The following is a 70,028-nucleotide window of genomic DNA, read 5'->3' as shown; positions in this document are numbered from 1 at the left end:
TGATCTATCAATCCAATCAAGTTGGCGATCAAGATGAACTTTTTCTTTTTCTTTTTTTTTTTTAGACAGGGTTTCTCTTACAGTCCTGGCTGTCCTGGACTCACTTTCTAGACTAGGCTGGCCTTGAACTCACAGAGATCCACCTGCCTCTGCCTCCCAACTGCTGGGGTTACAGATGTGCACCACCACACCTGGCCAAGATTAACCTTCATGGGGCTGGAGAGGTGACTCAGTGGTTAAGAGGATTAAGATTGCAAAGGTCCAGAGTTCTGCTCCTAGCTGGCAAATGCCTATAACTCCACCTTCAGTGGTACTAACCAAGGGAACTCATATACTCACACTCACACGTACACACACACAAAACTCAAAATAAATTTAAAGTTTTAAATTGGTTGGTTGTTTTGTTGTGGTGGTGATTTTTGTTTGTTTGTTGTGGGTTTTTGTTGTTGTTGTTGTTGTTTTGTTTTGTTTTTGAAACAGGGTTTCTCTGTGTAGCCATGACTGTCCTGGAACTCACTCTGTAGACCAGGCTGGTCTCGAATTTATAGAGACCCTCTATCTCCGGAGTGCTGGAACTAAAGGAATGCTCCACCACCACCTGGATTAAAACATCTTTTAAAAGGTTAACCATTGCATCTTGTCTTATAAAGATTTATGTTTTAGATGTATCTCCCCCACTACAGAGCACCTCCCTCTGAGGTAGTGTTCATTCCTGCATTATCCTTGATTTCTTCACAATAGTGCACAACCTACCATGTTAACCCATTCAGCAGTCTGTCTTTCTGTCTTTCTTTCTTTTTCTTTCTTTCAGACAAGTTCTCATTATGCAGACCAGGTTGGCCTCAGACTCGAAGAAAGCAACCTTCTTCTTCCTCCTGAGTGCCAAGGTTAAAGATGTGTGCCCTCACACCTGGCCTCCATCCAGACTCTAAATGGCCTCCTTCCTTTGGAGTTTGAAATCCAACAACTCTACTAGGTTCTAACTTTTTTTTTTTTTTCTTTCTCTTCTTTTCTTTTGTTTTTCGAGACAGGGTTTCTCTGTGCAGCCTTGGCTGTCCTGTACTCACTTTGTAGACCAAGCCTTGAACTCACAGTGATCTGCCTGCCTCTGCCTCCTGAGTGCTGGGATTAAAGGCATGCACTACCACGCCCAGCCTCCTAATCTTTCGTTATGATCCTAGTTTTCACCATTCAGTCTATTTCAGTTTACCTACCAAATGCCAATACTTTAGACATTTATACACTCATGGTTTTGTTTTTGTTTTTGGTTTTTCGAGACAGAGTCTCTCTGTGTAGCCTTTGCTGTCCTGGACTTGCTTTGTAGACCAGGCTGCCCTCTAACTCACAGAGATCTGCCTGCCTCTGCCTCCTGAGTGCTGGGATTAAAGGCGTGCACTACCATGCCCAGCTATGACTTTTTCTTTAATTAAATGCTCCTTTTACACACACCTCTGGTTTTTGCTTTTTGAGGCAAGGTCCTTTTATGTAGCTGTGGCTGTTATAGACCTCACTATGTAGACCAGGCAAGCCTCAAATGCATAGAGATCACTTGCCTTTGCCTCCTGAGTCCTGGAATTAAAGGTGCCCACCACGATGCCTGGCTGGGGATGTGAACAAGCTTTAGTGATTAGGAATAAAATGGATATGAAGATCTGTGTGCAGGCTTCTTTTTTTTTCTTTATAAAGCTTATTTATTTACTTATTGTTAACATACAAAGGAGTAGGTTTCAGCCACGTGTAGTGGTGCACACCTTTAGTCCCTGCGCTCAGGGAGGCAAAGGCAGGTGGAGTACTGTGAATTCGAAGCCAGCCTGGTCTACAAAGTAAGTCCAGGACAGCCAAGGCTGCACAGAGAAACTCTGTCTCAAAAAATCAAAAGTAAATGTAAGTTTCATTATAGCATTTTCTTGTGTGTGTGTGTGTGTGTGTGTGTGTGTGTGTGCACATATGTGTACATATGGTTATGTGTGTGGATGTATGTACACTTGTGCTCATGGAAGGCAGAGGTAAACCTTGGGTGGTGTTTCTCCAGAGCTGTCCACAGTGTGCTGGAGCTTGCTGATCTGGCTACCCTGGGTGGCCAGTGAGCCCTATGGATCCACTTATCGCCACCTCTCCAGCATTGAGATAACAAATGAGCACCACCACATTCAACTTTTTAAATAAGAGTTCTGGGTTGTTGTTTCTTCTTGTTGTTTTGTTTGTTTTTTGTTTTTCTCAAAGCAAAGCCCTTTGCTGATTATCATTCCAGTCCTCGTTATCGAATTGCCCCCTCCAGTACTTTGTCCCTAATTACTCCCACCTCCTCTCTGGCTGGTTCTTTCCTCTCCTCTACATAGTCCCAGATTTTGCTTCCCTATAATGTATATTCCATTGCTTTCTAGTTCTTCTTCCTTCCTTCTGAGCATACAAGTTTTTCATATAAACATGTTTTCTACTTGTCAGGTTAAACCTTTAAACTTGTTCTTCATTATGCATGTTGGCAATGGTTCTATGGCCCAGTTTCTACCATGTGGTGTTTTGCTAATGATGCAGATGTTTGTGGTGGTGTAAACCTTGTTAGTGTAATGCAATGTGGGAATTGGGTGCCCCACTTTTACCCTCACTTCATTTGTATAGTCGATACAACAGATGGTTATTGAGACAGGTAATGTATTTTTTAATTTCAGTTATTAATTGATTGATTAATTTTGCGTGTGTGTTTTCAGTCAAAGTACTCACTCAATATATGGCTCTGGGTAGCCTGAAGCTTGTTCTATAGACTAGGATGGCTTTGAACCAACAGAAAGCCACCTGCCTGGCATTACAGGTTGTGCCACCATGCCCCGACAACTGATTTGTTCTTTTGAGGGACAGCAGTAGTCTCTTTGTAATTTGTGAAGTAATTTGAGTTTGTCTTAGACTGAGTTCCCACAAGGCTTTACTGGAGAGCACTCCCTACTGAGTGGAAAGGGAAGCAGGGCAAATGGCCAGAAGCAAAAGAACCAAGTACAATGGCAACAGAGGCCCTTGAGCACAGTTAATAATATCTGGGCTGGAGTCAGGTTACTGAGGTGTTCTGTCTTCAGAATAGATAGGGCTCAGCCTTTTCCCTGCAGACTGTCCAGGGAGTGGTGTAAAATAATAGTTGGGGTCTTTCTTTTTTTCTTTCTTTCTTTCTTTCTTTTTTGTTTGTTTTTGGTTTTTCAAGACAGGGTTTCTCTGTATAACAGCTCTAGCTGTCCTGGAACTCTCTTTGTAGACCAGGCTGGCCTCTGAACTCACAGAGATCCTCCTGCCTCTGCCTCCCAAGTGCTGGGATTAAAAGCATGCGCCACCACCGCCTGGCTTAGTTGTTTTTTTCTGTACCTGTTCTAGTTCTCAAATAATGAAACAAAGACCTATTAGATTTATTAATTAGCTTTAAAGTGCCACCGCTGGCAAGATATTGATCTATTCTAACCCGTCTACACTAGGCTGGCTGCTTTCCAGGCACAAGCCCTATGTTACTAGCCATCTTAGTCTTATCTTGGCTATTCCTGCTCCATCTGTCTGTCCTCAAGGTGAACTCCTCATGGCTGCCTTTTTCTTCCTCTCTTTTTCTCTCCCTGTTATCTACCCAAGACACGCCCTCACTGGGATCAGAGATGATGGAGAACAATTTTTTTTAATGGGTATTATATTTATACACTTATGCCAGGCGGTGGTGACGCATGCCTTTAATCCCAGCACTTGGGGGCAGAGGCAGGTAGATCTTTGTGAGTTCGAGGACAGCCTGGTCTACAAAGTGAGTCCAGGACAGTCAAGGTTACACTGAGAAACCCTGTCTCAAAAAACAAAATAAAAAAAAAAATTACTTATGTATATTTTTTGGCTTTTCTTTTCTTTTTTATGGGCATTTTATTTATTTATTTATTTTTTGGTGTTTTGTTTCTTTTCTTTTTTTTTTTTTAATTTTTGAGACAGGGTTTCTCTGTGTTATCTCGGCTGTCCTAGACTTGGTTTGTAGACCAGGCTGGCCTCCAACCTATAATGATCTGCCTGCTTCTGCCTTCTAAGTGCTGGGATTACAGGCATGCACCACCATACCTGGCTTCTTTTCTTTTTTTACTGGCATTATATTTATTTATTTATTTGTATATATGAGCACTCTGTCTTCATGCACATTAGAAGACGGCATCAGATCCAGGTATAGATGGTTGTGAGCCACTTGTGGTTGCTGGGAATTGAACTCAGTACCTCTGGAAGAACAGTTGGTGCTCTTAGCTGCTGAGCCATCTCATCAGCCCCTCACCCCCACCTCAAGACAGGAGATTCTTCATAGAAATGACAATGCCCATGTCTGGACTGCAACTAGAACTCAGGGCACAGAAATCAGCATCTGACTACACTGTTCCCAAGACCCTCCCCCAACAGAGTGGGCAGTCCTGAGAAGCACAGTTAACAGAGAGCTGTCAGCCACTAACACTTGCAGCCAAGCACAGTGCTAAGTTCTAAGATGGGCATCTAGGAGGCCTCTCCAGAACATCCCATCATCCCATACTCCATAATCATGTGCACTCTCAGATCAAGGTGTTTTTAGTTCACTTAGCCTACAGGAAAGACCCCAGCGGAAGCTGCACTTGGTGTTATAACATACAATGATAATAGGGGTGCACCATGGGGGCCCTGCCAGAGTGTACCCCCCTGAGGAATTATGCCGAGCAACAGATCTGGTATATAGGAGGTTGATTGAGGGGGAAGGAAGGGGAATGAGCACCTGGTGGTGGTGGCAGGTGATGACTTAAGACATTGCTAGGGCCCTGAGGGCAGAACTGCTTGTATGCTAACACTTAGTTACGCTGTTGTTAGTTGCCAAAGGGACAGCAGTCCTTCCTGCTCTCCCCAAGCGATTCCTAAAGCCTTCTGCTTTCAGAAACTGTACTCAGAGTGCAAGAGAGCCTGGAGACTGAATTCTATTTTTGTGATCCCTGGTCTAACTCCCTTTGCTTGTTGTCTGACTTTTCCTGGAGCAAGGGCTGCCTTCGTGCCTTCTAGCCTTCCTCTTTCACTCAAGCCTGGGCCACAGAGTGATGTCATTCACTGAAACTAAGAAGGCACAGAGTGTGTCAGAAGAGATCCTTTGACAGAGTCTCGAAGGAAGTAACGGGCCTTCTGCTTTTAGATCATTAGGTGCAAGAACCACATTTGGTGTGTTCTGTGTCTAGCCACGTGGGGAAATCATTATGTGTTTTAAATAAGGAGATCTTCAGTCCTCCTTCACGGGAGGCACTATTCACCTGCTTATTCTTTCAGTCACAATGTTCCAGGGTCTTGATCACCTGGCCTCAAGTCCTGTTTTTGCTAAGTAAATTCAGTCTTGAGTTATTTATATAATGGCTTGACAATTATCTTATCGCCATCTTAAAAACTATTTCTTAAGGATTTGGGATTAAATGGAAGCACAGGAAATGTGCCTGAATATGATACTAAATGCTAACTGTAATTATTAGTTTTGCAAGAAGGTCAGTAGAGTCCAACATATCTAACACAAACTGTGGTTCAGATTTGAGGAGTCTCTCCCGCAGGCTCACATACTGAAGGCTTGGTCCCTTGCTAGTGGCCATATTAAGAGGTGATGGGATCGTGGGACTTTAGCCTTATCATAGATTAAGCCATTTGTAAAGTCAAAGCTGAATGGACTAACCAGAGATTGGGCCTAGGTAGAGGAAGTAAGTGTATGGGGCCTGGGGACCGGCTTCACAGGGCTGTCTTTGCTCCTGGAGTCCTTCTGTGTCTCTGCCTCCTGCCTACCACAAAGGGAAATGCTCCACCCATCGTATGCTCCCCACCGTGATGCTCTGTCTCATCTCACTTGGGCCCAGAAGCAATGGAACCAAATGAGCATGGGCTGAACCCATAAGACCAAATTCAGCCCTTCATCCTTAAGTTATTTTTATTTATGTGTGTGCACATGCATGCCTGCTGCTCAGTTTTCATTGAGAGCATCAGATATGCTGCAGCGAAGCCTAGAAACACTTGAGCTTCATAGAGGCAGAAGCTGATTGTTATTTTGTGTAAAGCATCTTTATGTGACTAGGCATGTCAAATATAACCTATGCCTTGTAGTCTTTTTGTTTGTTTGCTTTTGGTTTTTTTTGTTTTGTTTTGTTTTGTTTGTTTGTTTTCATTTTTTTTTAATTTTTGTTTTGGTTTTGTTTTTTTCATTTTGGTTTTTCAAGACAGGATTTTTATGTTAGCCTTGGAGATCTGCCTGTCTCTCCCTCTCTGAGTGATGGGATTACAGGCATGCACCACCATGCCTGGCTGCTTTGCAATCTTTAATTTTTGCCTTTTTTTTTTTTTTCCTTTTCTTTTGGTTTTTTGAGACAAGGTTTCACTGTGTAGCCTTGGCTGACTTGGATTTGCTTTATAGACCAAGCTAGCCTGGAACTCACAACGATCCACCTGCCTCTGCCTCCTGAGTGCTGGGATTAAAGACGTGTACCACTATGCCAGGCAATTTTTTAATTCACAATTTTGTTTCAGATTTTTTTCCTGAATTTATTTTGTTGTACTTATGTATTTGTATGTGAGCACATTCCACAGTTCTCATGAGAAAAAAGACAACTTTTGGGAACTGGTTCTTCCCTCTACCGTGTGGGTCCTAGGTTTGAACTTCAGCATTCAGGCTCAGTGGCAGGAACCTTCACCTGCTGAGCCACCCCACCTCCCCAACACCCCCAACACTCCCCCCACCTCTACCCACCCCCCACCCCCATCACCACATTAAAAGTGGGTGTGAAGGAGCGTGGTGGTGCATCTTTTGATCTCAGCACTTGGGAGGCAGAGGCAGGTGGATCTCTGTGAGTTTGAGGCTGGCCTAGTCTACAAAAGCGAGTTTAGGATAGCAGGGCTGCACATAGAAATCCTGTCTCGAAAAACCAAAATATAAAAAATAAAAGTAGGTGCGATGGCACATGCGCATAGTCCTAGTGCTAGGGAAGCAGAGGTGGAAGGGTCAGAAGTTGAAGGCTGGTCTTCCTTATGTAGCAAGTTTGAGGACAGCCTGGGCTGTATGAGACCTTGTTTCAAAAAGGAAAGAAAAATAAACAAATAAGAGCCAGTGAGATAGCTCTGCATAGAAAAGTGCTTGCTGCCAAACTTGCTTACCTGAACTCAATCCCAGAACCTACAGGGTGGAAGGTTATTGTCTGTGTAGTGCCGTGTGAACCTCCAAATAGATAAACAACAGGGGTAAAGAGCTCATCAATACAACAGAATGATGTCTGGCTTAAATTTGATAGCAGAAAACATTTTCATATATTTTAAAAGAGTATCACTAGTTTGGACATGTTCCTGAAAGCCCCAGAACATCACTCTCTTCACGCTACCCAGCCCCCATTGTTTCACACAAGAAAAGCATGCTCTGCACTTCAGAGGAAATTGGAGGCTCTGGGTAGTGAATTCCACGAAATCTGTAACAATTAAAATGTTTTTCTTGCCAGAAGTGGTGGAGGAGGCCTTTAATCCCAGTACTCAGGAAGCAGAGGCAGGCGGATCACTGTGAGTTAGAGGGCAGCCTGGTCTATAAAGTGAGTCCAGGACAGCCAAGGCTACACAGAGAAACCTTTTCTTGAAAAAAGGTTTTTCATAATAGCATTTAAAATTTTTAACACAGCAGGGTGTGGTGTTGCACACCTTTAATCCCAGCACTAGAGTGGCAGAGGTAGGAGGATCTCTGTGAGTTCAGGCCAGCCTGGTTTACAGAGTGAATCCAGGATACCCAGGGTTGTTACACAGAGAAACCCCATCTGGAAAAACCAAAAGGAAACAAAATTCTAACACAAAATGACAGCAGAAGTCCTCTGCAGTAAATTGCTATGCTTATTTGCAAGTAACAGAGCACATTTTACACTGTATTAAGCACAACACTTTCCCATGCAAAGAAAGACCCAGGAAAGTAGCACCAGGTTGGTGCAGAGCTTTACAGTGAAGACTCTGTGAAGTCTTGATCCATCCTATATTGTTTCTGTTGATAAGGTGACTTCTTGCCTAAGGTGGCTACCAGAACTCCAGTTGTTTCTGTGTCATAGGCAACAGGAAGAAAAGGAGGTCAAAAGGCAAAAGTCCCTCTCTCTGCCACATGGTTGTTTTCTCAACATATAAACTCCCGGCTACTGACGCTGCTGCCATGCTCTCAGCCATGATGGTATGGACTCTTAACCCTCCAGAACCAGAGCCAAGACTCCCAAGGCTCAAGGGTCTGAGCAACATCTAAAAAGAGTTCAGCGCAGCTACTAGAAGTATCATAGTACTTTGGTATTGTTTTAAAATTATCTGTATTATTAGTATTATAAGTAGGCCTGACTAGCAATCAATTAAGACACTGATACTTGTCATATTTTAAAATAGCCTTAGTTAACCTGGGGCAGGGCAGACATTAATCCTATAAACTACTCCCACAGTGGGGCAGGTATTGGGATCCCTGCCTGAATCCCACGTCATCTGCTTCTAATAACTTCTATCAAGTTACCTCCCATCCATAATCCCTAATACTTGCTAATGTTCATACCAGCCATGTGCTTCTCCTCCATCTAACACATGGCGGCCTTCCCCAACCCCCCTTCTCTTCCTCCTCTTTTTTTTTTTTTGTTTTGTTTTTCGAGACAAGGTTTCTCTGTGTAGCCTTGACCATCCTGGACTCACTTTGTAGACCAGGCTGGCCTCGAACTCACAGCGATCCACCTGCCTCTGCCTCCCGAGTGCTGGAATTAAAGGCGTGTGCCACCACGCCCGGCTGTTCCTCCTCTTTTTCTTCCCAGGATTCCTCTCTCTCTCTCTCTCTCTCTCTTTCTCTCTCTCTCTCTCTTTCTTTAGCCACATCCCTATCTACTCTGCCCTGCCCAGGTGGGATGGCTTTTTATTAATCAAAAGGTGGGTCACAGAGACAGCAAGCAGTAATTAGCATCAAAATACATTAGACCATCCCCCAACATCTGCCCTTTTCTGTCTAAATAAAGGCCATTTTAAAAATATACAGTAAGTACAATTGTGAAAAACCATAAAAGCCAATAAGTAACACTTACACATATAATAAAATATCTAATCAAAAGGTATTTGGCAACCTTGAAGAAATATAATGTTTTATCTTGGTAAAGCTAAAGTTTTGAACCTAAATCAACATTTATTAAAGCTCAAATCTACCAACCTAAAAGTATCTTTTTAGACCTAAAAGTATCTTCTTAACTCCTAAACAATTAAGTTCAATTTTAAAACTATCTGGTCTTTAACCCCATCAGAGACTTGAGAAAGAATAAATTTAATTACCCAAGTAAACAGGAAGTGCAGGTTAGCAGCTTCCAAACTGAAAAACTGACAGAGATAGTTTACTGCCTGAACAGACACCCAAAACTCTCTTTAATGTTGGAGCATCATCTTCAGCCTTCTGGCCCAGTATATCTGACAGATATATTTGTGAAGCAGGAACCACTGAGGACTTGCTTACCCTGTCTTGACAGAGTCTGGCCATCAGCTCTACCTGCATCCAAGTTTGCCCATTTTTAGGCAGAATTTTGTCTGTGGGAGAGAACATTTTTGTTCAGTGGCTGTTTTGCCACACTCAAAGCCATCTCTACAAGGAGGTTCTTCAATGCTCATCATCTTCTTTATGATAGACTGGGTACTGCCAGGCATTAACTTGTCTTATTGCCAAAGAATCCTTCAAATAACAAAAACATTTTAAAAAGCCATATTCTGTAGGTCTCTGAGGTTTTTACCTTATCTATTTTATCTATCATATCTATCTATAGAATCATATCTGTTAAACCTAGCATGTATATTCTTATACTTGACATGACCATGAGCTTATCAACTAACAATTGACTTGTATTATTTAATTATCTTAAACAGCCTGCAATAGCACTATCAGAGTATTGGAAGTAAACCATGTATTAATTTATTTGTATGTATACAATACTTCATATTTGAGTAGAAATATAATGTGTGAAGGATAATATTAAATTTGAATTCTATTTCAATATAGCAAAATTAAACTTATTTTGTATCAATACACAAAATTTTATATCAATGAATTAAAAATAACAACTCCTCTCTCTGCACCTCTTAATGACAATATACATCTATAGGCCAGGAAAGCAATAAAAATCCTACCTAATCTCCCTTAAGGGAAAGGGGTGTTTTAGCCACACCTCTATGGTATGGCTTTTTATTAATCAAAATGTGGGTCACCGAGGCAGCAAGCAGTAATTAGCATCAGAATTTTGTTTTTGAGACAGGGTTCCTCTGTGCGACAGCCTGGCTGTCCTGGAATTTGCTTCATAGACTAGCCTGTCCTTGAACTCACAGAGAGCCTCCTGCCTCTGCCTCCCAAATCCTGGGATTAAAGGTGTGTGCTACTATGCTCTGCTCAATTTATGTAAACTTTTAGCATCAAGAGAAAATGAGTATTTTTGAAATGCAAATGAAAGAAGAAACCATTAGGGGAAAAAAAGAGATAGAATAAGAGAGAAAACCAAGTCATTAAATGTGGAAAAAAAGAAAAAGAGAGGCAGGATTTTTGTGGCTGAAAAATAGCGCAGCAATTAACACTGTGATGCGCTCCACACTAAATTGGCTTGTGTCCATGAGAAAAGGTAGATGAGGAGTGGGAAGCACAGACAGCATCCAGCAAGGAGCTGAAGAGGCAAAAGCTAGTGGAAGAGAAGATGTTCACAGGGTTCTTCCGGGAGGAAGACAGATTAAACAAGGACGAGGGAGAAGCCCAAGCAGAGAGGAGACAGAAAGAGCTGGTGGGAAATACACGTGTGGGGCTGAAGGCCCAAGCCATCAGCGTCCAGGAGCATGGGCAGGCTGCACAGTGGATGAAGGGAGAGGAGGCCTGCCTCATGGAGCACAGTGCGCAGGTCAAACTAGAGAAGCCACAAGAGAAGCTCCAGTAACAGAAGACAAAACCAGGAGACTCAGAGCCTTGTTGCCAAAAGCCCTGCAAAGGAAGACAGAGTGTATGCAGCAGGAGCACAGAGAAGAGGGGCCTGGAGCGTGAGACCTGCAGGGTAGGCCCTGTGAGACTTCGAAAAGGAGGCAGATAAAAAGAAGCCAATGAGAGGAGGCATGGCAAGAGAACAGAAGGTAGACCATGAATCCCTAATGCAGGGAAGAGAGGAGGAAACAGCGCCGGAGAAAAGGGCACACAACACTAGAGGATGGGAAGGCAAAGGAGTTGGCCGAGGAGGGTCAGGAGCTGACTCTGTAAAAGGGAACAAAGAAGGGACTCATGAATGAGGATGTGTGTCCAAGGAAACTCAGAGTTCAAGAAAAGCATAAGGAATTGGATTGGATCTATTTCATCACTTCCCTTTACTGATGAAAAGTTAATTGTTTAGGAGGCTTTCAGAAGGATGGGCTTCACCGTGACGTTTTAATGCACACATATCATTATGCTATGCTCTCACTCAGCCTTTCCCCACACTCCTCCCTGGTCCTCCTTCCCCCATGCTTATACTTTAACAACCAAGATATGGCTTTTGATTTTTTTGTTTGTTTGGTGTTTTTTGTTTGTTTGTTTGTTTTTTCAAGACAGGGTTTCTCTGTGTAGTCTTGCCTGTCCTGGACTCACTTTGGAAACCAGTTCGGCCTGGAACTCACAGCGATCCACCTACCTGCCTCTGCCTCTGGAGTACTGGGATTAAAGGTGTGAGCAACCACCGCCGGGCACAACCAAAATATTTAAGTCTATATGTGTGAAATGCCATACTAATAATGGTTAGAAGGGAGCCCTGTCCTTTGAAGGAACACTTTGGGAAGTCTTGGCGGATGTGCTGGATGTGATTGTCGCTGTAATTGAGTGTTCCTTTCTCTGCTATTCACGGCAGGGATAAACAAGTCATGCTCAGGGTCTTTTTCTTCTCTTCCTTTAAGCACAAACCTACCATTAGAAAGGATCCCAAAACAGCTCAGAAATGTAAAAACAAAATATGAGTGCTTATTATAACCACACCTTGCAGAGATAATCATTGTTTATAGTTTGTGTGAGTTCTTTCATTGCCTTCCTGGTTTTCACAACTATTCTAAAACTTGTTAATGACCAACAACTTGACACCTATGCGATTAGTTTGGCAGGGCTGTTGTAACAAACCTTGAGTTTACTGTGTAGCTTAAGTGAAATTTCCCTAAGTCACAGCTCAAGAGCCTAGAACTCTACGATCAGGGTGTCAGCACAGCTGATTTACTCTGAAGTCTCTCTCTTTGGCTTAAAGATGGCTGCCTGTGTTATCTCTCCCTCTGCCTGTTTGATACTAGCCCTTGGATTAGAGCCCATTCTAATAACCTCATTTTAATTAATCTCCCTCTCTCTCTCTCTCTCTCTCTCTCTCTCTCTCTCTCTCTGTGTGTGTGTGTGTGTGTGTGTGTGTGTGTGTGTGTGTGTGTGTGTCTTTCTTTCTTTCTCAGGACAGGGTTTCTCTGTGTAGCCCTGGCTGTCCTAGACTCACTTTGTAGACCAAGCTGGCCTCAAACTCACAGTGATCTACCTACCTTTCCCTCCTAAGTGCTGGGATTAAAAGTGTGTGCCACTACGCTCAGCTTAATTCCTCTTTTAATATAGTTATATTCTTAAGTACTAGATGCGAGGGCTGGAGGATTGTTAGAATTTCGAGTTTGGGGGATACGACTCAGTCACATCACAAATTCAGTGCATAGGCTATGTGAAAGCTATGAAGCACAACAGCAAAGCCAGCACTATGACGCCTGCCACTCAAAGGACCAACTTCCTGCAGCCTTCTCTCAACCTCACCTGAGCGCTGCAAAGATAACCGCTGTCCAAATAATCTTCAAAAACTATCCTCCCAAAGATTCAAGGAAAAGAGAACTCTCATTCACTCTTGGTGGGATTGCAACAGGTGCAGCCACTATGGAAATCTGTGGAGAATGCCCAAAAAAGTTAAGCAATCTACCACAAGATGCAGCTCTATCACTCCTTGGCATATGCCCGAAGGACCACCACGCTACTCCACAGATCCTCGTTCATCACTGCTCAGTGCTATTCTGTGCCCAATATCTAGAAAATGGAGACAACCTAAATGCCTACAACTGAACACCTGGATAATGAAACGTGGTACATATACACAACAGAATCATCTATAAAGAAAGATGAAGCCATGAACTTTGCAGGTAAATGTATGGACATACATTATGAGAGGTAGCCCAGACCCAGAAGACAAATGTTGCATGTTATCTCTTATTGGAGGCTCCGAACTCCAAATGTTCAGATGTGACTACAGAGCCTGCCATTAACTACAGAAACTAGGAGAGTAAAATGGTCCCGTTTCCAGGATAGGGGATTGGGGGCCTATAGGGTAATAGCAGGGTACACGTGATCTGATCAGTAAATGGGAAAGGGAGAGCTCCTAAGGGCATTGGGAGATAGAAAGAGAAGAAGGTAGGAGGAAGGTAAAAGGGAATGGCAGCATACACATGATCTGATAGGAGCCATGGTCAGAGGGGGCTCCTTAGGGAAGGAGGAAGGCTGTAAATACAGCAGGAGGGAATGGGCAAAATGTCAGCGTGGTTATCTGACAAGGCCACAAGGAATTATGCTATTAACTATTACCTTTTAAAAAACCCTATAATGCATGTTATTCTATATGTAAGTATTCATATATAGTTTTAATGAACTTTTATGATTTGGGCTGATGTTGCTTCCTTCAAGAGCCAAAGCCACCTAATTAAAAAAAACAAAAACAAAAAAACAAAACAAAACAAAACAAAAACCCAATGCTAGACATGAGATGCTTTCTTTTGAATTGTTGGCCAGAGGTATCCAAGAGACTCCAAAAATGTTCCAAACTATTGCTATTGCCAGTGGTTATCTGCCAGAGGTGGAGGGTAAGTCCATATTGCTGAAGATATCATGTGCTGCAGACACAGGGCCCAGAGGCCCCTGAGCTGGAACCGACCTGAATGTCTCCTCCCTGACGACTAGCTTTCATGGTACCAGAAAGTGTCATGCAAGCTTCCATAGGAAGTAAGCAACCAAAACCAGCTATGATTCCTAGAACCACAGCCACAACCAGCATGGCATGATAGCTTTAGGGGTGCAACAGTGGCACACACACCTTAGCAGAAACCAATGGCTCCCTAGCTGGGTTTAAAACCTGCTCAACAAGGGTTACCATACCTGGTACTGGAAACCTGGCTGACTATTTAGTGCTAGTAAAGTCATGGTTATTAGAAGAGTGTCTACAGCTAATTTACAAAACCAGCATAAATCATCAACAACAAGCTATATACATTTGTCCTTATAGTCACAGATAAATGTAGTCTTCGCCTCTCATCAGGGAAACTTCTCTTTGCAACAGATTGAGACCACTGCAGGAAACTACAACCAAAGCACAGGGTTGTGGAGCCTTGTCCCAATGGATACATGTACAAAATACCCCCACACTTACTGCTCAGGGAACATGGTGGAAGAGGGGGCAGAAAGAACATAAAAGCTAGCAGATCAGGGAGCTTGCTCTGAGATTGTGTCTTAAAGTAACACCAGAAGCTATACCTATGAACACCATGGGCACCAACATGACTGCCCAAACATGGGCTGAACAAGGATGACACCAATGAACTTGCCTAGGCAGATGGGGAGAACCCATGGGCAGTCAACTCTATCCACGGCACTATAGGCAACTGTGGAAAGCTGCGAGTGAAAGAAGGGCTTCTCCCCAGGAAGGAGTACAGTTGATTTTCCAGTGCTAAATGGTCATTCCTGAAAGCATATATACAAGTAACATTTTATGGACTCAACAGCTTATAGTTAGGAACATATACATATATGAAATACATATACGGATGCAATAACAGTGAAAAGAGGACACCCCGGATTTTAAGGAGCTTGGGGAGGGGTGTGTGGAAGGGCTTGGAGGGAGGAAAGGGAAAGGAGAGGTAGAATTAAATTATAATTTCAAAAATAAACAACAAAAATGATTCCTTTGGGACTCAGTGGTCAAGAGTTTTTGCTGCTCTTCCAAAGAGCCCACATTCAGTTCCCAGCACCCACTTGGTCAGCTCACAACCACCTATAACTTCAGGTCCAGATCTAATGCCCTCTTCTGGCCTTCATGGACACCTACACTTATGTAGACACATGTGCACATGTACACCATGCACACACACAGAGTCAGTCTTTAAAAAGTAATCTCCTTAATGATTTTACTTTTTTGGTGTTTTTTTGTTTGTTTGTTTTTGAAACAGGGTTTCATGTAGCCAAAGCTTACCTTGACCTCTTGACCTCTTTCCTCTACCTTTCAAGTGCTAAGATTATAGGGGAACATCTTCACAACTGACTAGTCACCTTGCCTTTTAAAGGTGCAGATTCTGGGCCGGGCATGGTGGCACACACCTTTAATCCCAACACTTGGGAGGCAGAGGCAGGCAGATAGTTGTGAGTTCCAGGCCAGCCTGGTCTACAAAGTGAGTCTAGAACAGCCAAGGCTACATAGAGAAACCCTGTCTCAAAAAAAAAAAACAAAAACAAAAAAACAAAAAAAACAAAAAAAAACCCCAAAAAACAAAAAAAAACAAAAACAAAAAAAAAAAACCAAAAAAACAAAAAACAAAAAAGGAAAAAAAAAAAGTGCAGATTCTGCATCCAGCAGAAGGGGGAAAACAGTATGAGATTTTATAAAGGCCCCTGTTATACTGTGAGTGTGACGATTCCAATAAAACTTATGTTGAAGTTCAGCTGCCCATGAGAGGTGATTAAAAGGCTGTGGGATCTTTAAGAGGTAATTAGGTTATAGGGTCTGCATGCTCATGAAGGAATTAATAAAGTGCCATAAAGTGGGTTAGTTATCAGGAGAGCCTGTTGTACTGTGGGTCAGTTGCACTGTTCTTCAGTTCTGTGCACTCACTTCCTCTAGCTTTTCCATGCACAGCGCAGCACATGGCCCTCAGCCAGAACTGAGCAGATTCTGGAGCCATGCTCTTGGACTCCCAACAAGATGGACCAAAATAAATCTCTTTTCATTAGAAGTTAACTACATTAGCAATTTTGTTATAGCGATAGTAACAAAAAAGGACCAAGACAGTCACCTTCTCTGGTCTATTTCTACTCCTGTGCAGTGATGATTCTTTCTTTCTTTTTTACTTTAAAAAGATTTATTTATTTATTATTATGTATACAGTGCTCTGTCTGCATGTACACCTGCAAGCCAGAAGAGGGCATCAGACCACATTATAGATGGTTGTAAGCCACTATGTGGTTGCTGGGAATTGAACTCATCACCTTTGGAAGAGCAGTCAATGTTCTTAACCTCTGAGCTATCTCTCCAGCCCCCAGTGGTGATTTCATAAGGTGGGTATCAGGTATTTTTATTTTATTTTGTTCTTAGAAGCACTGTCTTTCTAATGCAGTGAGACGAAATCCCTTCCCAGCTTTTGTGGTAGAGTCTTCTCACTTTCTAATGCCTGTCACATGGTCCCACTCCCTGTACTCCAATGGCACTGACCTTCAGTGGTTTCTTTCTTGTCTTCAGATTTATTATATCTTACGTGTATGACTGGTTAGCCTGCACTATGCATGTGCACCACTTGCATGCCTGGTGTCTCTAGGGATCAGAAGAGGCTACTGGATGCCCAGGAATTAGTGTAATGGATGGTTGTAAGCCAGCATGTGGGTGCTGGAAACAGACTCCTGGGCCTCAAGCCAGTACACTTAACCATTAAGCCATCTCTCCAGCTCCCTCTAGTGGTTTCTTAAATTTTAAAAATTAAAAAAGCAAAACACAAGCAAAAAACCACAACAAAACAAAACCTCTCAGAGTTTCTCTTCCCTTCTCTGCTCCCAGTCCCTTCCCCATGTCCCATTCCAGCTTCACTCCCTCCCGCTGCACCCATCCACTCTTTCTGCTTCTCTTCAGAAAAGGGCAGGCCTCCTACAGATAGCAACCAAAGATGGCATATGAACCCAGTAGAGGAAAAGGCTCACAAAAGCAGTCGTAAGAGCCAGAGACAGGTGCCCCCCCCCCTTCCACAGCAAGGAGTCCCACAAGAAGACCAAGGTCAAGATCAACCATAACCTCATTGTCAGTTCAGTCTCTATGAGCCCCTGTGAACCTAGGTTAGTTGATTCTGTGGGGTTTCTTTGCTGTTTTTTTTTTTTTTAATTAATTTATTCAGATCACATCTCAATTGTTATCCCATCACTTGTATCCTCCCGTTCTTCCCTTCCTCCTGCTTTCACCCTATTCCCCTCTTCTAGGTCTATGACTGAGAGGGACCTCCTCCCCCACTATATGGTCATAGGCTATCAAGTCTCATCTTGGTAGTCTGCTTATTCTTTCTTTTGCGTGCCACCAGGCCTCCCCACCAAGGGGAAGTGGTCAAATACGGAGCACCAGAGTTCATGTCAGAGTCAGTTCCCACTCTCCATATAACTGTGAAGAATGTCCTGTCCATTGAGTAGATCAGAGTAGGGGTTTGATGTTTACTATTTGTATTGTCCTTGGTTAGTGCAGTAGTTTGAGCAGACCGCCCCTGGGTCCCGATTCACCCATCATGATGTTCTTCTTGTAGGTTTCTAGGACCCTCTGGGTCCTTCTATTTCCCCATATCCTATATTTCTCTTACCTAGAGTCTCAGTAGGATGTCCTCACATCTATCCCAATCTCCTGGTAAGTGCAGACTTTCATGGGACATGCCTTTTGGGCTAGTGCCCAATTACAAGTGGGTATATACCATGTGACTCTTTCTGCTTCTGGGTTAACTCACTCAGTATGATCATTCCATTCATTTGTCCACAAATTTTGGGAATTCCTTGTTTTTAATAGCTGAGTAGTATTCCATAGTGTAAATGTATCACAGTTTCTTTATCCATTCTTCTACTGATGAACACTTAGGCTGTTTCCATGTTCTGGCTATTATGAATAAGGCTGCTATGAACATGGTTGAGCATATGTCCTTGTTGTGTGCTGGAGCATCTTCTGGGTATATTCCAAGGAGTGGAATAGCTGGGTCTTGAGGAAGCCCTATTCCCAGTTTTCTGAGACAGCGCCAGATAGATTTCCAAAGTGGTTGTACTAGTTTGCATTCCCACCAGCAATGAAGGGGTGTTCCTCTCTCTCCACATCCTCGCCAGCATGTGGTGTCACTTGAATTTTTGATCTTAGCCATTCTGATGGGTGTAAGATGGAATCTCAGAGTTGTTTTGATTTGCATTTCTCTGATGACTAAAGACATTGAACATTTCTTTAAGTGTTTCTCAGCCATTCAGTATTCCTCTGTTGAGAATTCTCTGTGTAGTTTTGAGCCCCATTTCTCAATTGGGTTATTTGGTTTGGTGGTGTTTAATTTCTTGAGTTCTTTATATATTTTGGATATTAGACCTTTGCCAGATGTAGGGTTGGTGAAGATCTTTTCCCAGTCTGTAGGTTGTTGCTTTGTTCTGTTGACAGTATCTTCTGCCTTACAGAAGCTTCTCAGCCATATGAGGTCCCATTTATTAATTGTTGACCTTAGAGTCTGGGCTGTTGGTGTTCTGTTCAGGAAGTTGTCTCCTGTGCCAATGTGTTCCAGGCTCTTCCCCACTTTTTCTTCTAACCGATTTAGTATCTCTGGTTTTATGTTGAGTTCTTTAATGCACTTGGACTTGAGTTTTGTCCATGGTGATAAATATGGGTCTAAGTGCATTTTTCTACATGTAGACATCCACTTAGACTAGCACCATTTGTTGAAGATGCTGTCCTTTTTCCATTGAATAAATTTGGCTTCTTTGTCAAAAATCAAGTGACCATATGTGTGACGATTCATTTCTGGGTCTTTCAGGTGTTTTTGTTTTTTAATAGAGGGTCTCATTCTGTAGCCAGTCTAGCCTTGAATTCAGACAGTGATCCTCTTGTTTTGGCCTCCACAGGCTTGCACCACCACGTCTACCAATTCCTTGAAGTTCTCTTGGGCTTCTTTTGTGTAACTGTTCTCTTTTCATTCATTTGTAGCTTGAAAATCATGCACTTAACATCCCCCCACCCCTGCAATGAGCCACCATGTAAAAATCCTTTCCTCATTCAAAATCATTACCCTAGCTGCTTCTTTTTAGTATTTATCACTGCAAGTTTTCCACTAGGGCTAGAAGCTGTACCAGAATAAGGTCTGACTTGCATTATCAAACTGCTCCTGACTTGCTGATAAAATGAGTGACAATGCATTTAGAATCAGGCCTCAGAAAACAGACTTCACATTTTGTGTATGTGTAAAGGGTTCTTGGAACACCGCCACCTTTAATCTTGGTTTCATCATTGGTACAGTTATTTCACAGCCAGATGTTTTTTGCTTGTCTACTATGTGTCAGCCCTGTGCTGGGTTCTGGGGTGACCACAGCAGCTTCTGCATTTGTGCAGCTCACATGTGAATACAGTAAGCCACAGAAGGAGCAAGCCACTTGTGCCCTGTGTATTCCACAACATCCTTAGAAGGGAAGGAATGCCATTTGCTTCTCCTTCCCCAGGTCCAGATCTACAGCACTGCACCCATCCCTGATTCTAATCTTTATCACAAACCCAGTTCCGTGTTTGGACATTCCCAAGAGGCAACTACCTAACTTGCCTACTGTACTGAAAAGCAAAGACATTAAAACTCAATCAGGAGGCTGCAGATGTTGCCTTCAAGCCTTGTGACTTTACAACGCTTAGATCTAGGATCAGGAACTATCTTCCAGCCAGGACTCAAATACCAGTTTTAGCCCTTACCAGCTGGATGGTCTGAAATCTAGACTCTAGATGGTCATTTTGGTGCCATACAACCACAGTTGGCCACTCTGTTTCAAAAGGCTAGAGAATCAAAATAGAAAAGGTTTGTTTGGGGCCAGAGATCTGGTTCATGGCACTCATACACGCAGCCAAAATAACCGTGCAATATACAAACAAATCTTTTTTAAAAGGTGTCTTCTTTCTACATTGCAAAATAGCCACAAGAAGCCAGATGTGGTGGCTCACACGTTTAATCCCAGCACGTGGGAGGCAGAGGCAGGCGGATCACTGTGAGTTCGAGGCCAATCTGGTCTACAAAGTGAGTCTAGGACAGCCAAGGCTACACAGAGAAACCCTGTCTCAGAAAAACCAAAACTGGAACAACAAAAAAACCCACCAAAAAACCCTATAAGAATGTAAAGGGATGTAGGCTTATCCTTGTTTATTCTTCATGGAAAATAATGACAGACAAGAACTATTTGAAGACTGACTTGCAATGGTTAAATTTTTGTACCAGGGACATAGAACCATAAACAGGTGGCTCTCTCTGCACTGGTAAAGATGGCTATGGTATTTTAAAGGTAAATGCAAAATATGTCTCATTTGTATCTTTTGTGCATGTTCATGGGGGAATCACTTCAAGAGAAACACAAAACTCTAAGCTTTTTCCTTGAGAGTAGGACTTTAGATAATTTTCTCAAAATATTTTATTTATTTACATTATTTTATTTTTGGACATGGTCTCTCTGAATAGTCCTAGCTGTCCTGGGACTGACTGTGTAGACCAGGCTGGCCTCAAACTCAAAGTGATCCGCCTGCCTCTGCCTCCCAAGTGCTGGGATTAAAGGCGCTTGCCACCACGCCCATGCTATTTTGGTTTGATTTCACTTTTATACATGTGCATTATCTATTTGTATTACACTCCCCCCTCCAGTACTTTCTCCTCTCCCCCTCCTACTAATCTCCCTCCTCTTCCCAACTTGTCCCTTTTTACTTTCATGTCTGTGTGTCTCAATGAGTTTCATTAAGGTTCCTTCTAAGAGTGTAGGTAGGGCTGTTTATAGAAGCAGAGCTGCTTTGCCACTGACTACAGCACTGAAATAAGAATCTCTCTATTCCCCCATCAACCATTACTGAAAAAAAACCCAAGGGGGTGTGGGTACCCATGAACCCCTTCCGTAACAGGGTGTTGATCTAACTCTGCACAGGTGATCACCCATGCTGTAAGTTTAAGAGCAATGATAGCCCTATCATTCCTGGAAGTCAGTATCCCACCCTGCTCCTCCTCCTTCCTCTTGGACATTCTTCCCACCCCTTCTTCCGATAGTTCCGAGACCTGTAGGGAGTGATATAGATTTCCCATTTATGGACACTCAACAGTCATTTACTCTAAGTACTCTGACTTTGTATGAGTCTCTGCTAAAAACAAGTTCCTCTGACCAAAGCTGACAGCAGTAGTCACATTTATGGGCACATCCACATATCTATTTAGAAGGTGACTTAACGGGGACATCATATCTATTCGCAAGACAACAGCAGTAGTTTCTTGACTTGGGCTTATGACCTCCCCAGTTACGAGCTTTTGACTGACTAGGTTTCAATACCAGATGTGAATACTCACTTGTGGTGAAAGCATCACTTCCAAGAAAAAAGTGGTTGGTTACCCCTGTGACACACCTGCAACTTTTGTTCAGCCTAGCTGGTCTATATTGTAGCCAGGGTCCACAGCTAAGTAGGATTACTGATGACAACTCTCAGCAGCTTGAATACCATCTCCCACCACTGTGAGATCTAGCTGACACCGGAAAGGTCCAGCTTGATTTGTTTTGAGACCAAATCACCTTCAGAAATAAGGCCTTATTACCTAGTTCTGCTGGCAACCAACAGCAGGGGCAACTGACTTTTTAAGATCTTCAGGGAACTTCCTTAACAACAGCTGATGAGGTAGCCCACTCTTGACACTGGGATCTTCATTTAATAACTAACGTTTGGTTTTGATTGGCTTAGCAAGTATCAGCTGTTTTTCTTCTTTGAGACAGGGCCTCATGCATCCCAGGCTGGGCATGAATTTGTTCTGCGGCTGAGAATGCTGCTGAACTCCTGATCTTTTTGCCTCAGCTCCCAAGTGCTGGGAGTAGCCAGTTTTATGCAGCACCAGGGATCAAACCCAGGGATTTGTGTATGCGAGGCTAGCAGTATCACCACGTCTTCTTGTTCTTCAGACTCATACAATCAAAGCACTTTTAACGATATTATATTCACAATTGGAGAAGAAAAAAAAAGCACCCCACACATTGCTCATCCCTTAGTTCTTTTCTACATACTTTGGAGACCTCAAATCCAATTTTGGTCAGTATCACGTTGGAGAATGAACTCAGCTAAATTGGGAGCTTGGAGAGGCACGTTGAATAATGAGCAAACTCCTCTGAACAGCCTTCCGTGCAACGCTGCAAACTAAAAAGTAAGGCAGAGGCAGTCATGAGACCTGCAAGCTATTCATAACTGTCTGTAACGCAAGAGGAAATAAAGTCGAAATAATGCTATTGGATCATTTTAAGATGCTGGATTGTCAGATTAAGCCCATGCTTGCTGAAATCCTACACATTCATGTCTCAGAGACCACAATGCCAATCTAGTCAAGCATAACTAGAAGAGGAAAGGCATAAGACCTTTTGGTCTTCCCACACAGTAGACCTCACTGTCCTGCTGGAGTAGGAGTAGAAGGCTATACAACTCACAGGCCATGTCTTGGTCTTCCTAATGTTTGAGAAGGCTATTTTTTTGGTTCAGTAGCTATGGTTTTGGTTTTAAAAGTCTAATTTAGGTTGATATGGGAGCTTACTGAGTAGCTCCAGCTTTCGCTTACTCACTCTGATCTCTCTCAGCTATCCTTCTCCTGTATTTTCCCATGTAGCACATGTTTTTTTTTTTTGAGGGATGGAACTAAACAGATGGCTCAGAGGTTAGCAGTACTCGCTCTTTCACAAGACTTGGGTTCAGTTCACAGCATCCAAATTGGTGGCTCACAACCCCACTTCCAGGGTTATCTGACACTTTTTTTTCTGGCAAAACTCAAACATCTTGATGTCAGTTTTTTTTTTTCCTTAAGATTTATTTATTATTTATACAGTATTTTGCCCACATGTGTACTTGCAGGCCAGAAGAGGGCACCAGATCTCATTGTAGATGGTTATGAGCCACCATGTGGGTGCTGGGAATTGAACTCAGGACCTTTGGAAGATCAGACAGTGCTCTTAACTTCTGTGCCACCTCTCCAGCCCTTGATGTCAGTTTTTAACTTAAAATCATTGCCTACATTCATTACTTCTAGGTTAAAAAAAAATACTTTTAAAGTACTTAGAACATTTTCTGGGATTTTATCATTAGCCAACCCAGGGCCTCAAGCTTGTTCTCAGGTCTCTAAATCACAACTGTGCCACAGTACGTCCTCTTGGGACCTCTAACTGGACCCTTGGAATTTAGCCTTATGGATCTCCCTCGACATCAGCCACCCAACAACAGGATTTATGGTTAAGAAAACATCTCTTGATGGGGCACATGCCTTTAATCCCAGCACATGGGAGGTAGAGGGAGGCAGATTGCTATGAGTTCAAGGCCTGCCTGGTCTACAAAGCGAGTCCATGATAGCCAAGGCTACACAGAGAAACCCTGTTTGGAACTTCCCTCCCTTAAAAAACAAAAAACATTGCTCCCCATTATATACTACTCTTAACAGTAACAGCCCGCACTAGTACTCTGCTTTCGGACCCAACTCCCTTTCCCACTGTTCCTTTTTTAAGAAAGTATGTGTACAGGTGCTTTGTCTACATGAATACCATGGCACCGCATCTTTGTCCACAGAAACCAGAGGGGCATCAGATCCTGTAAAATTGGGAACTAACTTGGGTCCTCTCAAAAAATAGTAACTGCCCTTAACTATTAAGCCGTCTCTCCATTTCGTCCTCCCGATTCTCTTTACTAGTTTGAAATCGTCACTCTTGCTTACTTTTCGAGTAAAATGAATAATCCTCCTGCTTCACACTCCTGCATGCTAGGATTACAGGTATGTGCCTAGCAAGATGTTTTTTGTTTTTATTTTTGTTTTTTTCAAAACAGGGTTTCTCTGTGTAGCCTTGGCTGTCCTGGACTCACTTTGTAGACCAGGCTGTCCTCAAAACTCAGAGATCCGCCTGCCTCTGCCTCCCGAGTGCTGAGATTAAAGGTGTGTGCCACCACCGCCCAGTGTTTTTTGTTTTTAAAGTATAAACAAAACTATAAGGCTAGAGCTAAGAGAAATAAAAACCATGAGGGCAACTAAATGCATAAAGGAGTTACCTAACTCTCTTTAAAGCAAGGAGAGATGGGCATGTCTACAACTAAGTGAATTTGTTTAGGGCAAAGTGGTATTTTCCCATCATCAACAGTCTTGCTAGTGAATTCAAGTATGATGAAAAACTCATTAAAAACAAATTCAGAAACAAAAAGGTATATATGCAAGCACACATTTTCATGTATACAATCTGTTTTTATTTACAATACCCTATAAAAATGTAAATTTAGAAACTTTTATTTTTATTAATTAGAACTGAACAAAAAGCACAATAAGGAGGAAAAAATAATCAAGTGTTTACTTGATGGAGGTGTGAAGGGAAGGTAGGAAAGGCTCAGTGGCGACAGTCAGCAGATGGTAAAGGGAAGCAAGGGACTGTCACTGGGGCAGCAGCTGGGGAAGCCTGAGGCCACAGAATGAGAAGAAATGGAGAACAAGGTCAGCTGGTTGTAACGGAGGGCTTTACTGTTATACATGTATGTGCAAAACGTATCATAGCCTGTCCCGGACTACATTCAAAAGGGTGAGAACAGCAGAAAGCAGGGTCAGGATGGGAGTATAAAATAAATTCGATTTAATTCTTTCAGAACTGCAACCACTAGGGAGCACAGTCCCTTATCCTGGCTGACTGCTGAAGGAAAGAAAGGTGAGTCAAAGTGTTCTTAAGACTCACCCAGGCCCGCTGCCAGTGGATGGGGCTCAGGTGAGACTCAGCAGCCAGCACAGCAGGTCAGCTGCAGGGCGGACGAGACTGAGGAGCAGAGCAGCCCAAGCCTAGCAGCCATGGCTACACTTGGAGGTTTCTACCCAAGACATTAAATCAAAATGGGGAGGAGAAGCAGAAGCATGGCTTACAAAAAGTCACGTCAGGAAGACAGTGCAGGTGCGCAAAAGCTACGCACAGAGCGCAGAAGCAGGCTCTCCGTGAGGCTCATCTTGGGTACTCTTGACTGCACCTGAGGGGACACACTCAAGAATGCTGCAGTCATCGCAGGGAAAGGCTTAACCGTGTGTGTGCTGTTTCTGTTACAGTGGTCAGGAACAAAGGAAATACAGGTAGGGAGAAAGAAAAGTCCTTTCAGCCTAGAGCTGGGCATCAGCCAATTAACAAGTTTGATTTAATGTAATGTGCTGTGTACCCTGTATTTATATATTAAAAAAGTAGAACCCACCAAATTACAAGATGGAACAGAAACAGACTAAAAATGTATCAGCTGGTTTATTTTTAGAGGTATATGTCAACTAAATATTTTTCAAACTAAAACTCTTTAAGGACCCTCTGGAAACCACATGAATGTATGTATAGGGTGTGTGTATATTTACCTATATCTTGACTTCTACTTAATTTTGGCTCTCCTATAGTCATATTAATAAGGGAAGATGAAAAAGAGACTTCAAAGGGGGGAGGAGCCCTTTGGTCAACTACAACCTACTTTGAATTGTAATAGTGGTGATGGGATAAAGGGACGTTATTTTTGTGTCTCTAGGGCAAAGAAAAAGCAAAATTGAGAGGAGTTGAGCAAAAGTAGGACATGCAAAAGTGTAACACAGAAGGTAAAAGAAACCAGCAGAAGTATTACCCAGCAGAAGTATCAGAGCAGTGGGAGATACCTGGCATTCAGAGCTAACCTCTGAAAACAGGAATCAATCCCACAAGACTTTGCTTTGGGTCATAAGCTACCTCCCCTCCCTCATTAAAAACACTCCATTGGTGATGGCAGCAGTGCAGGTGGCAGCCAAAAGGAGGTACAGGACACACTGGACATCTTTTATCGTATCCCTTGAACCAGCCTAAGGACAGGAAGAGAAAGATGGCTTATTTGTATAAATAAGTTAAAATAGGATGACTCTTTTGCATTCAAATTCTGTCCTTATAAGAATTCTCATAAGCCGGGCATGGTGGCGCACCCCTGTAATCCCAGCACTTGGGAGGTAGAGGCAGGCGGGTCTCTGTGAGTTCAAGGCCAACCTGATCTACAAAGAGAGTCCAGGACAACCAAGGCTACACAGAGAAACAAAAAAACCAAAACAAGACCCTAGATGCGTCTGTTCTCTCAGTTTTTGTCGGTTTTTTGAGGTACTGTTACACACAATACAGTGATTTGTTTTAGTACACACCCCAACATTTTGTTTTTATTTTTGTTTTTCGAGACAGGGTTTCACTTGGCTGTCCAGGACTTGCTTTGTAGACAGCAATCTACCTGCCTCTGCCTCTGGAGTGCTGGGGTTAAAGGCGTGCGCCACCATGGCGGGCCACATCAACATTTAATGGATATTTCAATCTCTTACTCCCATTCAGCTTCATCTCCCCACAGTGCGATGTCAGAAATAACAATGTAGTGAAATGTGTTTAGAGCTTACTGCAGTTTTGTCTCCAGCAAGTTCAGTTTCTGTCGGTCGTCAACATAGCGAGAAAAAAGGGACACTAGATTTGTGGGTATAGAGATTGGCTTTGCCAGGGCTGCTTGGGGGATCCGTAGAAGTTCTCGGGTTGCCATGAACATCACCTCTGTCCTGCCAGAGAAAACCCAAAACACTATGAGAAGTAAAAGGGAAAGAACAAGGACAGCAAAAGGTATTTTTAAAAAATTTTAAATAGGATATAAGCAATCAATAATGACCATTGGTTATTTTGCGTTGATTCCATAGCAGAGCTCTGGAGGTCTTCCCCACGGCTTAGGAGGATTAGGAACAGTGACAAGCCAAACTGTAAGAGAAACCAGATGGAATCAGAAAACAGTGCATCTAAGGGGCTGGAAAGCTGGACCAGTGTTAAGCACTTGTTCTTGAAGAGGGTCAAGGTTCAATTCTCAGAATCTACATGATGGCTCACAGCCACCCACTGGCATTCACACACTGCACGCAGCACACAAGCAAATCACTCAAGACACATAGAACAAATCTAAAAGTAGCAACTATTAACCCAAAACAGTGCGTCGAAGCCTCTTACACCTCAGTTGATGGGGCCCTGAGGGGAAAACTCTATACAAAAGTTCTTGTGTAGCCAGGCAGAGGGGTTAGGCAAATCTGGAATTAGAGGTGTGTCTTTCCTCTAAATTTTGCTTCTGGCATAGCAGATGCCAATCACGGAACATCATTTCTGTAACCTATCCTATTTGGAAAATATTTTTTCTTCCTAGTCATGGACAATTTAATTTGGCCTTTTTTCTTTTTTAAAGACTCAGAATAGATTAAAAAGGAAAAGTTACAGCCAGGCTTAGAAGCACATGCCTGTCATTGCAGCACTCGGGAGGCAGAGGCAGGCAGATCACTGTGAGTTCGAGGCCAGCCTGGTCTACAAAGCGAGTCCAGGACAGCCAAGGCTACACAGAGAAACCCTGTCTCAAAAAACCAAGTTCATGAAAACCTAGGAGAAAAAAATTAAGTTATTTGATAAAGAAAAAAGACATAAGGTGGCCCTGGAGATATAGCTCATTTTATGGTAGCATTCTCTCCTAGCACACACAAGGTTACAGGTTCGATCGCTAGCACCATATAAACTTGGTGTGATGCTGTATACCTCTAATCTCAGTATTCAGGAGGATCAAAAGTTTAATGTCATCCTTAGCTACACAGGGAGTTAGGGACCAGCCTAGAATACACAACCAGGGCTCAAAAAGCAAAACAAAACAAATTAACAAAAAAACCCCAAACAAACAAAAACAAAGAAACAACAACAACAACAACAAAAACAAAGGGTAAAAAAGAAAGACCAAAGTTCAAAGAAAAAAAAAATATACTGCTAGGGCTAGGAAGATGGCTCAGCTGGTTAAGTACTTAAGCTTAGATCCCAATAGATCACATGGTGGTGTGTGCCTGTGATTCTACCTCTGGGAGACAGAGCCTGGCAGAATCCCGAAGTACAATGTTCAGCCAACCCAGGTAAATCAATGTGCTTCACGATTAATCAGAGAACTTATCTCCAAAAACAAAGGTGGAGAATAATCAAGGGAAGATACCTGATGCCAGCTTTTGATTATATTGCCCATGCATGCACACCACACAAAAGTGCACATGTGTGTGCACATAGAGTATTCTTATTTGAGAAACAAAAACTTACTGAGGGTGCTAACAGGAGTCTAAAAACTAGCAACATGAACACTTAAGGGGTATCAAATAAAAAAAAACAACAGCACTAGGTTAAATGTGTAAATCATATCTATAATGGATCAGAAATAGATGCTGGCAGTATCTTGAGATTTCATTCTACTTTCCGGGATTTATATTACATAGGATAATCTTTTGTTTTCACAAAATTTCTTTCACTCTATTTGCAGGCAAATTTCTACCAGGCTCATGATCTCATGACTTCCTGGTTTTCTACTGCTCATATCAAAATTAAAGCAGAGACTAAGTAACAGGAAGTCATGACTGGTCACTTACGAACCTACCCATGTGTCCTGAGGGATACAGGTATCCTCCCATGCCTCAGATGCCCTGCTAGTGTTGGCAGGTCAAAGGAGAAAGGTCCTGAGATTTCACCTCTATTTTATAGCGTGGCCCTAAACAAGAGTCTATTATATAGCAAGCATTATCTAAATGCTAAGACAATGGTGCAAAGCCTGTATCATCACTTTCACATGACAGATCAGAAAACCAGTTGAGCACACACTCAGGACATAAGGCTCAAAGAGGGCAGGCAAGGACTGAAACTTGCCTGTTTAGAAACCATGATCCTCTTTCCTTATTAGGTTTCCTCTAAGAGGCTTTGAATTTTAAAAAGAAAAAAGGTTTTGTTTGTTTGTTTGAGGCAGGGTTTATATTCTGGAACTGGATATGTAGACTAGGCTGGCCTTGAACTCACAGACATCTGCTGGCCTGCCTGCCTCCTGAGTGCTGGGATTAAACACAAGTGCACTAAGCTTTGGTTTAATCTTTGGATCTTTAACATGATATAACTGAAGGCAGTATGTAGCTTCCCTGCAGCTAGACTTGTCATGTTACTAAGTCCTGGCCACTACTACTCAGTAGAAGCTTAACATCCATGGGAAAAGTCCTAACAAAGAGGGCAGGTAGCCAATCCACACCTTAGTCACCCATACCCAGCTTTGTTCCTCATGCCAAGCCAGTTTTAACTTTCAGGACTGTCTTGAAGCAGGAATCTCATGAGTATGGGAATCTACTGCTAAAGATGACGGAAATAATTGTACAAGACTGTGGAAGCCTTATGCCACAAATTTCATGAAAAAGAATTTTCTCTAAACCACTGTTTTTAGCCTTTGCAATTCCTAAATGGAAGAAAGCTACAGTAGTCTTAATTTTCCTAAGCCAAACTTAGATGCCACACAAGTTTAGGGACACAAAAGGACTAAGCCACCTTGTTCTGGAGCACAGCAGTGAGGTGAGGACTGCAGAGTGCTGGTGCAGGTACACTTTGAGGTAGGTTCATTAGCTGTTGCAGAAGGCTGGTGACAGTCACTGAAGGAAGATGATAGAGGAGGAGAGAGAAGGGACTCAGTAAGCATGGCAGCACCTACAAAACAAACAAGAGCGTTACATCCAGCAAACTGTTCCTTTGCTTATCTCCCATTAGTGGGTGTGACCAGAAGGATGCTCACCATATACAAATCATCATACTGCTGTGTGCAAGGACATTTGGTTGTAATGGAAAGGTAGGATAAATACTTGACCCCTTTTCAGTTTCAAGGTGAGTTACTGGTCTAATACTGCAAATGACTCTCATATATCTGGTATCATTATGAACTTATTAAATGGAATCTAATTTAGTGTACTGCTGTAATTTTTCTTTCTGAAGTTAAATGCACCACTTGGTTTGTGCATCCCTAGTAACCTGCTGTTCCCTGGCCTCTGATGCTAGGCCAGGACTGTCTGGACGCCCATGTCTCACACCTGGAACCAGCTATTATTCAAGAAAAGGAATTCTAGAAACATGGTTAATTACTCTTTAATTCACACAGGTTAAAACTCACCACATCTTGCACACACTCATATGTATAAATACACACAAGCAGAGAAGGGGGAGAGGAGAAAATGCACTACAGCTTTGCAAACACATTCTCTGTCTGGCTGCAAACTTACAGTAATCCTCCTGCCTTAGTTGCCCTGTGTGGGGAAATCAGGCATGAGTTACCACACACAATTTTTCTATATAGTTAACTAAGTGCTCTTCATTAGAAAGTGAATTCCATGAAGGTCTTTTTGTATTCCTAGCTTTATTTCTATGATGTAAAATGGTGTTGGAATGTAGAAGTATTCAGTGAGTATCTACCAAATGAATAAGGTTCTCCCAAACTTGCTTCCACTGTTGGAAGTGCCCACTGCTCCATTCATTGCTATCTTTAGCATTTATGCTCTAACATAGACATACCTTTTTATTCTAGGCTTATATTATCTAGGATAAATCTCAAATTTAAAAAATTTTCCTCCAACCCATTTTTCATTCTTGGAGCCTCTTAAAATGTACTGGTTTCAGGGCTGCAGAGATGGCTCAGCATTTGTTGCTTTTACAGAGGACCCTGATTCAACTCCCAGAACCCACATGGAGGTTCACAAACCATAACTCCAGCTGTGGGGGATTCAATGCCCTGTTCTGACTTCAATGGGCACAAACCATGCATATAGCTCACAGACATACACACAAGCAAAGTACTCATAAGTAAAACTAAACAATTTAGTAGATTTTTAAAAATGTATTTTTTTTTAAATTCTGTTACATTTTCCTGATGAGATGTAAACTTTTCATTCTTTTCAGTAAATACTAAAATCTCAAAGGCTACAGTAGTAATTAAAAAAAAAAAATTATTTATATAGTGCTCCGCCGGCATGTACACCTGCAGGCCAGAAGAGGGCACCAGCTCCCATTGTAGATGGTTGTGAGCCACCATGTGGTTGCTGGGAATTGAACTCAGGACCTTTGGAAGAGCAGCCAGTGCTCTTAACCTCTGAGCCATCTCTCCAGCCCGCTACAGTAGTAATTATCAGGTTGAAGTACACAGGCACATCTTCTGCACAGATAACTCATGTAATCACTACTCAATTTCTATTCGCCTTCAGTAAGTTTCCTCACAAGTATCTCATTATTCTGAATCCTATACTCACTAATACTATTCCTTTATCAATTTCTTGTCTTGAACATGAAAAGGTACAAGAAGTTTGCTAATCTTTGAAGAGCTATAAAAAGAATAAACAAAGATTTCCCACGCCCTCTCCGCCACAGGGTTTCTCTTGTAGTCCTGTTTTGTAGACCAGACTGGCCTCGAACTCACAGAGCTCTACCTGCCTCTGCCTCCCGAGTGCTGGGATTAAAAGTGTGCCACACGCAGCAAACAGCGATCTTTTAATGAAGAATTATCCTGTGGAACACTATTCAACTGAACCATCAAGCTAATGTGAAGCTACTGACAACAGAGCAAGGAAGGATATTTTATATCTACAAAAGTAACCAAGAGCCAAAGTTTTCCAACTTGGGAACCATGAGGGAAGTTGCCCTACATGGTGGGTACCTCATCTTGTGCGTCCTTCTTGATAAGGAAAGGGAGGTTCCTGGCAGTTGCCATGAGAATGTCAGCTGCTTGCTCTGTGGAGAGGAAAGGGAGAATGCGGGCCACCATTCTCTTCCCTTTTCGAATACACATGATCTGTACAAAGTGGTCATCACTTGGCCTGCAAAAAGAATGCCAGCTAATATGAGCAAAGGTGATACAGAAAACCCACAATTCTTTTTTGTATTATGTAACCATCATCTTCACAATCATCCATACTACCAAAATTGAGGATTACTCTCCAATTCCAAGCAAATAATAAGTAAAATTAAGTTTTACAAGTATGAAAAGTGATTTCCCATATTATATGTAAAATGTGAATAAATTTAAGTAAAAATAAAATATTGTGATCAAATTTGATTTAACTAAAAGTTAACTATTATATCTCAGAGTCAACTTCTAAGTGTTAACAGGACACACAGAATTTACATGGCTTTATAATTTTGACTTTTTTCATCCTCTCCCAACCCCCAGAATGGAGAACTGAGTTCAGAGCCTCCTGTAGGCTAGGTAAATGCTCTACAATGAGCCACAGTTATCTCCAACTTCAGTTAGCCTCTTTAATACTTTTTCCTAGGTCAATAAATATTCTTCAACTAAATGTTCTCAATGGTTGTACACCATGTTCATTTATGGATAAACCACATTTATCAGACTAAAACTACAAAAAGCGTGTTAAAAAGAAGTCTGTTCTATGTTTGGGTGAGTTCTGGCTCAGGAGAATCTGAGCAAAGGGAAAGGAGCTGTTAGCAGACATGGTTCTCTTGCATTAAGTATTTGGGATTTACAGATTATCATTCTGCCTCAGACAATGGGCAGGAGAAAGATGACACAGAAAGAGTCAACATTCTTCACTGGAAGACTGACTGGCTTCCACACACACACATTATGGAAACCCCAGGGAAGTGCAAATGTTGCTAAGTGCCATCTTAGCAGGAGAGTAAATAAAGAGTGTAAAGATAAAACACCAGATACAATCTGTCACTTCAAAACCAGAATCTAATAATGGTCTTTTATCTCCAGGACCCAGCACAATCCTAGTAGTCAATAAGGATATGTTGCAGAATCAATAAATCCAAGAAAGGACTCGGAAAGGTTACGGAATGTTTTATATGAATCAGCACCCAAGTCTGGACAAAAGAGAGATATTTTGTGGTGTGCTGGCCCACAGCTTTAATACCAGCCTTTGGAAGGCAATTGGATCTTTGTAAATTTAAGGTCAGCCAGAGCCACACACTGCGGCTCTGTCTCAAAATAAAAACAACAAAACACAAGAAAGGTGTTAAGCTTACAGAAATGGTAGGACAGACTATACCACAATGCCAAGTATGTGGGGTTTAGTTTGGTACTGGAAGGAGTCTCCCATTTCCTCTAAGTACACAATGCTTACCTCTCTTGTCCAGGCAATTTGCCCCTTAGGTTGTCATACATGTTACAGATTTTGTGCTTTCTTTCATCCATCAGGGCAGGCCGCTCTTCTTCTAAACTTAGGAGATAGCGCCTTTCATAATCCTCCACATCAAGGAGTAAACTATAGGTCTAGGGAGAGACAGAACAGGCCACAGCATGGTCAGGACCACAAAGAATTAGGTAAATCCCTTCAGAGTTTAGGACTAACTAGAAAAATATAAGAGTACAATTCAAAGAAAATACGTTCTTTAAAAGGGTACTTGTTTAAGTGTAGCTAAATACGGTGAAATAATAATCCTTAAAAAAATTTACTACATACACAGTGTTCTGCCTGCATATATGCCTGTATACCAAATCTCATTATAGATGGTTATGAACCACCATGTGGGTGCTGGGAATTGAACTTAAGACCTCTGGTAGACTAGCCAGTGCTCTTGACCTCTGAGCCATCTCTCTAGCCCCAAAATAATAATCGTTTAAGCATCATTTTCTTTTTCTGTCTCATGGACTGCAAGTCAAGTAGTAAAATAGCGACATAATTATGTTTCCCAAATTTCCTAGTAGCAATGTTAAGCTAAAACACCCGAATTTCTGTAACAATGCCTCCAGTGCTACCTTCCAGTGGTAAGGGTGTGTAAGTGTGTAGAGGCCAGAGCTCGACTGTCCAGTGTTTCCTTCTATCTTTCAGCACTTTCTATATTGAGGCAGCATCTCCTACCTGAACCCAGGGGTAGCTTAACTAACTAGCCAGGTTCCTCCAAGGATCCCTTCTCTGCCTTGTGAGCACTGGAAGCATGGCCGTACCTGCCTGGCATTTATGTTGATACGCTGATGACGCCAACTGTCTTCCTCAAACTTCTCAAGCCCTGTTAATCTGAGACAGGGTCTCACATTTTGTAGTCCTTCTGGAATTCACTATGTAGTCCTTACAACTGCGTTTGGGATTAAAATCCACCATAGTGGATTCCTGCTAAGTATTTTGCTAACCAAGCAATTTTTTGTTTATTTTGTTTCTTGACACAGGGTTACCCTGTGTAGCTCTGGCTATCCTGGAACTAGCTCTGTAGATCAGGCTGGCTTCAAACTCAAGAGATCCACCTGGCTCTGCCTCCTGAGTGCTGAGATTAAAGGTGTGCAACACCACCAAAATTTTAAGTTAATTTAGTACTGGTGTCAGCCAGTGGTCTAAGCACTTTGCAGGTATTCAACTCAATGCAAACTCAACCCTCAAATAAAACTACTGCAATCATCTCCACGAGGAAACTGAAGATAGCAAAGAAGATTAAATAAGTCAGCCTCAGGCTGCAGACTCACAAGAGGGAGTCTGTGCTCTACAGTCTTGCAATGTGGCCTTGCCTTACAGACTGTCTATATGTATCACCCCATTTTCCTTAGTATACAACAAATGCCCAATAAATGCTGTAAAATGATATCAGTCCATGTAATGGAACTTTTATTTCTGTTTGTATTAGGCTCAGATGACCTGAGTTAATGAGACTGCTCAGTGGGTAAAGGTGCTCGATTTCAAGTCTGACAGCCTGAGTTCAATTGCTGGAAGCCATGTGTTGGAAAGAGCCACATGTTGTTTCCCTCAGGTTATCATCTGACCTCTACACAAAATAGTAGACTCCAACACCCACACATATAAGATAAATAAATTTATATGTATCAAAAAAGTGACCCACTCAAAGAGAATCATCTATTAGTTGAACAACTGTAGACAAAACCCCAGTGTAGTGTCCTTCCCAGGATTCCATAGTCAAGGTACAGAACAATCATTTCTAGAATACTCTGGTGAACAAGCACTTATGGTAAAAGATCAGGGCCCAGATAGATGACTGAGCAGGAAAAGGCACTGCCCTACTCCCCCAAGCCTGACAATCTTGAGTCTGAGACCCCGAACTCATTCGGTGCAAGGCAAGAACCTGGCCCTACACATTATCCTCTGACTTTTATGTACAATGCCACCTTCATAAATTAAAAAACAGAAACATTCCTGACCACTCTTCTACTTCATGAGTACACATGTATTTGATAGTTCTTTAAATTGAAACTAAATATAGAAATAAATCTAAAACTTACTTTCTCAATTATGACAAGGGTTTTTCTTCTCTTGTCCCGAACTTGTTTTTCTTTTGTTTCCTAAAGAAAAGGTTAGACTATTCAGTATAAATGCTTTACCTCACCGGCGAGTGGTACACACCTTTAATCCCAGCACTCAGGAGGCAGAGGCAGGCAGACTGATGTGAGTTCGAGGCCAGCCTGGTCTACAAAGCCAGTCTAGGGCAGCCAAGGCTATAGAGAAAAACCCTGTTTCAAAGAAACAAAACAAAACAATTTTGTACCTCTACTAAGGACATTTTACCAAGAATGCACCTTTAGGTTCATTGGTAAAAATATTTGAGAATCCAGACTTTAAGTTAACAACCCAGCTGGGCATGGTGACGCATGCCTTTAGTCCCAGCACTCAGGAGGCAGAGGCAGGAGGATCCACTCTGAGTGAGTTCGTGGCCAGCTTGGTCTACAGAATGAGTCTAGGGCAGCCAGGGCTGTTACACAAAGAAACCAAAAAACCCAAAATGATAACAGTATGAAACAAAGGTCATTCACTGAATCAACTCACAACTATACTAAATTAATAAATATGACAAACATAGAAATGTTGTTTTAATCAGTAAACTAGAGCAAGTAGACACTGCCTGCAGCCAGAGGTATCAGAGCCAAAGACTCCTGCTATAGCAGGCCCTGGCTGGCTGCCTTATAAAGGCTTTAGGGCCAGCAAGATTGCTCAACTGGTAAAAGTGCTTGCTAGGTGGGCCTGATACCACCTGAGTTTGATCCATGGAGCATTTGATGCAAGGATACTCTCACTCTAAAAAGTTGTTCTCTGATTTCCACAAGTACGCCATGGCATGTGTGACACAAACACATGTCACAAACAATTAAAAAAAAAAAAAAAAAGGGCTGGGCGTGGTGGCGCACACCTTTAATCCCAGCACTCAGGAGGCAGAGGCAGGCAGACTGCTGTGAGTTCGAGGCCAGCCTGGTCTACAAAGCGAGTCCAGGACAGCCAAGGCTACACAAGAGAAACCCTGTCTCAAAAAACCAAAAACCAAACAAACAAACAAAACAAAAACAAAAAAATGAAGGCAATGGGCAGATCTATCCAATGGGTAGAACATTCTCCACAGTTGAGTGGAGAGTGGGGTATGACTTTCACATGAACTCTGGTGCCTCATATTTGACCATGTCCCCTGGAGGGGGAGACCTGGTAGCACTCAGAGGAAGGACAGCAGGTTGCCAAGAAGAGACTTGATACCCTATGAGTATATACAGGGGGAGGTAATCCCCCTCAGGAACAGTCATAGGGGAGGGGAATAAGAGGAAAATGGGAGGGAGGGAAGAATGGGAGGATATAAGGGATGGGATAAACATTGAGATGTAACAAGAATAAATTAATAAAAAATTAAAAAAAAAAATGAAGGCATTTACACTTCAGCATATGTGTGAAAAACCAAAACATCAGGACATAGCAGGTCAGCTTACATTACAGACAACTCACCGGGGCTCATCTCTTTCCAATGACCACCAAAATAAACACCCCATTTGCTGGCACTTACATCATCCTCACTCCGAGATGTCACAACAGCATCGATCATCTTTCGAGGATTATTCACACTAGAGACAGTAAGCTTCCCCAAAGAGCCCTCAAACTGCACTGCAAGGACAAAAAAGACTCCAATAGAGACTCGGAATATGGCAGACAGCATTCAAAAAGCTCTTCTCTGTTCTTCACCCATTGTTTAATACTGCTGGACTGTATGTAGTAAATCAACCTCTTTTTTTTTTGTTTTTGTTTAAGGCAAGGCCTCATTATCTTAGGCTGGCTCTGAACTCATAATCCTTCTGCCTCTGCCTCCTCAGTATTGAGATTATAGATGTGACCCACCACAGCCAGCTAAAGCAACTCCTTTGCATAATCTATACTCCACATCTTCATTAAAGTCATTACCAAAAGAAGATTTAATCCCCTCTTTATTTTAGGAGTACTAAAAAATAAACAAACAAAAACCCACAGCAAGCTTTTTAATGGAATCTCAAAGACCAAAGGACCTATGAGTTTATCTGTCAAGCTATTCATACTATCCACATATAATTATCTCTAGTTTATCAAAACAGCAGTCTCGCAAATTTCTCTTAATAATGGGCTAGGACCTTACCAGGCTTATATGCATGCTCCAGTTTGGCCACCTGGGGGGTGATGAGCTTGGTACGCTCCTTCTTAGTGCCATCACCTTGTATTTCTTCAGCAGCTGATAATTTCTCCAGTTTTTCAAAGTAATTCTACCACAAGAGAAGATGTTTTTTGTTGTAAAAGAAATACAGACTACCACTGTTCTTCATAGTAATTACACCAGTGGTGATAATATAACTAGGACTCTAGAAATACAATGATGCCTAATTTTTGTTACAACCTTATTATATATGTATATACATATATATGAAATATATGTATCATTTATAAAATGTTTTTTATTTTTTTCAGTGAGTCCTGGCTATCCTAGAACTCACTATGTAGACCTCCAGAGTGCTGGGATTAAAGGCATGCACACTTATCCTTGGCATTTATAGCATGTTGAAGGCCCAGAGTTCAATGCCCAGCACCACAAACGTCTGACCTCCCACATTTCCAATCCCTTAGCATTCGAAAACACTCACTAGCTTGGTAAGATGGCACAAGGCAAAGGAATTTGTCACTAAGCACCATGACCTGAGTTTAATCTCTGGGACCCAATGGTGAAAGGGAAAAACTAACTCCTCTTGACACCCAGTTGCGGACCTCAACAACAGTGCCTATCGCCCACAAAAAAGTATTTTTAAAATGTGAATTAATGAAGCTGTCTTTAAAAGTTAGATGGCCAATCGTCTTTCTTTTTTTGGTGTGTATAGGGGTACTAGGGATTGAAGCCTGGGACTTGCACGTGCTAGGTTCCCACTGAGCTACATCCCCAGTTCTACAACATTAATATTCTTAATTGGAGGAACCAGATTATTAATGCCAAAATGAAAACACCAATCTAAGCACATACAGCTTGACAATATCTAATACTTAAAAATGGACAGAGTCTGCTTATCAGTTTGCATTCACTGGACAATATCTCAACAGAAAATTCTACCATTATTTAATTATTACTAGCATAAGAGACAAACTGTTTTCAAAAGTAGCCCTGACTATTTACCTGGTAATAGAAATCATCCAGATAGGGATCAGTGCTCTGTAGCTGCATCATCTGGATTTTAGAGACCCAATCCTTTTCCCGCTGTAACATGAGATTAGCGTATGGATCCTTCCGGAGATGATCTTGATGACTGGCCCGGTGATTTCCTCTGTCTCCGGCACCATTGAGATTACGATGCTGACTGAAAGGCAAACACATATTGCATTCAGGCCAAGGCACCATATTAGTCATGCTTTTTGAAATATAGGAATACAACAGGCTGGCTCAAAAATACCCCCTTTGCTTGTTGTGAAGGAAAACAACTGCACCCTAACAGAATCAAAGAGAAAAGAGCTATGTGATACCAAATCACAGAAATAAAACTAAGATCTGAGTACCTTCCCAATGTTAAGCACATCTGTACTGGCTGTCATCAGAGAGGAAGGAGCCTCATTTGAAGAAATGCCTCCAAGAGATCCAGCTGTAAGGGATTTTCTCAGTGATGGATGGGGGAGCACCCAACCCACTGTGTATTGATGTTATCCCTGGGCTGGCAGTCCTGGTTGTCTAAGTAAGCAGCATCCTTCCATGGCTTTTACAGCAGCTCCTGTTTCAGGACCCTGCTGTTTGCATTCCTGCCCTGACTTCCTTCAATAATGAACAGCAATATAGAAGTGTTAGCCAGGGCTGGAGAGGTGGCTCAGAGGTTAAGAGCACTGTCTGCTCTTCCAGAGGTCCTGAGTTCAATTCCCAGCAGCCACATGGTGGCTCACAACCATCTATAATGAGATCTATAATGAGATCTGGTAGCCTCTTCTGATGTCCAGGCATATATTGTAGTCAGGACAATATATACATAGTAAATAAATAAATATTTTTTTTTAAAAGTGTAAGCCAAATAAACCCTTTTCTCCCTAATTTGCTTTTTGGTCATGGTGTTTTGCTGCAGCAATAGAATCCCTAACTAGACAACATTCACACATGGACTTTTGTTTAAATTATAACCACATGCACAGGGGATTTCTTCATTTAAGACAACATACTGAGGCCAGGAAAAAAAAAAAAAATCAAAGCTATTAAAATGCTTTATGTGTATTTACATACGTAGAAGACAGAAGAGGGTGTCAGATCTCCTGGAGCTGGAGTTACAGGTGGTTAGGAGCGGAATGATATGCGTGCTAGGAAATGGACTCTGGTCCTCTGATGAGCAGCAGATACTCTTAACTGCTGAGTTGTCTTTCCTGCCCTTCTTACAGCTTCATTTTCTTTCACAGAACAATCACCATGCTGCCTTTATATGGGCGCCCCTCAACATCTGCTCCTCTTTATCTTTGTACTGCTTGTGCATCTGTCTTTGAGTATTTATTCTTTTTTGCTTTCTTTTTTAAATATAGTGTCTCACTATGTAGACCTGGCTGCCCTGACCTTGCCATGTAGATCAGGTGGGACTGGAACTCAAGAGACCCACATGCCTTTACCTCCTCAGTGCTGGGATTAAAGACACACGAACTACCACCCCTGGTTTGTCTTTAGTCTTTTTTTTTTTTTTTTTTTTAATTTTTGGTTGTTAGCCTAGCCTTTAATGGCTGAGCCATGCCTCTAGGCCTGTCTTTGAGTCTTAAACGGTATCATTCGGTATGCTTCTGAGTACATAAATGGTAAAACAGGCATAATTCTACTACTGGCTTCTTCACATCACAAATATATTCTGGAAATAGTAAAGCGAAACTGCAAAGATGTCATCTAGCCATGTTTTAAACTTTATCATTTCCTGTCTAAATCCTCTCCCAAAGAGCTATATACTCAATCCTTGTCCAAATTAAGTAGTGAGACACTTCAAATTTTATTTGTCTGATGATAGTAAACTATTAACTAATTTTAATCTTTATCTCTGAAACAAGCATGCTTTTAAAAATATCTCTTCAGTTTTAGATACCACTCAATAAATTTTCTTATATAGAGAACTGAATAATTGGGTATATGTTTCTCAGTGGTTGCACTGCTTCCTTAACTGTTTTTTAGCTATCCTTATCACTGTTTGGCTTTTTCCTTCTTTAAGGTCTTTGGCCTCATGATAGGATTCCAAGCATGTATGAGGCTGGAGAGATGGCTCAGTGGTTAAGAGTACTGTCTGCTCTTCCGGAGGTCCTGAATTCAATTCCCAGCAACCACATGGTGCTCACAGCCATCTATCTATAATGTGATCTGATGCCCTCTTTTGGCGTGCAGGTGTACATGCAGATAGAGTACTCGTATGTAAAATAAATAAATCTTAAACAAAAACAAAAGAATTACAAGCATGTGTCATAAACACTTGGCAAGGCTTATTGGTTTCCTTTTTTCCCCCTGCAAAAATATATTCTTGAACATTTCTGCATGTGAAAAGGAATTATGCAAATAATGCTGAAGAACCCTCACAGCTATACCTAATTTCCTTATCTAGACAAATACTTACAGAATGACTGGATAGATACAGAAGATAGAGGCTTTACATATCTTGCTGTTTTTAGTTTTCAAAGCCTACCATAGATCGGCCACACAGCCAGGGCCACATGTATAAAAATACGTTTGCATCTGAATGAAGATGAAATAATGTGAGGAAAAGAGTGACAGTGGTCTCACATAACACTTACAGGTAAAGCTAGCTACTGTGTTAAGACTATTACTCATGACAAAGAAAAAGGTAGTTAAGAAGGTGATTATAAATTTGATAAAGAATATAAAATGTCAGAACTCAATGCAAACAATGACTTAAGGTCAATGTAACTATAACTATGAATTCACTGATAAAAATTGGATCATTGAGTCAGGCATGGTGGTGCACACCTTTAATCCCAGCACTCGGGAGGCAGAGGCAGGTGGATCTCTGTGAGTTCAAGGCCAGCCTGGTCTATAAAGTGAGTCCAGGACAGCCAGGGCTACAGAGAGAAACCCTATCTTAAAAAACAAACAAAAAGAAACAAAAATTGGATCATTGGGACCAGGCAGATGGCTCAGTCTTTAAAGTGCTTAGCACCAAGCCTGGCACCTGAGTTCAGTTCCTAGGATCCATAGGCTGGAAGAAAATTGATAAGCAACAAGTCTCAGTGGGTTAGGACACTTGGCAGATGACTTCAATCCCCAGAACCAACTTGGTGGAAGGTAAGAACCAACTCCTGCAAAGTTATCTTCTGAACTCCACAGGTATGTATAAGCACAGGTACAGCATAAAATAAATATGGTAAAATAAAACAAAAGGACAGCATTTAGGACAACAAAATAAGTTCCATACTAAGTAAATGTAGTTTTTTTTTTAAAAAAGAAAAAAGAAAAAAAAAAAAGATAGCCCTTACATCAACAACTTCTTCTTACATGTCAGCTGAATACTCACTTTCTGCTCTGCTGCTGCCTCTGATGCAACAGACGCCGATGCTGTGGGTGAAGGTGAGTTGTGTCTGGTCTAAACATTGGGGCCTGAGGTCTAGGAAAAAAAGAAAAAAAGAAAAATGGCCCTCATCTTAATGACTTCATTTTTTAAAAAGGTTGTCATTATACCAGATAAGTTCACATGGGTTTATCAAGGGATGGCCAGTATATTCTAAACAGACTTTTAGAAGTGAAAGCCGTATTTTTACATTTCTTCCACAATGACCAATTCTCAAATCCAAGAGGATGACTGTAAAACTCAGTGCACAGCCGGGCGTGGTGGTGCACACCTTTGAACCTAGCACTTAGAAGGCAGAGGCAGGTGGATTGATGTGAGTTCAAGGCCAGTCTGATCTACAAAGTGAGTCCAGGTCAGCCAAGGTGCAGAGAAACCCTGTCTCAAAAACAAACAAACAAACAAATAATACTCAGTGCACTAATAGTAAAACAATACAATTCTTCTATTCCTAATAGGTTTAATGTATTTAACTTTAAGTGAGTGAGTGTGTGTGTGTGTGTGTGTGTGTGTGAGTGTGTGTGTGTGTGTGTATGTATCAGTAAAGTTAACTGCTACCCATACACTTTTACACGTTAACCTGACTGGCTATGATATCCAAGTTTAACCAAACACTGGTTTAGACACTGCCACAAAAGCATTTTATAGACATTTACAAATAGCTGACTTGAAGAAATTGCCCTCCATAATCTGGGAGGCCTAACAGCCAAAACAGAAGTCACTCAGAAAAGAAACCTGTATCAAGACAGGAAATGAAGTTCTGCTGGGTCTCTAGCCTGCTGACTGACATACTTGACTCAGTTTCTAGCCTGTTAAATGAGTTTCCAATTTGCCAGTCACTTCCTTGGATTAAAATTAATTTTACACACACACACACACACACACACACACAATCTTCTAGTGATGATTCTCTTGAGAACATGAACTGACATGATTTATACAATAAGACACAATTTTACTAAAGTAGAAAACAAGTCTGTCTCCTTATAAAACCATATAGTAGAAACAAGCAATTCAGCTGGCACTGAGATTAGTTAGCTTCTCGGTTTCTGTCTCCATCTGTTACTTTATCTGTGGTAATTCTTCAGTCTGTAGCAGTGTGTTTTACTGCATGAGCGTTTACAAAATAGGTATGAAGTGAAACTTTAGGAAAAGTAAAACAAAGGTCTGGAATGATGGCTCAAAGGTTAAAAGCACTGTCTGTTCTTCCAGAGATCCTGAGTTCAATTCTCAGCAACCACATGGTGGCTCACAGCCATCCATAATGTGATCTGATGCCCTCTTCTGGCATACAGCTGTACATACATGAGGACTCATATACATAAAGTAAACAAATAAATCTTTAAAAAGAAAAAAGAAAGAAAATCAAGCAGCTGATCTGTCGTGTGCAAAGGAAGCATAACCCTCCTGAGGGCAGTGGATAGCCTGAAGACTCAGGCTGTTCTCTGAAGCCTAAGAATCCAGGGACTTCTCAAACACTGTACTGAGAAAGCATCCTAAGAGTTTTATATTATAAAACTAAATAAGAGATTATAAAACCTTTACACTATAAAACTAAATGGGACTTGGCTGACAATGGGTCAAGAGAGGCGTGTTTTGTATACCTTAGGTTTTGCAGGTGAGGTCCCGGGCCAGGAGGAGGATGCTGTGGAGGTGGTGTAGCGGGGGGCGGAGCACTAAAGAAGGCACGGAAGCCTGGTGCTGGGGGAAGCATCTGCCCAACGCGTCCTTGTAGCAACTTAGGATTCATGGCAGCCAGTGGGCTACCAACAAATCCAGGGACCCGTGCAAACTGGCTGGGAGACATCCGTCCAGGCTGTAGCTACAAAGAGGGACAACATTTTGACATAAAAGAATTAGAAATCCTCACTGCTTTGTGACACTCCACCCACTTTGTGACGAGGCTCATTATGTATTTCAGGCTGTTGGAGAATTCCCTGTGTAGAACACATAATCCTAACTCAGCCTCCCACGTGTTGGAAATATAGGCATGTACCATGAAAAAGTAAATACTGTTTCCATTAATAACTTCAGTTGACAAGATTGCCAAATACAAATATCCAAAACACTACAAAATTAACATTTATATAATGCCTGATTGTTTTGTGGTTCTTCATGCTGTAGGTATTTACTGTATACATGTGTAATAATATAAATGTATATATATGTATATATAAATAAAAATAAAGAAAACATGGGGGAGGGGGCTGGGAGAAGTAGCTAACAGTGAAAGAAAAAGCTATCAAGCAGTGAATCTTAGCACAGTAGGACAATCTTTATGGGTGTGGCTAACCGGAGGCTTACCTGTGCTCCTCCCAGAAGCTGTGCTCTCTGCAGAGGACTGAGGACAGGAGGAACACTAGGAGGAAAAGGGTGGCCCAGCAGGGAGGAGTTCTAAGGACACAAAAAAGGGAAATAATGTTCATGCTATGGAACAAGCAAATCAATCTATTAAGCAAACTGAGTGTAAACTTGGTATAAAGTTAGATGTAAAAACTCCCAAACTGGAGAACCTTGTATCAGAAAGAACGCTAGAAATTATGAAACACTGTGTCTGTGTGACAGAAAAAAGCAGCAGAATGAAAGGCTCAACCAGCAGAAACCACAGGATAAAAATGAACTTAGAATCTTTCTGTGCTTTTCCTTTTTTTGAGACAGAGTCTTGCTAAGTAGCTCAAACTGGCAGGCTGAAACCCACTTGCTATGTAGACCAGGATAGCCTGGAATTAAGAATCTTTTTGTCAGGTGTGGTGTGATGGTACACATCTTTAATCTCAGCATGCAGAAGGCAGAGACAGGCAGATTGCTGTGAGTTCAAGGCCAGCCTGGTCTACAAAGTGAGTCTAGGACAGTCAAGGCTACAACAGAGAAACCCTGTCTCAAAAAACAAACAGAATCCTTTTGTCACTGGGCGTGGTGGCGCACACCTTTGTCTTTAGTCCCAGGACTTGGGAGGCAGAGGCAGGCGGATCATTGTGAGTTCGATGCCAGCCTGGTCTAGAGTCCAGGACAGCCACGGCTAACACAGAGAAATCCAGTCTTGAAAAACAAAGACAAAAACAAAATTCTTTTGTCTCTGTCTACTGAGTGCTAGGATTATAGGCATATATAGCAATGCCCACCTGAGCTTAAGATTTTTTTTTTTTCCGAGACAAGGTTTCTCTGTGTAGCCCTGGGTGTTCTGGAGCTCACTCTGTAGACCAGGCTGGCCTCGAACTCAGAGAGACCTGACTGCCTCTGCCTCCCGAGCGCTGGGATTAAAGGCGTGCGCCACTACTGCATGGGGAGCTTAGACTCTTAAAGTGGCAAGAAATAGAAAACCTCTGTCCTTCGAGAGTTACAAAGAATGCATATGGCTGGGCGTGGTGGTGCATGCCTTTAATCCCAGCACTCGGGAGGCAGAGGCAGGCGGATCACTATGAGTTCGAGGCCAGCCTGGTCTACAAAGTGAGTCCAGGATGGCCAAGGCTACACAGAGAAACCCTGTCTCAAAAAAAAAAAAAAAAAAGAATGCATATGATCTAGGAAATGTCAGCTCTACTATATACTAATGGTGATATTAAGTCCACATTATAAAGTGACATACCGGGACACTGCAGAGCTGGTTTGGAGACATCCTCTCACCATAGGGAGCAGGATAACGTGGTGGCAGTGGGGGCCGAACATGAACAGGCTTTGGACACAGAATCTATTAGGACAAACACATACACAACTACATTCAATGAAATCAGTCTTTTGCCTTCCTATACTCCCTCCCCTCAAGTACTGGTAGAGACACAGAACTCAATGCAAAGCCCTACTTCTAAGCAAATTGCTCTGGCTATGGGTTTAAACACAGAACCTTTGGTCACTTCCTCTCACAAATCAGTTTCATCTTAACTGAGGAAGATTTAGCTAATTCTCCAGTGTCCCCACCCTTCCATGCTATGTGAGGGAAGTACCAGCAGATATTCTGACTTGAAGATTTTCTCCAAGAGGGTATGTTTTGGTTATAGTAAGGGAGAAGGAATGATAAGAAAGCTGGAGGATTAACTAAGTCCTATTCTGAAGCCTCAGTGATATGGCCGCCATGCTCAGCAATGTTGTGATACATTGTGACTCCACCATTTCTTAGGGTATTGAGCCTAACTAGGCCATACCAACACCACCCTCCCCCCATACCTTCCAAATTGGCCTTCCTTTTCAGCTGCTGGTTTCAGGTGGAGGAAAGTCTATGGAACAGGACTGCACAGGCTCTAGGGAAAGCAGGGATATCTTAAAGGTAAAAAGGGATGTGGACAATGCTGAGTGTTCCCACTCCCCCCAGCTTTCAGTCATCTTTCTGCTAATGTACCCGGCAGCCAGCAAAACACTTAAAAAAGGACGTATGTACTAATGTGGCTAACTACTCTTTTCTCCCCCAGTTAAAAGGTTATCAGCAACAGCAGCAGCAGCAGCAGCAGCAACAAATGGTATTAGGGAAAGTGTCTCACTTCTAACTTGTTCTCTAATTGGCTATTCTTTTAATGCCTACCCACAACGTCCACCCTCCTCCCAGTATCCCAAATAATTTTGCCCAGATTCCCAATATCCTGGGCTGTGTACATTAATAAAAGGCACCTGTTGGTTGAAGCTGGGAACAGCCATCTGCTTAGGTGGGGTGCCTATAGGAACAGCTCTAACAGGAGGACTTCCAATGATAGGTGATGTTGATCGCCTTGGTAAAGCTCGTTCAGAAAGGTCCCGATCATCTTCGGGGCCCTGTGGAGGCCTCTGAGGCAAGGCATATTCTAATACAGACACCGTAGGCATTTCCTAATTGAGGAAGTGGTTAAAAAGCATACAGAGAAATTAGCTAACTTGCAATGTTTTAATAATCTCTACAGATGCCAAAGATACCTTGAGAAATTATCTTAATTTTAACTCATACACAATGAAAGTCACCCTTTGGTGTACAATTCTCTGACTTTTGAAAAATACATACACCAATTTTATCACTCTCATAAAATTCCTTTCATAATCAGCCTTTGGCCTTGTGTCCCACCACTGTCCAACAATCTGCCCTTGATCTGCAGCTCTGCCTAGGTTTTAACTAACTCAAATTATATACTGACGTCTATGAATTCTAGCAACTCCCTCTGTCTTTAACCTGAGGACTGACGAGGGAGCATGAGCAGTGCGGGAAACGCTGGTGAATGATACATACTTGTATATGATTAAAGCAAGAAAAGGATGACAAGAGGAGCCTACTTATCTGTGGATACAAGTCATTTTACACGAAGAAGAAATGTTTAATACCTGAACAAGCAGTGGTCCACGGATTCGCCTCAGCACTTCAGACCCATCCCAGAAGCTAGAATTCAGACTTCCGGGTTGAGGCTGCCAAAAAAAAAAAAGGAAAACACACACAGTCTAGAATGGTGTGGCTCTCAAACGTGGACTTCAACAACGTGGGAATAAGCCACAGTGACCCAGAATACACATGACTCCCCAACTTCATCTATAACTTGCCAATATCAGGAATTATCAACCTTTTGGTTTGTTTTCTTTTATGAGATAGGGTCTTATTCTGTCCCACAGGCTGTCTTTGAACTTGCTAAATAGCTAGGCTAACTCCAACCTACAGCTATCTGCATGCCCCAGTTCTCCTGCCCCAGCCCCCGAGTGCTGAGATTACATGTATGAGCCACCTGATCTGATCAACTAATTATTTTTTATGGCACATGTAATTCTGTTATTAAACAGAAAATAAATGACAAAGCTCAGCACTTTAATTATTAATCTATTGTTAGTCCCAAATCAGAGTAACTTACTTGTAAAACCGGCCTGGTCTGCACTGCCCTCATGATAGCAGGATCTTCTAGCTCATTTTCAATCACCATCTTACTGAGCCTTTCTGCTAGATTCTCCTCATGGTCACCCAACAAGTCCATCTCATCCCTCTCTCCATTGCCTGTTTGTTCATCAGCTGCCACAGGAAGCTTCTCTTCCAGTTCAGCCAGGCGCTCATGTGCTTCCTGCCAGTCATCATCTGTAAGACAGGTCAGTTCATGTAAAAAATGTACTCGGCTGGACAGGGTGCTGCCTGTCTTTGCTCCTAGCACCAGGGAAGCAGAGGCAGGCATATGTCTGTGAGCTCTGGGTCAGCCTGGCCTACAAGCAAGTTCCAGACTAGCCAGAGTAGCACAATGAGACCCTGTCCCCCAAAAAACTATCTTATACAAACAAAAGGATGTTAAAATATTTAAGTTCTGTAAGCAGATACGGCATACATAAGGTGAACTTTTCACTACTACAAAGAAAATACATTATATCAGGGGGTCTGGGGGTCTGGAGAAATGGCTTAGTGGCTAACAGTATTTGCTGTATAACCACGAAGACTGGACTTTGGATCCTAGCACCTGCATAACAAGACAGGGGTCCTGCAGGTGTCTGGCACACCAGCTGCAAGGGATCTGACACCTGCTTCCGGTCTATACACACACAAAAGGGTATGCACCTGGACACACATGTGGGAACTCGCATGCACACACACTCTCAAAAGTGAAGCTTCTGGGTCAACAGCTTAAAGTATTAAGTAAAGATGTCTAAACTCTAGTCTGAAACTGATTTCTTTTTCTTTTTTTTTGGTTTTTCACGACAAGGTTTCTCTGTGTAGCCCTGGCTGTCCTGGAATTCGCTGTGTAGACCAGGCTGTCCTTGAACTCAGAGAACCACCTGTCTTTGCCTCCTAAGTGCTGGAATTAAAGGTGTGTGCCATTACCTGGCTGAAACTGATTTCTAAACTTAAGACAGATTGAGCTTTATACTACTATATATTAGCTTTGTGATTTTTATGATGTTTCAGGCAAAAACTTCAGGAAAAAGTAAAAACCTATAGTACTAACTCAAGAATTTCTCTTAAATTTTAACTGCCATCATTTTCTAACCCAAACTGTGGGTTACATTATGATTTGTAACAGTAGCAAAATTATAGTTATGAGGTAGCAATGAAAATAATTTTATGGATGATGGTCACCACAACACGAGGAGGAGCTGTATTAAACGGTCACAGTGTGAGGAAGGTTAAGAACCACTTAGAATCTCAGATTCAGGGTCAGGAGCCTTATCAGTTGAGCTATCCAAGCCTGAACCACTTAGAATCTAAGCCTTTAAATCTATTTTATTCAGTACTTGTTAAGCCTTGACTATATGACAAACATTGTTTTAGAACACAGGATCCAGTGTACACAACAGGGATTCTAACCCTACATTGCCTTCATTCAAACAGGAAAAAAAAAAAAAAAAAAAAAAAAAAAAGAAGAAGAAGAAGAAGAAGAAACAAATGACACTGCATTAGAAGAAAATTCTACGAGAGCATGGAAAAAAGGTAGATTAACAATGTAAATAAATAGATGGCCAAAGACAAGTCACACTGTAAAGATGGCACCAGAACCAAAATTTTAACTCTGCTTCAGTACAATGTATCTTGGATATCTTCTTGGGTACAAATACATGACGTAACTACTGCTTTTCCCCACTCATTCTTTTTTTTTTTAAATATTATATATTTATTATTACATACACAGTGCTCTGTTTGCATGTACACTGCAGGCTAGAAGAGGGCATCAGATCATATCATAAATAGTTGTGAGCCACCATGTATTGCTGGGAATTGAACTCAGGACCTCTGGAAAAGCAGTCAATGCTCTTAACCTCTAAGCCATCTCTGCAGCCCCTCTCATTCTTTTTAAGCACCATATATGATTCCATTCTATCAACAAACTATAATTTAGCTTATTCCCTAGAAAAGCTTTCCAATGATTTAAAACAATACTGTAGGAGACAGGATGCATATTTTAGAATCTTAAGTATTTATGAAGGTTATCTTGCTTTTAGGACCAGGCAATGTATTTAAAATGTATTATTTATCAAATAAAAATGCATCACATATATAATGCTAATCATCCAAAAAGCAAAGCAGGAAGGAATTCCAAATTCAAGATTTTGGTGTCAAAGAACTCAAAGCCTGCTCTTTCAGAACTCTGTGAAAAATCTGAACATATTAGTCTTATTAAGGTTATCCTTAAAATTGTGGATCACTGTTTTTCTTTGAGACAGAGTTTTTCTGTTTAGCCCTGGCCATGCTGGACTTACTTTATAGACCAGGCTGTCCTCGAACTCACAGAGATTGGCCTGCCTCTCTGACTGCTGGCATTAAAAGCACCCAGCTATTATGGATTACTTTGTATCACTAGAAAAAGGTTATTGGGAAAAGTTGTAAACATATTGAAGCCTCTATACACTGGTCACCTTTCACCTAGGGTTTTCAGCTCCTTAACCAAATGAATGGTCAAGGTCAAGTAACACTTTTTCTTGAAATGTCATCTTATAGGAAAGGTGCTACTTTATTATGAGAAGTTCTGAAAAGAGACCCTGTTGTGCTCAAAAAGGGAAAAATACACTTCAGACAAAAATTATACAATTCGTCCATGTGGTGGTAGCACACGCCTCTAATTCCAAAACTCGGCTCAGAGAAAGGCAGATACATCTCTTGTGAGTTGAGGGCATGTTAGTCTACAGAGTGAATTCGAGGACAACTAGGACTACACAGAAAAACCCTATCTTGAAAAACTATTTTAAAAATATTTAATATATATGATATATATAATATCAAGTAGCTAATCATGAAACGTAAGAAAGGGGTAACTAGAACTGGGGAGATGACTCAGTCTATGCAGCACTTGCTACACAAACATGAAATCAAGAGTTCAACTCCCTAGCAAACCGTAAAAAAACCTAGTGGGTGTCTCATCTGTAATCCCAGGGTGGTTGGAAATGGTGGGTCCAAATCCTGGGACCAAGTTGGCTAGATAAGACTAGTAAGCTCTGGATTCTGCCAGAGACCCCATGTCAGTAAATAAAGTTGAAGATGACTGAGGAAGTCACCTGACATTATCTTCTGGTCTCCATTCATATGCTCACACATGTGAACATGAACACACATGCACACCACACAAAATACACATAATAAAAAGCAAAATTAAAAACTTAACACATAGCTGGGCGGTGGTGGTGCACACCTTTAACCCCAGCACTTGGGAGGAAGAGCCCAGCCTGATCTACAAAGTGAGTCCAGGGCAGCCAGGGCTACACAGAGAAATTCTGTCTGGAAAAACCAAAAACCCCCAAACAAACCAACCCCCCAAAACTTAACACACATATGCACCTTTACACACAACAAATACATACAAATGAACTAAAACACGAACACAAATAAACTAAAAATAGTTGTTTAGCTCTATGCCAATATTTGACTGAAGTATACTATTGATCAAATAGATAAGAAGAGCAGTAAAAGGAAGGAGCTATTCCTTTACCTAATAAACATGAGTACCCCAAGTGAACTTTTTCCAAAAAAATTTACCATACTTGAAGACCATACTTGAAGCAAAAAGTGGAGGTCATCTAAGTCATTAAGCTTACAACAGCTAATGAGATAACAAACAGGGCAGCTCTTCCAAATAAAAGTGGATTTCCAGACTTCCCCAAATACATCTATACTACAACCAGTAGTTCACACTAATTGTATTTATGGTTTCAGAACCCCTTGGTGACTTGTGTTTCCTTATCTGTTAAACTGGGACAACATTGAGGCTGGGGATATAGCTTAGTGGTAAAGCACTTGGCTTGTGTTGGTTCAATCCCTAGTACAGAGGAAACAGAGACTGCTGTAAAGACTGATAATAAGTATTAACTATTGAGACTGGAGCCTATGACCATCAGGTAAGTGTAAGCTTTTTTTGGTGGGGGGTGGGGGTGGTTTCAAGACAGGGCTTCTCTCTCTAGGCTGTCCTAGAACCGCCTGCTTTTGCAGGTATGGACCTCTGTGTCCAGCTTAAAGTATAAACCTACTTTTAGAGAATGAATAGGGATTACTATAACACTATTTGTTACCCTGAGATGATGCAAACTCTTTTTCTTTTTCTTTTTTTTCCGAGATAGAAACAGTTTCTCAGTGTAGCCTTGGCTGCCCTGAACTCAATTTGTAGACCAGGTTGGCCTGGAACTCACAGAGATCCTCCTGCCTTTGTCTCCCAGAGTGCTGGGATTACAGGTGTGTACCACCAAGACCAGCTTGATGCAAACTTTTTAAATGCAGAAGATAGAGGTTAAGTTTCTTACAGAAAGGTGACATCAGAACTTTCGTAGCCAGTGACCTGAAGTACCCACCATGCTAAAAGGTATTACTCAAGGTGCTGACTCCACAAATTACAAATCATCAAATCAACCTTTTACACACTGGTTTAAACACCTGTGTGTATCTGTAATGGTTTTCCAAAGAAGTTACAGATCAACTCAGAAGCCATTTTTTTTTTTCTGTAATAAAGATGTTGTAAGGAATTAAGAATTTCAGTTTACTAGTCTTTAGCACTGGTACTTGGTAGGCAGAGGCAAGAGTATCTCTGAGTTCAAAGCCAACCTGAACTACAGAGTGCATTACAGGACAGAGAAAGAAAGCCTGCCTCAAAAAAACCAAACCAAACCAAAAACAAAAGAAAAAGAAATTCAGTTACAAGTCAAGCACATCAAACTCTGAATGGAAAGAACAGACTTTCAGGAAACTTTTCTCTATTATCATCTTTGTTGGCAAAGAAGTCTTTAATCACCCTTTCGCTCTCAGGTGCAAAGTAAGCTGGCCAAGCTACAATCTGCTAGTTGTTCTTTCACTATGCACCCTTCCCTGAGCACATAAAATAGTTCTCTCTAGTGTAGTGCTCTTTTCAAGTCAGTGGTCCTATCTTGTGAAGACAAATAGAAACGCAAGGGGTTGGAGGGGGGACACTGCCAAAAGTCTGAGTGTCAGTGAGAAGGTAAAATCGTGTCAAGGTTCAAAACTGAGAACAGATTTCTATGCTGCCTCATCTTAATAAAGTATGTTTATCATATGCATTTTAATACTGAAGAACTTGTTGAAAACAGTAACATCCTGTATAGTATTTTAATAGAAAAATATAAAGACAAGTATATACTGTTTGCAGCTTCTATTGTATTTTAGGGGTTACTGCTAAACTACCTCCTAAATACGATTTGCAATTCATATCACTTCTCAGTGTTTGTAATTCTATTCTACATAGCTTCCTTTGCTATCTCCATGGAGACAGACAACAGCATCTTGGATCATGTCATTCTCCTGGACAATCTCATCTCCTGAACTCTGGCTCTCTTGCAAAGGTTTTTAATTTTCGTCTCTGCTGAGCATTGCTTCTACTGTGAGTGTATTTCTTGTTACTCTCCTCCATGACCATTTTGGTTTTCTACTGAATTTTGTAAATGGTAGACAAAAGCAAACCTTTCCATTTTTGTCACTTCATTCCATGAGACTTGAAGAGTATAAATTGTTTAAATCCACTGTACGGTTTTTTTAAAGATTTTGATACTGAACACCTTGGAGTACCTACTACTGCTGTATTTTTCCTGGCTTTCTCTATTATTTAACTTGGAACACTCCTTGTACAGACTGAACTTTGGCAATTCCAAAGAACTGCAAACATTTACATGCCCCCAATCTAAACACCGTCACTGCTGCATTCCGACAGCTGAAACAGGAATATCTACGTTCCACGTGTTCATCTGTATACTCTATTTGTTCCTTTTTTTTTTTTAAGTATAAACTTTAGCTTGTTAGTCTTTCTCTGAACTTAATCTAAGTACCTTTATTAACTTATAAAGACATTCTATCACCAAAATTCTTTGAATAATATGTTTTTACTGTACTGAGGAAACACTGAGACAGTAGAAATTATTATGCAATATACTAGCAATGACCTAAAACTTTGTTCCCCTTTTTTTGAGACAGGGTTTTTTCCATGTAGCTTAGGCTAGCCTAGAACTTTAGGTGTTCCCCCTTTTCCTCCATCTGACTGTGGAAGAACTTTAAAATATACCTTACATACTAGAATTTAAATCTTCTGAAAGTCCATTTGTTCTCCTTACATTCTCTATAAATGTCCTTTATTCCGGATTATTTTTCAAACTCATTTAAAGGTCTACTTTTTCAATTATTTAAATTCCTTATATTGGCAACCTAGAGTCACAGGCATTGGGAACACCTGACATTTTTAGGTGAGGCAAAGAGGCCCAGGTGGGCAGGACAGAACATGAGCTGCAACACTGAGTGAAGGCTGTGCCATTATATAAGAACAGAGCTGGGTCAGGAAGAAGACTCAGCTCAGCAGATAAAACCAAGCTATGCACGAGTCTGACAACCTGAGTCCAAGCTCCAGAACACAGTTGGACACATGGGTCAATACCTGTAATCCCAATACTCCTACTTTGGGACAGGAGATGGAGACACAGGAACGACCTAAATCTCTGGGCCACCTACCCTGAAGTATGTAACTCTGTGGAAGAAATGAGAGAGATCCTGTCTCAACAAGGTGGAATATGAGAAGCAACTTCTGAAAGATTTCCTCTGGCCTCCACAAGACAGCTGTGGTACATGCTTACCCATACTTACATGCATGCACACACAGAAGAACTCAAAGTACTAAGTACAAAGTACTAAGACCAAAGCACTTGATAAACTCAACAAAGACACCACACAGACAGCACTTACCAACTGCACCTGACCCAAATGTATCATCATTGAATTGATCAATTTCTTCATCTTCTTCTCCCAGGCCCTGAAATGCATCTTCATCTTCATCCAGAGGACAATCCTCCAAAGACTATGAAAAGAGAAAGGTGATTTTTTTTCCTGACATTTATGTAGTAATTTAAAGTAAATCCTATTATGTCTAGGCCTTTTCAATTACTATAACATCTTAACTTTTTGTAGATAAGCAAGCACAATTCCTTTACACCACTGCCTGAAATGGTGGTAATTATAAATGAACAATTTTTTAATTTTATGTGCATCGGCGTTTTGCCTGTATACATGTATGTGTGAGGGTGCCAGGTCCCAAGGAACTGTCGTCAAACAGTTGTGAGCTGCCAGGTCCCAAGGAACTGCCGTCAAACAGTTGTGGGCTGCCACGTGGGTGTTGGGAATTGAACCCAGGTCTCTGAAAGAGCAGCCATGTCTCCAGGCCGCAAAACTCACTTTTTAAATTAATTCAGCAATACGTTTTGGCGGCATACTATGTCTCAGGCTCTGTGCTAGATATTGAATCTTGGTGCCTTAAACTAATTCTGAGCCAAATACAACTTGATTTAAAGAAACGTGTGTGAAGATCAAACAAGGCAAAGACTGTAGAAAGTTGAATAAAAGCTAGAATCTCCATAACATCTTGGGTATGTTCTACCTTATTTTGTTTTAGTTATTATTTTTCTAGGTACAGGCTGGCTTAGAACTCCTGATCCTCATGCCTTAGCCTCCAGGGAGTAAAGATGACAAGACATACTTGGTATATTTTAATTTCAATCATTTCTCCCACTTCAGTTTTATTCAGTTCATCACGTTTTCTTGGCTTCTGACAACTTCTATTCAAGGTACCTCATCTTTTCTCTTCATGTAGAGTAGACTCAACTCTACACAAAGTGAGTTGAGTCACAAATGTAAAAATCAAGTATCCTACTGTTCTCAGTGTTCAAAGATTCCTAATTGGAATTTCACATTCCAGTGGCACGGCTTGTGATATAACTCACCTGGGAACTTTTAAGGGCCTTTCTACCAAAACTTTGTCCTCTCAAACTTCCAAAGAGCAAGAACTGCAACTGCCTTTACACCAGAAGCAACTTCTAGCAACTCTCTACGAGATCACAATGATCTACTTGACCAATTCAAGATGGCTCTGCTTAGAGAGGATTTCCCTAGCTCAGCCCTTTAAACTATAAATCTGCAATCTGTTTCGCCCCAAGATTAGGAGTTGCTCAAGGTCACACAGCCCTAAATGACGGTCAGCAAACAGCTCGAGTCTCCGGACACCACCAAACCCACACTCTTCCTCCACTCACCTAGAAGAAACTTCTGCTGGACACGCCCCCCTCCCCACTCCGCGCCTTCTTCACAAGCAGACTAAAGTCTCAGCCCCAGGGCCAGTAGTGGCCCTTCCACCTGACGGCTGCCCAAACGTACAGGGGTGCGTAGTCGGGGTGAAGGGGTTCCGGGTGCAGGGCGGGAAATGCTTCCGTGGGCATTCCCCGGGGATTTTGCCTCAGGAAAAGCCACCGGGTTAGAGCAACGCTGGTCTCCAAGGCAGCTCCGGGAGCAGAGGCGCTAGTGTAGGGAGGGTCAGGTTACCGCACTTAACGGGCCCTCCCCGCCGCAAACCAGCGGCCGGCTCTCGCCAGTCCCGCCCCTCGAGGTGTGCTCCGGGCCCCACCCGAGCCCCGCGGCCGATACGGGATCCCCAGCCGTCCGCGCCCTGCCCCCTCCTCAGCAGCACAGGACCCGCGCGGCGGGCGGCAGAGGAAAAAAAAAAGGGGCGCGCGGGCGAGGGAGGGGTCACTTCCGGTCGCAGCCACTCACCTCGTAGCGGAACATTCTTGGGGAGGGGGGAAGGGAGTGGGGAGGGGAGTGGGGGGAGGGAGGGAAAGAAGCGCCGACTCCCCGGGCTGCTCCGCGCGCGCGGGTCTTCCACCGGCTCGCGACCCCTGGCCGCCGCCGTACGCCGGAGCGTGCGTGGGGACGTGCGCAGGCGCGCCTCGGGCTGGGCAGGCGCTCCGGCGGCGGCGGCTGCGCAGGGACAGATTTGGCGTTTGGCTTCCTAGTGTGAGAGGCGGGAAGGAGATCCCGAGGCGAGACACTGCGCACGCGCGGGCCGTCGGCGACGGTTCAGAAATCTTGAGCTCGGGGCTCCGCCTCCGTGCTGTCCGCTGCAACCTCGCGGCGTGCTTTGAGTCACGAGGTTCGCGTCACTGACTGGGCGGAGAAAAGCCTTGTAGATGTCACAGCATGTGTCTCAGCTGAGAAAATCGGGGATTTACCCTTGGGTGATTTTCTTTAACGTCCAGCGCCCTTCTCCGGGTGCCTTGACTTGGTCTATGAAGGGGAATAATACGGAAAGTCAGTGGTGTTCTTGTAAAGGGGCGGGCCGCGGTCTGAATCTGCGGGAGACCGAGGCTGTGATTGATTGGGGTCACAGTGATGACGGCGCCTGTTTTTTAGGAAAAAGCCGGAGGCACCTTTAAGGAAGGTTATCTAAGGTGGTATTTTTAGACGCCTGGCTCTTCAGGCGCGTGGGAAGCGGGAGAATACTACCCGGCCGGGCCGCGCAACCCTGAGCCTGGGGGGTCACTGCAGTAAGGTCCGTGAGCCTGGGTGCGACTTAGAGCCACAACCATTTCCGCTTAGGATCAAGCCCGGCAGAGTGTGCTCAGCTTGCAGGCCCCAGCACCCTGGTTCTAGAAGTCTGCTGGTTTATTGCTTTATTGCTTCTAGCGTGTCTGGTGTATGCCCCAGGAGCCTGTTTGAGCCAGCTCCCCTCTCTTCCCTTACCTGGGTGTTTTCTGGTTTTTTGTTTGTTTTGTTTAAAACAGGGCTTCTCTCTATAGCCCTGGCTGTCCTGGTATTCTGTAGACATGGTTGGCCTCGAACTTAGAGATTTAGAGTACGTCTGTTTGAAGAGTGTTGGGCTTAAAAGGGAGTGCCACTACCACCTGATTCGCCTTGTAAATTCCTTAATATGGTACTGTGACTGTATTAGCTTACTAGAAGAATTGGATTTGAAAATAGAAGTTCCGGGTGGGAAAGATATGTGGTTTTGTTTGTTTGTTTGTTTTTTCACTGCTGTGAAAGACTGGGCATGCCTTTTTTTTTCCCTAAACACCTGACCCTAGAGGTTTCCTTTCATAAAATGGATATGATTATATCTACCTCACCAACTAGTAATGGAATTGGCAGTTACGTTCTCCACCATACGGATAAGGAACCTGAAGGTTAGAGACAAGTGGTAGCCTTAAGCCACCCATTGGAAAGTGTGGCAAAGTTGGCAGCTAAGGTGTCTGAATTCCCAAATCTGATCACTTAGTCACTGTGCCAAAATAAGAGTAAATAGACTTCACTCTTAAAGAGGAGGCAAGGTAAAGTGATAATTGGTTTTCAAGAATTATAAAACAAAATTTGACGTGCCAGGTAGCAAGTTTTAACAATTACCTAAGTACTGAGAGGGCATGTAGACCAAGAGCTAGCAAACTGTGGCCCACAGCTAAATCTCGTAACCCTGCCACCCGTCAGTTACAAAATGTGCTTTTGTTGACTTGCTACTATTAATTTTGTGTTGTGACCAGAATACCTGAACAGACAATTTAAATGAGGAAAAGTTAATTTTGACTCAGGTTTCAGAGGGTGCAATTTGTGCTTGGCACTAGCAAGTTACGGAGTGAAAAGATGTGGCAAAGGCTATTTCTTTTCTTTTTTCTTTCTTTCTTTTTTTTTTTTTTTTTTTAAGTTTTTTAAGACAGGATTTCTCTGTGTTATTTTGGCAGTCCCTAATCTGGCCCTGTCATCTGGAGGATTCTTTGAAACCTGGTGCTTTCTTTGTTGGAAGCCTGAAGAAGCTGGTTCTAAAATCAGCAAAGGAATTGTGCAAATCCAAAATTCAGTTTCCATCTCCTGTTTTATGAGGACTACCAGTAGAAGGTGCTGCGGCTGTCAGCACCTGAAATACTCCAACCACAGGGATCCCTCACTGGAGTGCCCAGTGGTTCCCTGGGATCTGGTCACATTCACAATCAGAACTTAACTGTCTCTTTCTGAATGTAAGTGAACTATAAGCAATATTCAGACAAAGTACTTGGAGAGATACAATGGAGGACAGAAATTAAAGACATGTAGCTGAGTGATGTTGGCATACACTTTTAACCCAGAGACTTGGGAGGCAGAGGCAGACAGATCACTGAATTTGAGACCAGCCTGGTCTACAAGAATGAGTTCCAGGACAGCTCAGCAAATGTTCTAGGTACTGTAAAAGGGTTTTGTTGTTGTTTTGTTTGTTTTGCTTTTTAAGATTTATTTATTTATTATACAGTGTTCTGCCTGCATGTAGACCTGCAGGCCAGAAGAGGGCACCAGATCTCATTGTAGATGTTTGTGAGCCACCATGTGGTAGCTGGGAATTGAACTCATGACCTTTGGAAGAGCAGACAATGCTCTTAACCTCTGAGCCATCTCTCCAGCCCTTAAAACTGGTTTTTAAACATAGAAGTAATGAATGTAGGCAATGGTCTTAAGTTAAAAACTGACATCAAGCCAGCCTTTAATCCCAGCGCTTAGAGGGCAGAGACAGGTGGATCTCTGTGAGTTCAAGGCCAGCCTGGTCTACAAAGTGAGTTCAGGACAGCTACACAGAGAAATCCTACCTGTCTTAAAAAACCAAAAAAAAAAAAAGAGAGAGAATATTTTATTGAAACGTTGGAAATCACCTGGGCTACATGAGAGAGATCCTGCCTTAAAAGAAACAAAGCTGAGACATCACCATACTGTTCTAGGCCCCCAGACCTTAGCACAACTAAGGACAATGAAAGTATTATTCAGGCCCTGAAACCCAGTATGTAAGTAGGTAACAACACCTGCCAAAGCAAGAACAAAGACCTAATTCATCATCATTCCTAGACTGGGAAAAGTCCCTGTCTATACTGACCTTCCTCTTCGGCTTCTGTAGTTCTGCTTTCGGCTAACTGTTCTTGCTAACTGAAGTGTGTCAACCCAGGGTGTGGTTTTTGTGTTTAAAAGTTCATCTCAGCACTCGGGAGGCAGAGGCAGGAGGACTGATGTGAGTTCGAGGCCAGCCCTCTACAAAGCCAGTCCAGGACAGCCAAGGCTACACAGAGAAACCCTGTCTGGAATCCCGCCATACCCCCCAGCCCCCCCACCCCCGCCAAAAAAAAAAAAAAAAAAAAAAAAAGCTCACCTTGAGAAAGTCTCAGGACTGGGATTAAAGGCGTGCACCACCACGCCCAGCCCTGTACTGATGTCTTAAACATCCATTGTGGTCTCAGGCCAGCTAACAAAGAGTTTCTGTTGGCTTAACCAACCATGTCCAAGTAGTCTTCTCTGGTGGATATCTCACAACAATATCAACTTTCTTTGGATTTATGTTTTCCCCAATTTTTAAAGTTAATCTTATTTACTTTATACATATGACATGCATTTTAAAAAACTTGTAAAACAGCTGGATGTGGTGGCACTTCAGTACTTGAGGCTGAGGCAGGTGGATCTCTGTGAGTTTGAGGCCAGCTCTATATAATGAGTCCTAGGCCAGCCAAAGCTACATAGTAAGTCCCTGTCTCAGAAACAATATTGGGTGTCCAGAAATATGGCTCAGCATTTAAGAGCACTAGTGGCTCTTCCAGGAACTTGGGTTCAAATCTCAGCACCCACAGGTTGGCTCACAACTGTCGCTTTAGTTCCAGGAGATTGGATGCCCTCTTCTGACTTTTGAGGGCACTAGGTATATACGTGGTGTGCAGACATATGTGAGGCTGTGATAGCCGGTCCTAAGCTGATAGCACAGTGTTTTTGTGTGCCCCCAAATGGATTACCTTATCCCAGTCATTAGAGTGTTGAGGCCTGAGTGATGACTAAAGAAACTTAATGTGGAACCAGGCATCTCTTTGTGGCCATAGATCTTTTGCTCTGGAATGCCTGGGAGATCCTAGTGGCCTGCAGCTGAGACAAGAATAGGATGATGGGCCGTGGGGTATTAACAGCGACATTTGCTTCTGTAAAACTATCTCTATGGGAAAAGGATGAAATGGTCCTTTCACTACGATATGGCGGGAAAATAAGGAAAAACCGAGGGAAGTAAAACAACTTTCCTGCTCAGCTGTGGACTCCATGGATATGACTAAAATATACTTATCTGAAGTCTGCCTTAAAACCTCACCTTAACCCCCTACCCCAATTCAGAGCCACATGCTGTATTGGCTCTACGGTTGCATCCTTTTGCTAGCAGTAAGAATAAATCCATTTAATCGAAATTTGAATTGGCTCTAAGTCTCTGGTTTCTCCCAGTGGATTCAAACGCCACAACACATGCATGCATGCAGTGCCCATACACACACAAGTAAATGTTTAATGAAGAAAACAAGCAAATTGTAAGGCTAGTGATGGCTGGGCTTGTCAGCTTGACTAGATTCAGAAATGCCTAAACCTGGTGTGGGGGTGCACTTTTAAATCCCAGCCCTTGGGAGGTAGAGACTGCTGCATACCTGAGTTCCAGGGTGGCCTGGTCTACAGAATGAGTTCCAGGACAGACAGGGTTACACAGAGAAACCCTGTCTTGAAAAACAAAACGACAAGCAAAAACAAGAAAGAAAGAAATGCCTGAAATCTAGTGGTGTGGGTGCTGAGAGCTGACCAGCTCAGCTGCTGGCCAGGCCCAGACCCAGTCATTTGCGTTGGGCCCACCTCAACATCTACCCCATCAAAGAACTGCTGGAACAAGTGAAAGGGCCCACTGTGCAAATCAAAAGCTGCAGGATCTCAGTGACACAGGGCAACAGCAGCATATCTGAGTTCAGTGAGGATCCAGTGTTGATAGTGTACAGAAGCCAGAGGCCTTGAAACAGACCAAGTGCAAGTAAAGATGTGTGGCAAAGGGGCATACAATGGGACACACTGTGACACTGCAACTTCCACTGAGCGGGTTTTTTTTTTTTTTTTTTTTTTTTTTTTTGGCAAGGGTGGAGTCAGATACAAAGGGATATGAAGTTGAGTGGGATTGGGGTACATGATGTAAAAATTCACAAGCAATCAATGAAAAGTTAAGACAAACCCACAACCAAACACAAGAGAAATGCCTAAGAGATTTTTGGGTTTGTTTGTTTTTGTTTTTTTTAGAACCTGGTTTCTCTGTGTAACTTTGGCTGTTCCAGAATTCACTCTGTAGACCAGACTGGCCTTGACCTCACAGAGATCCTCCTTGCCTCTGCCTCTCGAGTGCTGGGATTAAAGGCGTGCGCCACCACGCCCAGTTATGCCTGAGAGTTTACTGGAACACATCATGGATGTGTCTGAAGGCATTTCCAGAAACGGATCGTAAAAGCCCTGACATACTAAGTGGATAATCCTTTACTTGTCTCAAAATATGATGGCTTTATTGAGAGGCAGTGAAAGGTAGATGAAGAAGTCCAACTGGTGGCTTCAGGCTCGCTATGCAGTTAGGGTTTACCTTGAATTCCTGATCCTTCATCCTTTACTTCCTAAATTCTGGACTTTAGGCATATGGCAACCATACACCTGCCTTTTATTCTAATTTTTAAATCTCTGCTGGTTGTTAAAAACTACCTCCATTCCATAGCTTGTGGTTCTATATTCCATCTTCAAAGTCACCAGCATAACTTTTCTCTTTTTCTCTACTTACATTGTCACATTTCTCCCCACCCTTCTGCCACGCTCTATTATGAAAAACTCTGTCATAATATTGGGTATACCTGAAAAAATGTTCCCATCCCAGGAGCTTTAATCTTATCTTCAAAAATCTCTTCTTCAAAGTCAAGTGTAGAGGGCACTAGATTCCCATGTTTACAGATAAACACTAGAGAAACCAGAAATGTTAGATACGGCCTTTCTCTTTGGTGCAAGGGATTTACACGTGCTTTCCACTCAGGAGGCTGGAATGGATATTGTTTATAGCCTGGTGGTTTCTCCTATTCTGTAGAGCCAGGCTTCACCCAAATGCCTGGACTCCTGAGCGTTGTTTTCCAGTCAATAGAACCTATCATTATGAAAGAGGTCCCATGATTTCCCCCCCCCCCCCAAAGTTTACTATTCTGCTTAGTATAAACCCTTCCTCCCTAGACTCTTATCCTGAGCATTTTTTTTTTTTCCAGTCAAAAGAACACATTATACTGGAATTCACTCTGTAGACCAGGTTGGTCTAGCTTGGAGCCTTCTGCCTCTGCTCTTGAGTGCTGGGATTAAAGGTACGTGCCACCACAGCCACAGCCTGGCAAAACACATTCATACGAAAGAGGTCACAGGTACGTTGGAAAACAAATGTACTTTGAAAAGGAGTTTCATTGTAGCTATGCCCTAAGTTTGTGATAATTGTCATGAGGAAACCTTTTCCTGGAATTTGTATGTGTTTAAATATGTAAAACATAAACTGCTGGGGTCAGACTCCAGAAATTTGAACCAGCCCTGCTAAGTCAGGCTGACCTGGGCTTCCTTCTTCCTTCTTGTGGCTCATTTCTCTGGCAGCTGTGGAACTTGCAGCCCCACCCCGCCCCCAACAGAAATGTATTAGGAAGTTCTGGTTAGCATCTGGATAGCTTTGGGAAGCTATTTTTCAGCCTAGAGCACATGGTATGTGTCACTGGTGTATTCAAAATGAGTTTTGATATTTATCTAGCATTGTGTTTCTTCCCTATGGAGTTAAGTTGTCTATTATATAACTTTGATGTTTAACTTCGGTGACTGTTACAGTTATGAAATGTGTACAGCACACCATCCTGGGTTCAGTGGATGAAAAAAACAGTTATATTTTATTTTACTAATGAATCTAGAACTTGACCATGACGTCTCGGGAACTGCTCATCTGCACATCTGCACATCATGGGCCATCAACTGGCGCTGCCTGCAGGCTGAGGGTCAGTCATTCATTGGGAGTGTGAATCACCTGAGGCTTGACATAGTATTTAGAAGTTGGCGCAGTATGTCATCTGGGAGACCTGAGGTTCTCAGCTGAGGTACTCAGCTGTGGGTGTTTCTTATGTTCCTCAAGTTTCTTTACAGAGTGATGACTGGATTCCAAGGGCTAGTCCCCACACAGCCAGTGAGAAGATGTTCATTGATCACCTAGGTCTGAAAGAGAAAGACAGCATTCTCCTCATGGACAGGAGGTTGAGCAAAGCCTGGGGCATGGGGGGCATCAGTGGAAAAGCAAAAGAGTTTAAGAGTTGCCACATTGACCAGAAAGGAATACATAATAATGTGAAACTCAGCCCAGACCCTGAGTGACGGGCATTTCCAGTGGGACTGCTAGTGTACATGGCAGGGAACCCGTGAGAGTGAACGTCTGCATCATCAGAATGATGGGACTAGAGCTGGTCTCTCCAGTTTGGTCTTCTTCCCCCACGGATATGACATTTTAGGTTTTCTAAACAAAAGAAAATGTATTTTACAAAACAAAGGGTTGTTGGTGCTGTCAGCGGGACCTCCAGCTGATGAGAGGTAGATAGTGTTTTTATCATGTGTAGTTTTGGCAATCTGGAAGATGGGCCTGGAGCGATGGCTCGGTGATTAAGAGCACAGACCACTCTTCCAGAGTGTCCAGGTTCCAGACCCTGCATTCACAAGGCTGCTCACAGTTGTCTGTAACACCAGTCCCAAGGGATCTGACACCTTCTGGCTTCCATGGGTACTGCGTGCATGAGGTACACAGATAAACATGCAGGTAAAACACCCACATGTAAAAAATTAATTGTTAAAAGTGCAATTCTGGCCGGGCATGGTGGCACACACCTTTAATCCCAGCACTTGGAAGGCAGAGGCAGGTTGATCTCTGTGAGTTCAAGGCCAACCTGGTCTACAGAATGAGTCAGGAACAGCCAATGCTACACAAAGAAACCCTGTCTCAAAAAACCAAAACCAAAACCAAAACCAAACAAACAAAAAAACAATTCTGAAGATGAACTTATATTGTATAGGTCACACTTCTAGCTGAGTCTTACTACCATGGATAAGTCAAATTAATTTGCCCCTTGTGGCAACTGAAATCAAGTCACTGATGTCATTTTTTTTTAAATTTAAGAATTAGCTAAATTACTAAAGGTCTATATTCCTGAACCTTTACACTGCCTAACATAAATCTACTTGGTACTAAGTGTGAAGTCATAGTTGTTATAATTTCATAATCTGTAATACACATTGGGATCATCATTTTAGATAAAGGGTAGTAGTTTTTCTTCTGAAGGACTTTCTTCAGAAGGTGAGCAGCGCCAGTTCAGCAGACTCCATGGGTGGCTTCTGGTGGTTACAGTTATTTCGTACATTGTATCTAGTACAAAGTGTTAGTACACTGCAGTTTAACTGTACTTACAATTTGTAAAGTTTTTAAACCTCCTCTATACCTCTAACCACAAGCCAAGAAAAGTGCAGTAATTTGCTAAAAAGCAATATAATCACTAGCCTATGAGGAGTTTATAGACGTCTCATCATGATTGGATGATCACATTTTTTTTTATATAATTAAAATACTTTAATGTGTACATACTTTAAAATGTGTTCATTTACTTTTTGATTATGAACTATTAATTATTATAATTTTTGTTTTGTTTTTTGAGACCTCCCGTGTGCTGGGATTAAAGGTGTGCACCACCACGCCCAGCGTTATTTATTATAATTTATTCACATTGCATCTCAATTGCTATTCCCTCGCTCTTATCTTCCCATTCCCACCCTCCCTCCCTCTTCTGCCCTATTCCCCTCCCCTAGGCCTCTGATGAGGGGCCCCTCCTACATTACTGTCTGACCACACCCTATCAGGTCTCATCAGGATACTCTGCATCCCTTCCTCATGCGCCTGCAAGGCTGTCTTGTCAAGGGCCAGTGACCACATAATGAGCACCAGAGTGCATGTCAGAGATTTGGAAGAAGTCCCTCCTCCTCTACACCCATATGGGGAATCAGCTGCTCATCAGCTCACATTTCTTTTATGGTAGAGAAAATATATTTTATACACCTCTTTTTTTTTTTTGGTTTTTCGAGACAGGGTTTCTCTGTGTAGACTTGGTCATCCTGGACTCACTTTGTAGACCAGGCTGGCCTCGAACTCACAGTGATCCGCCTACCTCTGCCTCCCGAGTACTGGGATTAAAGGTGTGCGCCACCACACCCGGCTTAAAAGTATATTTAAAGCTGGGCGTGGTGGTGCATTCCTTTAATCCCAGCACTCGGGAGGCAGAGGCGGGAGGATTGCTGTGAGTTCAAGGCTAGCCTGGTCTACAAAGCAGTCCAGGACAGCCAAGGCTAACACAGAGAGACTCTGTCTTGAAAAAAAAAAAAAAACCAAAAAAAGAAAAAGTATATCTAGCAGCTAGGCATAGTGTGCACACCTTTAATCCCATCACTCTGGAGGCAGGGGCAGGTGGATCTCTGTGATTTTCAGGACAGCCATAGGTACATAGAAAAACCCTGTCTCAAAAACCAGCCAACCAACCAACCAAACAAACAAACAAACAAAAAACTCCAAGATATTTAAAGGTAGAAGAGATAAGCAGATAAGGACATTTACTGCTCGTCCAGAGGACCCACGTTAGGTTCCCAGCACCTAATTTTTACAATTCCAGCTCCAACGGGTCCAACATCTTGGGCCTTCAAGAACCTATTCTTACACGGACATAGTCACAGATACACACAAAATAAATATTAAAATTCTATTTACTTTTTGCATATGTGTGTGTATGTATGTATGTATGTATGTATGTACGTACGTACGTACGTATGGGGAACATAGCACAAAGGTCCTTGTGCCCACAGATCTCCAGAGACACCAAGAATATTAAGCACATATTGCAGATGTCGTGAGTGTAGACAGCAGGAGAATGGGCAGGAGTTTTCTCTCCTCCTACCATGTGAGAGCCAGGGATGAACACAGGCTGTCGGGATAGGGGGTGCGTGCCTTTGCCTTCTGAGATGTCTTGCTGGCCCATTGCATAGCTTTAAAAATAAAAACAACTGTATTCTTAGGGTAATTTGTTTTGTGTGTATCTTTATTCCTTATAGATAGATGATCTTTTGCAGTGAAAAAATATATCTTATTCTCTTCCTCATGCCCAGCATGATGATGAAGAAATACTTTTCAAATAAATGAATAAGCCCTTTTAATAGCCAGGGAAAGATTTAACTTATAAAATGGTACCTAAGAGTTCATGTAAAGACATTTTTGTTTTATAAGTCTAGTGCAGCTTAAGTCCTTTGTGTTTAGAAAACATCATTTGATGTTTACTCACTCATTAATACAAATTTAACTTTAGACTGTAGAAATAGCAGTCAGGCGCTTGCCTAACATGCACAGGATTTTGGGCTCAATATAGATAAATGAAAGTAATTTTAACTTTAAGTAATTAAAATACATATTTTTAATTTTTATTTTTTTGGTTTTTCGAGACAGGGTTTCTCTGTGTAACCTTGGCTGTCCTGGACTCGCTTTGTAGACCAGGCTGGCCTCAAACTCACAGCGATCCGCCTGCCTTTGCCTCCCGAGGGCTGGGATTAAAGGCGTGCGCCACCACGCCAGCTCACATATTTTTATTTTATGTGTATGATGGATGGGTGTTTTGACTACGTGTATGCTGGTGCACCAGGTGCATGCAGTGCCTAAAGAAACCAGAAGGTGGGGGTGGATTCCCCCAGAGCTACAGTTGCCTGTGAGCAACCATGTGGGTTCTTGGAACTAAACTGCAAAGGCCCAAGTGCTCTTAACTGCTGAGCCATTTCTCCAGACCCTCGATGGGCTTTTGCTATTTAGTTTTCTCCTCAGTTCTTTGTGTAGTCTGTATATTAGCACACTGTATGAAGTATACCTTGAATTCACAGAGATCCACGTGCCTCTGTCTCCTGAGTGCTGAGATTAAAAGCCTGGCTCTGTAATATTGTTAATTCTTGAGTCAGCCATTGGTTATGTATTTATTTTTTGGTTTTTTGAGACAGGGTTTCCCTGTGTACCCCTGGCTGTCCTGGGACTCACTCTGTAGACCAGGCTGGCCCCCAACTCACAGAGCTCTGCCTGCCTCTGCCTCCCAGGGTGCTGGGATTCCAGGGGTGCGCCACCGCGCCTGGCGACCCGGCACTGTGCTACTGCCTTTTTGATCATTATTGCATCACTCATTCAGAGCCCTTTTGTGTTCATATGAATAATAGTGAATAGAGAACAAACTTTCAGAAAAAGTAAATAGTTTTAAAACAGAAAGGAAGCAGTAATTAAAATTAAAAAAAAATTAAATAGTTTATTCAGATTACATCTCAATTGTTATCCTCTCACTTGTATCTTCCTGTTTCCCCCTCCCTCCCTCTTTCACCCTATTCCCATCCCCTAGGCCTATGACAGAAAATAATTTTGAATGTTTATGTTGGCCTAAAAAATTTGTCCCAACACCAGTGTCAAAGCATAGTTATTGACTTAACTTAATTTGTTACCCTGCACAATGATCTTTAGGGCCATATACACAAGCATAATGTACTAATAATCCTCACATTAAAATTTGAAACTTTAATTGTCAAACAATAATTGTGAAACTTAAGAATAGAGCTGAATATATTTTAAATTAACTCTAAAAAGAACTCATGATAACTGGTAACAAGGAATGCATTAATGTAAAAGGACATCAGTTCTCAAATATTGGGGTAATGGCTCAAAAGACATTACTTTAAATATAGGTATAGTGCTTTTGATCTTTTAGCAAATTTTCTGTCCAATTCTAATATAAAAGTTTATTTATTTTTATTTTATTTATTATATTTTATTTATTTATTTATTTATTTATTGGTTTTTTTGGAGACAGGGTTTCTCCTGGACTCGCTTTATAGACCACGCTGGTCTATAATTTTTAAAAAGATTTATTTATTTATTTATTATGTATACCAGAAGAGTGCACCAGATTTCATTATAAATGATTGTGAGCCACCATGTGGTTGCTGGGAATTGAACTCAGGACCTTTGGAAGAGCAGACAGTGCTCTTAACCTCTGAGCCATCTCTCCAGCCCCAGGAAAAGTTTATTTTATTTTGTCAAGAATTATAAATTTAAGACTTATCCTTGAAGCCCAGGAGGTGGCTCATGCCTTTAATCCCAGCACCCCGGAGGCAAAGGCAGACAGACTGCTGTGAATTTGAGGCCTTCCTGGTCTATAAAGTGAGTCCAGGACAGCCAGAGCCACACAGAGGAATCCTGTCTTGAAAAACCTAAAAAAAAAAAAAAAAAAAAAAAAAAAAAAAAAAACAACAACAACAACAACAACAACAAAACAAAACAAACAAAAACTTATCCTCCAAATAGATTTGAGGGTACATACTACAACTATAAGAAGAACTTTGTTGAGATTTTTTTCTTTTAGTTTTATTTATTAATTATTCACTTTATATCTTGGTCATAGCCCCCCTCCCTTTCTCCTTCCTGTCCTACACTTCTTCCCTGTTTTCCCCCTTCCCGTCCCCTACTCCCCAGAGAAAGGGAAGCCCATCCACCCACTCACCCCAACATCAGGACTGAGAGCATCCCCTTCCCTGTGGCCTAGCCAGGCAGCCCTGCCAGGAGAAGCAACAACAACAACAACAAAAAATAAAACAACAACAAAACCAGGCAGCAGAGCCCATGTCAGAGCCAGCCCCCACTTCCCTCACTAGGGTACCCACATGATGGCCAAGCTGCCCATTGGCTACATCTGTACAGAGACACAGGTCCTGTTCATGCATGGTCTCCACAGGCCCCCATGGGCCCTGCTTAGTTGGCTTTGTCGATCCTCCTATGGACCTTTTGTCCTCCCTGAGTCTTCCATCCTTCCCCCAACTCTTCTCCAGGACTTTCCGAGCTCCACCCCATGTTTGCCTGTGGGTCTCCCCATGTACTTCCACCAGCTGCTGGGTGGAGCCACTCAGAGAGAGGGCAGCCATGCTAGGCTCCCATGCCTTTGCTGAGGTTTTTTTTTTTTTAATTTACTTGCGCTCCTGAAACCTCATACCTGTCGTATTGATTCCAGAGAGGTGCGAGCCTGTCCATCGTGGAGCGGTGGTGTGGCAGCAAGTGGCAGGAGGCTGAGAGATCACGTCCTCAGATGAGACATGCAGCAGAGAACGCAAATGGGAAGTGGGGCGAGGCTATGAGCTCTCTCCCCAAACACCACCTCCAACAGGGCCAGGTGTTCAAATACCTGAGCCCAGGGGGACATGTCTCATTTAAACCACGGCATCTGTTAACTAGAAGTTCCTCAACATCTTTTTCCACTCTGTCTTGGCACCCATGCTTCTAACTTTTATGATATTGACTGTTTTGAATCTCATATAAACAGAACCATGGGCTGCTCCCTTTTAAAGGATGAGTAGCAATATTTCATGATAGGTGTTTACCACGTTTTCTGCATGTAGTCATTTTGATGGACATTTGAGTTGTTTCCACATCTTAGCTGCTGTTGGTACTGTTGTCAAGGAGCCTGGGAGTATGGATGTCTCTTTCAGAACATGATTCTATGTATTTCCAATAAATACTAAGAAGTGAGGCATCTGTGTCATATGGTAGTTTTATTTTAAGGTTTTGAGTAAGTTGTTTTTTCATTTTTGTATTTTGCAAGTCAGGATTTCTCGGTGTAGCTTTGACTGTCCTGGACTTGCCTTGTAGACTAGGCTTGACCTTGAGCTCACAGTGATCTGCCTGCCTCTGCCTCCTTGAGTGCTTGGATCAAAGATATGTACCACCATGCCCGGCTCCTGAGCAAGTTTTATACTGTGTTTCAATAGTGGCTGCATCATTTTGCTTTCCCAACAATGCGTGCAGGTGTATGTGCATGTGTATGTATGGAGAGGCCAGAGGTCAG

At 42.3% G+C, this 70,028-nt stretch overlaps 1 protein-coding gene across 2 annotated transcripts; it reads right to left on the bottom strand.

Moving 5' to 3' along the window:
- Positions 1-25,091: 25,091 nt before the first annotated feature.
- Patl1 (PAT1 homolog 1, processing body mRNA decay factor) lies at positions 25,092-56,167 on the bottom strand. 2 transcript variants are annotated; one of them, XM_051146173.1, is made up of 19 exons: positions 56,026-56,167; positions 54,172-54,283; positions 47,387-47,604; positions 46,872-46,952; positions 46,194-46,388; positions 45,181-45,282; positions 43,899-43,988; positions 43,199-43,416; positions 41,544-41,633; positions 38,195-38,375; positions 37,175-37,298; positions 36,575-36,672; positions 35,037-35,096; positions 32,935-33,083; positions 31,506-31,665; positions 29,360-29,515; positions 26,664-26,749; positions 26,404-26,556; positions 25,092-25,833 (listed from the first exon to the last, which is right to left on the bottom strand). In XM_051146173.1, exons 1-19 carry the CDS (start codon positions 56,038-56,040, stop codon positions 25,812-25,814), a joined length of 2,310 nt encoding a protein of 769 aa, XP_051002130.1. In that variant the 5' UTR covers positions 56,041-56,167; the 3' UTR covers positions 25,092-25,811. The 2 variants fall into 2 exon arrangements, with proteins under 2 accessions (XP_051002130.1, XP_051002131.1); XM_051146174.1 differs by lacking the exon at positions 56,026-56,167 and adding an exon at positions 55,512-55,534.
- Between the last annotated feature and the right edge of the window lie 13,861 nt (positions 56,168-70,028).

The sequence above is a fragment of the Acomys russatus genome, chromosome 5 (assembly GCF_903995435.1).
Source record: "Acomys russatus chromosome 5, mAcoRus1.1, whole genome shotgun sequence".
Lineage (NCBI taxonomy): Eukaryota > Metazoa > Chordata > Mammalia > Rodentia > Muridae > Acomys > Acomys russatus.
The sequence above is the reverse complement of the archived record's forward strand: the minus strand, read 5'-3'. Positions and strand labels throughout refer to the sequence as shown.

Coding starts and splice junctions, on each gene's coding strand:
- Patl1 (XM_051146173.1), bottom strand. Junction 45,283..46,193: donor TTCCCAGCTTCAACCAACAG/GTGCCTTTTATT, acceptor TTGTCCTAATAG/ATTCTGTGTCCAAAGCCTGT. Junction 41,634..43,198: donor CCTCACCTGCAAAACCTAAG/GTATACAAAACA, acceptor TTTTTTTCCTAG/ACCTCAGGCCCCAATGTTTA.